The sequence below is a fragment of the Anastrepha obliqua genome, chromosome 4 (genome assembly GCF_027943255.1).
Source record: "Anastrepha obliqua isolate idAnaObli1 chromosome 4, idAnaObli1_1.0, whole genome shotgun sequence".
Taxonomy (NCBI): Eukaryota; Metazoa; Arthropoda; class Insecta; order Diptera; family Tephritidae; genus Anastrepha; species Anastrepha obliqua.
In genome coordinates, this window is record NC_072895.1 from 29456287 (window position 1) to 29508618 (window position 52332).

The 52332-nt window shown below is 36.0% G+C and overlaps 3 protein-coding genes across 6 annotated transcripts; 1 reads left to right on the forward strand and 2 right to left on the reverse strand.

Annotated features, from left to right (window-relative positions):
- Positions 1-6511: 6511 nt before the first annotated feature.
- LOC129245850 (protein CDV3 homolog) lies at positions 6512-8056 on the forward strand. Its single transcript, XM_054884272.1, has 4 exons — positions 6512-6595; positions 6679-6937; positions 7016-7303; positions 7423-8056. Exons 2-4 carry the CDS (start codon positions 6731-6733, stop codon positions 7663-7665), a joined length of 738 nt encoding a protein of 245 aa, XP_054740247.1. The 5' UTR covers positions 6512-6595; positions 6679-6730; the 3' UTR covers positions 7666-8056.
- Positions 8057-10054: 1998 nt separating this feature from the next.
- On the reverse strand, positions 10055-11308 carry LOC129244570 (putative gamma-glutamylcyclotransferase CG2811). Of its 4 annotated transcripts, XM_054882272.1 has the most exons (4): positions 11233-11308; positions 10656-11158; positions 10486-10593; positions 10055-10191 (listed from the first exon to the last, which is right to left on the reverse strand). In XM_054882272.1, exons 2-4 carry the CDS (start codon positions 11012-11014, stop codon positions 10104-10106), a joined length of 555 nt encoding a protein of 184 aa, XP_054738247.1. In that variant the 5' UTR covers positions 11015-11158; positions 11233-11308; the 3' UTR covers positions 10055-10103. The 4 variants fall into 4 exon arrangements, 3 of the variants coding, with proteins under 3 accessions (XP_054738247.1, XP_054738246.1, XP_054738248.1); XM_054882271.1 differs by having other exon boundaries at positions 10656-11271; XM_054882273.1 differs by having other exon boundaries at positions 10083-10191; positions 10398-10593; positions 10656-11268.
- Positions 11309-20378: 9070 nt separating this feature from the next.
- On the reverse strand, positions 20379-43223 carry LOC129245643 (troponin C-akin-1 protein). The gene is made up of 3 exons (XM_054883947.1): positions 42871-43223; positions 21169-21488; positions 20379-21085 (listed from the first exon to the last, which is right to left on the reverse strand). The coding sequence occupies exons 1-3, from the start codon at positions 42883-42885 to the stop codon at positions 20920-20922; spliced, it is 501 nt and encodes a 166-aa protein (XP_054739922.1). The 5' UTR covers positions 42886-43223; the 3' UTR covers positions 20379-20919.
- Between the last annotated feature and the right edge of the window lie 9109 nt (positions 43224-52332).

Genomic DNA, 52332 nt, shown 5'->3' on the forward strand with positions numbered 1-52332 from the left:
ATTGTCCAGGTGAAGAGTGACCCGTCTTTGGCGATTGGGTTTTCCTAATTTCTTGGAAGATACTGGCAAACAAATGATTGTGTACCACTCAAAATTTACTGTTCTGCGTTGTTCTAGTGGTACGGTTGCGACATGTCCAGTTTTTCCGAAAAAACAGGCGACCATTTGCTTGGGAGTGCTTCGTGCGCGAACAACTTTTGTTGGATTTGGCTCATCTTGAAACACCCATACAGTCGACTGCTGTTTACTTTCGGGCTCACACGCGTAAATAAATGATTCATCATCTGTCACGATGTCATAGACGTGTTTCGAAGCTCCGCGATCGTATTTTTTGAGCATTTCCTTCGACCAATCGACACGAGCCTTTTTGTGAGCGATTGACAAATTGTGTGGGATCCAACACGAACAAATTTTTTTGACAGTCAAATGTTTATGCAATATTGAATATATGCTGGTCCCACTAATGCCTAAGATTGTCTCAATCTCACGATAGGTCACATGACGATCTTGCAATATCAGTTCGCGCACAGCATCAATGGTTTTCGGAACAACAACTGATTTTGGACTACGACCACGATTGAATTCACCATACCATCGATAAACACTGGTCCTTGATGGAGCTTCATCGCCAAAAAATGAATTAAGTTCATCCATGCAATGTTGCTGAGTTAATCCACGTCGAAAGTTGTAAAAAATAATCGCACGAAAATGTTCACGATTTAATTCCATTTTTGGACCGAGATGAATCTTTTAAGTTACTGCAAACAGCACTAATAGCGCTGGCATTTCAAAATGTTCTGAGTACGTAAAAGCCAAAAAATGCCAAACTTTGCGATACAGCTATCAGTTGCCAGATTGCAACACCAGGGTTGCCAAACCCCGAAATATAAAAGGCACCCCTCGTAGGAAGTATGTTTTTTTAATCCCAGTTAGAGCAATGGTTTAGTCCAGAGAACCTATTAACGGGACTTCAGCACACTTTCAACACCTACGGAGTCAAAACCAGTGATGGTAGCGCATCTGGATGGTACTTAGACGAAGGCACTAAGTACTCTAGGCTGCAGGACAGATGGCTACGGTGTTCTTAACGGAAGTATTTGCCGTCTTGAATGTAGCATACTGGATAATTGGGAAGAAATTATGGGGTAGTAGTATTGAATTTGTAGTAACAGTCAAGCTGCACTGAAAGCCCTTGCTAACACACGCTGCTCTTCGAAATTAGTCGCTGAATGTAAGACAAAACTGAACAGTGTTGCAAATAGCAACAAAGTTTGTCTGTTTTGTTTGGGACAATGTGGTCTTACGGGGAACGAGTTGTTTGATAAACTGGTTAATGAAGACTCTCCAAGCATACCACTAGGACCTGAACTCTTTATAGGTGTCAATTCTGCATCAATCCAACTAGGGATTGACGGCCTCATGAGGTCTTCCCATAGACGACGTTGGCCTAAGTTGAGCTCCTGCAGAGTAGCCTAGTGCTTTGTGAAAGAACCAAACAGGAAACTAGCGACTTTTCTTCTAAAACTTAGTAGGAAGAACCTGGGAGTACTGGTGGGTGTAATCACAGGCCACAACGCCCGTGATCAGCATATGGCTGCCATGGGAATCATTGACGAGACAATATGCCTATCCAGCCGGTAGAATGAAGACACTGCAGAGCATTTTCTCTGTAGAAGCCCGGTGTTCTCTAGAATCTGACTTAGGCTATTGGGGTGCGATGTATTGAGTATGGATAAAGTTCATGCCCTTCCTCTTTCGGATCTCTTAAGATTCATCAGTAAATTCAAAAGATTCGCGGAAGGGTGACCTCAAACAAATTTTTCAGTCTATCATCCATACTGTACCTATCCTGTCTCTCCATGTATACCTTCCACTATAATCTATGCGGGTGTAGTACAATGGTCTTCCTGACTGAGTGCTTGGACTTGTCCAACCTCCCACAAATATAATCTAATCTAGCTACCCTCGTATATGGGTATAGGAGTTCTACATCAAAAGATATAATGGTATTTAAAAAATAACTGCGATTTCTAATGTATTGGAGTTGGCGCACATTTTAAGTTTGTTCCGCGATAGAAGATGACCTTTAACCTCAACTACAGATGGCCGCAGACAAACTTTGTTTAACTAAGTTGTACTAAGAGCCTTCAAGGTACATATGAGCGTGCAGTAGCGGAAATTCCCGGAAATTGTAAAATTTTTAAAAACTTGCAGTAAAAATTGCTGGCCGTTTGCCGTTAACAGTAAAAATCTCCGCGGTTGGTAACAAAATGTCCTTATTTATATTCACTTGAGTACCTAAATTGCTGTTATAAATTATTTTGTAAACATTTATTATTCCAAATTTACATTAACCGTTATATAATATATATTCTGCTTTTTGCGGATATTCTATTCGTTTTGAATTTTATTACCGAATATTGTTACTGCTTGCAAAAACCGGTATTGAGATGCTGAAACGCTGTCAGTGGCGTGAAATACTACAAAAAATGATTCTCATAACTTAGGTGTACTTACTCGCATATACATTTCACCGTAACATCTATACTATCCATAGATTATAAAGGGTGATCAATTTAGACGTATCGGATTTTAAATGGAAACACAATAAAGAAATAAACCAAGAAAATTCAAATTGATTTGGAAATCGTTATTGTTCTTGTGTAGAACCATTCATGATATTATTTTTTTTAAAATAAATCCAACTGTTGGCCGCAACTGCGCCGTAATTCGGACATCCGTAAACTCCAATTTTGAATGACCCGCTGGAGAACTTCGGTCGGTGTCTCGTGAATAACTTTAGTAGCGTTGGCTACCAATGCCTCAATCGAAGCTGGTGTATCCACAAAGCATTTAAACTCAACAAAGAAAAGTTCCAAGCTGTGATATCATACGATCTTAGTAGGCAATCCACTGCTCTGAGACGAGAGAGAAATTGCGCACCAAAACGACGGCGCATTAAATCCATTGTTTCACAGGCTGTATGGCAAGTAGCTACGTCTTATTCGAACCAAATGTTGTGGAGATCACGAGCTTCAATTTCCGCGTTTCCTGCATCAAAAACTTGTTTATTATGGCGCGATAGCGTTCGCTATTCCGTGTTGCATTGGCGCCAGTCGCGTCTTTGAAGAAATATGGACCGACGATTCCTTCAGCCCATAGTCCGCCCCAAACGGTGGTTTTCAATGGATATAATGGCTGTTTTTGAATGGTTTCAGGTTGCTCTTCAGCCCTAATGCGGAAATTTTGCTTATTGACGTAGCCATTACAGCAAAAATCCTGAAACCTTGACCTGACTGCGCCATGAACAATTTCCACAGAGCGTTGATTTTCGTAATACAATTAATTGCACGATTTGTAAACGATGTTGAGACATAAGTCTTTCCATGATGAAATGGCAATGAATACTGAAAAAAATTATATATTTAGTTTGACAGTAGTCACTCGTGATCTGTCAAAAAAAAACTCTACTGGAAAAAGTACCTCCATCTGGTCAGCCTATATGTTGTAAAGAAATCTACTGACTTTTTGCTGGAAAAAGCGCTTTTTGTGGTCCCGTGGTTCGTAGCTGCTCTCCCGTTATTCTCGTAAGAGAATAATATAATTGCTTGACGATTCCACAGGTTTTAGGACGAAGTGTAAAGGAACAGACGAATTTTTTCGAGTTTCATCTCTATGTCTTAATATTTGCTCAAGTTATGCTTTGCATAGAGAAACGATCAAAAGGACGGACAGGCCGATAAAGATGATAGGCATTATTAGAAGAAGTTTTTGTTATTTATTAACAAAAAACAAAAAAAAAAAAAAAAAAAACACTTCCACAACACGAGGTTTGTTTGGCGAGTTTTCCCCTTTCATGGCTACTTCGGATGTGTCTCAGGGTTGCATTCTTTGACGTGATAACGTCTTATAATTCTATGGAGCCGGCTGCACCAAAAAATGCGTCGTTATCTTGCTCATGCGACGTTACCTTGCTTGAACAGCATGTTATGTTATGTTATGATATGTTATGTTATGTTATGTTATGTTATGTTATGTTATGTTATGTTATGTTATGTTATGTTATGTTATGTTATGTTATGTAATGTTATGTTATGTTATGTTATGTTATGTTATGTTATGTTATGTTATGTTATGTTATGTTATGTTATGTTATGTTATGTTATGTTATGTTATGTTATGTTATGTTATGTTATGTTATGTTATGTTATGTTATGTTATGTTATGTTATGTTATGTTATGTAATGTAATGTTATGTTATGTTATGTTATGTTATGTTATGTTATGTTATGTTATGTTATGTTATGTTATGTTATGTTATGTTATGTTATGTTATGTTATGTTATGTTATGTTATGTTATGTTATGTTATGTTATGTTATGTTATGTTATGTTATGTTATGTTATGTTATGTTATGTTATGTTATGTTATGTTATGTTATGTTATGTTATGTTATGTTATGTTATGTTATGTTATGTTATGTTATGTTGTGTTGTGTTATGTTATGTTATGTTGTGTTGTGTTATGTTGTGTTATGTTATGTTATGTTATGTTATGTTATGTTATGTTATGTTATGTTATGTTATGTTATGTTATGTTATGTTATGTTATGTTATGTTATGTTATGTTATGTTATGTTATGTTATGTTATGTTATGTTATGTTATGTTATGTTATGTTATGTTATGTTATGTTATGTTATGTTATGTTATGTTATGTTTTGTTATGTTATGTTATGTTATGTTATGTTATGTTATGTTATGTTATGTTATGTTATGTTATGTTATGATATGTTATGTTATGTTATATTATGTTATGTTAATGTTAACTCATTCTCTATATCCATACAAAATATCTATCAAACAAATAAAATTAAAATTTTCTTTTGAAAAATGCAACCATTCAATCAGTATTTTCTTATGACGTTATCTCGTTAAACTATCGTCAGTAAACCAACTTCACAGACAACCTCTTTTTTTTGTTTGTTTACTGATGGACTCTTACGACACGGCGAATTTGGAAGGGGCAATCTTCTTCTCTATTATTCTTGAAATGAATCTAATTATTTTGTCGCATTAAAAATAACCGACGGCAAGAAATCCGTCCCCGCCGCAATTCTGTGCGATTTCATGCAAGGGGAATTGAGTTGTGTGGGTGGCATCTTCCCAAAACAGATACTATGTTTTACACAATTTTCACAAGGCTGATGTCACGTCCCTTTCCAATACAAAACACACAAAAGGAAGAGAAATTACATGCTCGTGAAAGTTCGGCGAATGGCTTCTTAATTTTTTGTGATTTGTGAGATTTAAACTAATTAAACTAATGAAAACGAAGTGCCGCATGCTAAATTGTTTAATCAAAAATGAATATAAAGCCCCAAATGCACTTTTTGCGGTTTTATGTGGAACAAGTCGTGGCTGGACATTATATATGAGGTCATATAACTTCTTGTATTTGCTTGTTTCTATTGCTTTCGCTTATTCATCCTCTTCGCAGACCAATAATTCCCCTCCTCTTCTTTGTTTCTTCATGGGCTCTTACGACATAGCGACTTTGGAAGGCGCAACCTGGTATTCTATCTTCCTTGAATTTCATGCTATTAAACAAGGCGAATCTATTAAAGGTAGTATCAGTAAATCAGCTGATTTGTGTATTTCTTTCGCCGTGTTCATGTGGCTACCAGCCAGGAATGAAACAAGGCGAGCTCATTTGTGTAGTCTACTTTACAAATACTTTGCTTTCACTATCAAACGTACAAACCATTTTTGTTGTTCTAGTGCTACCACATTTAACACGTTCACGCCGGCGCGTACCACCGGTGGCTCGCACAAGTCTGCTTCATGGGGCGGAGCGTGTCACCGGTGGCTCGCACAAGATTGCTTCATGAGGCGGCGTGTACCAGCGGTAGCCCGCACAAGATTGCGTCTTTAGGCAGCGCGTACCACCAATGGTACTTTATTAAACGGTACCTATGAGATGAGATGCCATAAACGACTACCCTTATGAAAAAATTTCGTTTTATGACCTGCAATCGCTTCCGATAGAGCGAAAAGACTTACACATTGCCGTCTGTGGGCGAAGACCATGAATAACAGCGCCGGCGGGAACTTGTTAATGAATGTGCCCTGATATTAAACGCGTAATAACTTTTACAACTGGCATCCGTCAACCCGCTGTCAACTACAATTCTGTTCAAGGAGTTAGTGTAGACACCAACAACACTATAACAATAAACACCGCCACCGCTGACGGAAATTATTAATTTTTTTGAGAGCATTAACAAAATTAAACCAATACATACATATATTTTCAAGCAATATTAAATAGATTTTATGAAATTATTACCTTACTTTTATAACCTATTAAATATTTTTATTTTTCATTTGACATAAAAAGTCGCACGAGATATTGTATACTCTAACCTCACACTAACGCGCAAACTCCGTGGTGCCCTGTGCTACAACCCTGATGAAAGTTGTCACTTCTGCCTACTCGCTACTCGTCACTTTCACTAACTCGTTTTCAAATTGTCTCGTTAATTTTGTTAGCTGTCAACTTCAAAGTAAATTCCTTCTTTTGTAAGGTCGCAAGTGGTAAGTAATCATTTTACGCATGCTGTTTTGCGAAACTTCTACTCGAGTGAACATCAATTTAAATTTCGTTAATTTTTGCATAGTTGACGGCCGTAGCGACTGCATTTGCGTTTGCCAGTACACAATAACAACACAATGGGCGATTTAGACGATTTCTTTGCCAAAAAGGACAAAAAAAAATCCAAGGCCAAGCCAAAGTTTCTAACAGCAGAGGAGCTGGTCAAGAATTTGGAACGCGAAGCAGCTATAACCAAGCCAAAAAAGTTGGAACCAGCCAACCCTGCACCGACCATTGCACCAACTGACATTGAGGAAGTGAAACCGAAGCAGGTAGTGGAAGAGGTTAGTGACGAATGCAAATAATTTTTATTCATTATGTGTATTATTAACACATTGTTGTTTTTGTGTACTTCTTTATAGCCAGCCGAAGAAGAATGGGATGATTTCGAGCAGGAGCAGCGTAAAGATTACACTGGTCTTAAAATTGGACAACTAACCATTGACGATGAAGAGGAAGAAAGTCCAGCTGAGGGTGAAGAAGATGAAGTGGATAGTGATGGCAATATAAATGTCGAAACAAATACCTCGAAACGTAGCGGCGGTGGACCGTGGAAAAAGGTTATACCAGCCGAGGAAGTAACTCAAATCCCGATGGAAATGGAGAAACCCACTTCAAAACTTTACATTTCACCTGCCCTACGAGCAGCTGTAAGTATTAAGCGCAAATGTGGCATTGTTAGTGCAAATGTTTGCCACGTACGCGGCAATTGTTGTGAAAATATGCTTTTGTTTACAAATAATTACTATTTATGTTTTTGTTTGTTTAGCAAGCGGGAGCTGCGCCGGGTCCGCGTTTGAAGCCGCGCAATCGTGCAGCGCCTGATATAACGAATGCAGAGTACTTCCCTTCGCTGAGTGCCGCCCGGCCCGAAGAGCAACGAAAAAAGAAAAACGAGCCAGCTTTTGAGGAGGTTCGGCATGGTGGTCGAGTGCAGCGCATTCATGAGCCAACTGCGGCGCCTGTTTCCATGGCCAATCGTTTCCAGTCGCTGGACGAGGACGATAGCTAGAAAGCGGAAGGCCGCAACTCACTCTATTTGGATTCTTTTTTCCTTTTTCTTTTCTTAAAAAAAAAAGAGGAAGTCTGTATTGTATGTGTTGTACGCTTCGTATCTATACCGATTTGTTTTTTTTTTTTTTTTTAATTTTTTTTTGTAATCTCCTTCAGAACATTTTATTTTCGCACTTTTTATACTTTGCTAACTGGTGTGCAGAATTGTGGTACCTAACGCGGCCGCCACTTTTCATAATTGTTCGGGAACTGCCGCTTCACAATAGAAATTATATTCAAATAGTGGTAGGGACAGAGATTAGCTTCCGAAAAACATGAAATTCATTTTATGATTAAATGAGAACAGAAAATAAAATATATAATGAAGTCAACTGCTAGAACAAAAACAAGATGTTTTTTTTTATTTTATTTTATTAAACAAACGCCAATCGGCAATATATACATACAAATATAAAAGAGCGTACAGAATCAGAATTTATAGAGGGCTGGTAAGAAATGCAATGATAAAGATTATGGGACAGAAGATTCTTGAGAAAAATCAGGGTATTACTAAAGGATGATATTTTTGGCATTTCGCAGAAAAGTGTCGTTTATTTCCACCATAGAAATCGAGAACACCATGAAGTGAGTTGACGCTGATGGCTATTCCATTGCACGGGCCGTGATAGACGTAGTTTTCGCAGGTAGCGACTGTTTTCAGTAGACGACTATTCCTAAGAGTGAGACCAGACGGGGCAAGCTCGAAGGAGCTACCACTTTATAGAAGAACGCCAGATCAGTTATGCCACGGCGAGGCCGCAGACTTTTGATGTTGTACCGAATGTAGTTATCTTCTGTGGCTGAAATGGTTGATGATGAATGCCGGAAGGCTAAGGTCTTGCAGAGCTTACGCTGCACTCTTTCAATTCTAGTAATGCCTGCTTCAGTGGATGGAGACCAGATTATGGCTCCATACTCCAGTATTGGAAGAACTAGAGTTTTGAAAAGACAAATCAGGAAGTAGAGGTTCTTGAAGTCCTTACTACTCCTAGTTATAAATCCGAGTGTCTTAAAAGCTCTCTGAGTTATTCCGTCTATGTACATGTGGAAAGTTAGCTAGTTTTTGAAGTGAAAACTTCTTTAGAATCGTTGGGAGTGATTTGAGAAAAAGTGAAACGAAAAAAGCGACACTCTTGGCTACGAAGCGTTATATTATATGTTGATATAAACGTAGCGACGAACTAAATAACTTTTAGGCCAGCGCCGAAAGCATGGCGCGGTAGCCGAGCGACTAGCAATGTGAGCTTCCGATCCAAAATCCTTGGTTCGAATCACAAGAAAAAAATTTTTTTTTATACAGTTATTTTATTTTATTTTATGATATGTTTATGAGGAGCTTTTTTTCATGGCAGAAATACACTCGGTGTTTTGCCATTGCCTGCTGAGCGCTATTATAAAAATAGTTTTCCTTAATTTTGGTGTTTTCACCGAGATTCGAACTGACGTTCACTCTGTGAATTCTGAATAGTAGTCACGCACCAACCCATTCGGCTATGGCGTTTGTTTAATTTTACTGATGCAAAAATGAGGGAAAATATTTGAATAAAGTTTGTTTACTGTTTACACATTTTCCAAAGGTGACGGAGAACCAAAAAAAAAGTCGATTTTCAAACAAATACGAGTGCATATGTGTAATTGTGTTAGAGTTTCGGTCACGCCCCAGCAAAACCTGCGTGCATATGTGTTTGTAACATTCAAAAAAATGTAATTGTGTTAGAGTTTCGGTCACGCAGGTTTTGCTGGGGACGCTCGTAAATATTTTCATTTTTAGATATTTACCACAATTATGTCGAAAAATAATGCAGAAAAGTGTCGTGAATATCGACAGAAAAAAAAATCAATAAATAGCATCACGGAATTCATTCACGAAAATTTAATAAAGTATACACCAGAAGTATCGCGGATACTTAGAAAAGATTGCAATAAAGTTCCAATGATTTTAAGTGGCGATTTTAACGTAAATTTTGCATTGGACACAGCGGTTCCTTTAATTGACGTTCTCAATACAACATTCAATTTAAAAATGTGTAACAATCGCACTGAATCGACAACACGATCAAAAACAACCATTGACGCGGTATTTCAAAGATATGTTGACAACATCGAAACCAAAGCATTTGTATCATATTTTAGCTATCATAAGCCACTCGTATCATTTGTTGAAATTGAAAACATTGAGGATGAATAATAATAAAATGAAGAAAATAAAATATGAACTTTATAGCAATATTATAATGAACCTATAATTATCCCGCACCTAATGCTGCTTTCGTCTCATTCTCTCTCAGTTTGTTTTACGGAAGGTTTCACTTCTATCGCGTCTAACCGTTAGACTGGTATTTTTTTTTTATTTAATATGCGATTTATTGTACAGTAGGTGATATTCTTATTACAATTCTAAACACTATTCGTTGGTTTAGTACATTTTTTGACCGTACTTAACTCCTCCCCCACATACATGTCGTCCCTGGAGCTTTCCAGATAACTGCAAATACAAAACAGTATTGTTAGACGTAAATGAAATTACTGTTAGTAAGGCGGATATAGTAGATGCGTATGTATGTATGTACATAGATAGTAATTCCTAATTTTAGTTGATATGCAAGAAAATACAGGCAAAGTAGTGCTTAACGTCTACGCCTGTTTAAAGCAATTCATACATATTCTTGCTATAAAAGAATCATAAATTACGCCAGTTAACTAATGGCCACTTCATTCCACATGCAGCGCTCAATAGGCCATATCTTCTTTGGCCTTCACTTCAGGCAATCTTGCTGACCTTTCGCAATACGGTTGCGCTGCGCTATTATGATATGAGTCCAGATGGCGTTTGGAGAGCAGCTGCTCCGGAAATTGCTTGATTAAATACAGCCAACAGTCCATTGATCTGCAATGCATAAAATTCAATTTTTTTCTTAATTTTCTATTTACTATTCCCAGCATTCTTACTCATTATCTTCAGTTGTTACTTGCTGTACTTCGCGTTCGTAATAATTGGGGCAATCCTCCAGCACATCGAGATTTGCAAACATTGTGTCGTCCACCTCGTAAACCTCACCGCATACATTACGACCCGTTCCAGGTTTGTTCAACAAAAATGGAATGTTGTAGCGTGTGCCTATCACCAGTGGAAATTTTTGCACAGTGCGCGCCTCGCACACAAAACGCGAGTGCCCATTTTCAGTGCGTGTGAGCCAGTGGTGATTTGGCTCGCCGCGCTTCAACGTGCCATAGACGAACACCTTTATAAGATTTCCAGACATTTTCGCAGACATAATGTGAAGCCGAAAAGTAGTTGAAAATCTCATTAAATGACCACCAAAAGCGAGTAGAAAGCTTTGCGCATTTTGATAACAAAAAATTTGATGCTGATTCAGCAATGATTTTCAGGGTGCCCGGAGTTGATATAAGCGGTGTTTAATAATTAGACAGAAAACGATGGCGCACCATCTCTATATGCATATAAATATTTAAAATAACTTGAAAGTTTTTTGCTTTGTTAAAAACATTTTTTGCTTATTTTCACTTAGCCTGGATTTCGCACTTTTATTAGGCTTAAGTCCGACAGCACTTATTAGCAAATACAGGTGGCAACTTTTATTATTAACCCTTCTGCGTAGCTGCAATTTAGAATTCAGGCATAGGCCCTTATTATGAGCAACATTCGATCTTCGACTGTAGTCGAAAGTGCTGATCGAACGAATTTTTATTTGGTATTATGGTGCTCATTCGTTGAAGAATAGGACTATGTGAATTTCGATCGCTCGACGCATTTACAATAGATAATTTTTCTCAGCTGATACAGCAAATCAAAATAAAAGAAAAACCGATAGTGTTGAAAATCTTTGCTAATAACATTTTTAAAGTTAAAAAAAGTATTTTTTGTAAAAATGAGTACAACGGAGTTATGATTCCACGATTCATCGGACGATAAAAGATTAGCGGAACTAGCTATAAGTAGAAAACAGTTGAGGGGCGCATCCAACCCCCTAGAAATGGCTTCCACTGAGTACGTTTAGAATTTTCAAAATGTGTTGACGTACTTAATATTATAGAAATTTCCTTACAGATTTTTAAAGAACTTTAGCTCATCTAAAGAGGCGTTTATGAACCTACTGTCCAGTATAGAAAACCAGTTGCAGCAGTGCCCCCGAGCCAAATCCATTCCAAATATTTTAAAGCTAGCCACAGTTCTGCGATTTTATGCTCAGGGATCGTACCAATTGAGTATTGGTAATGAAGGTATGCTAGGACTTGCTCAACCCACTGTGTCTGTTGTGCTATCGGAAATAATAGATGTCCTGGAAAATTATATTTGCCAAAGATGGATACAATTTAGTATTACAGAGGCTGATCTGCAACAAAGAAAAGCACATTTTTATAGCAAATACAGCATAAGAAATGAAATTCTTAGAATAATATAGAAAAATCTAAAAAGTATTAAATAGAAACCTTTACGCCACAGTTTCTGTTTTATTTTTGTTATAAATTTTCTTTATTCAATTATTCGTCATTCGAAAAAAATATATATTTCAGTTCCTCTACGTATTTCAGCCCATACCTGCCAAGGGAAAATAAAAATGTATCTATAAACATCACAAAAAAACAAAACCATTATTAACCTTAATCCATTTCGCTGCCGTTCTAACTGGTGGTCCCAAGCAATTCAGCTCCGTTGTAAATTCATCCCATTTTTTTGCTGCTTGAACTTTGGTGCAAATCCCTTTTGCGAATTGTGGATTCTCTTCCATTAATGAAACTAGAATTTCTAATTGCTGTTTGGTACTCACGACTTTCGACCTGCATAAAATTAACAAAATTAGTATATATTTATTATTTGGTTACTATAAAACCATAAATAATCGCAAACAACTTACATTTTAACAAGTTTACCCACAATACGCTACACAATCGAAAGCAAAATTGCATTCGACTCTAAATTCGGTATTCAACGAAAATTTCGACAGGGCTGCACCGCTCATAATACCAAATTGACATTCGATTTTCGATCTTCGACAACCAACGAATATCGAAGATCGAATCTAACTCATAATAGAGGCCATAATTATTTTAAAATTTTAAGCGCTCGTTTAACTTCTTTGGCTGGTCATGTCGAACGAATGGACACAAACACTTCGGCTGTGGAAGTACTCGCTGCGTTACCAGCTGGTGGTAGCAGAGGAAGGGGTAGGCCTGCTCTGGGCAGGAGAGATCCGATGGAGAATGACTTGGCTTCGCTTGATGTATTCAATCGGCGCCAGTTAGCACGAGAAAGTAACGAATACTGCGCTTTGTTAAACTCGGCGTAAAATTTTATCGCTCCAATTAAGAAGAGGAAGAAGAAGAAGTTTAAATGTGGTGAATTTATTAAACTGAGTTTAAGCCTGCAGAATTAGGCATTTAAAGGTAGTTTAACTGTGATATATCAAAATTAGCACTGAAAAACAGGTGCTTAGCTTTTGGCACGAACAAAATAAAAAAGTTTTTTTTTAAATCGCATGAGGGATTTAACCACCAAATCCATAATGCAGTGTAGAATTCAAAATAATTTCGCAAAATGATTCTAGTAGAAACCATAACTGTTTATATAGGGTTTTTCAGTAAGAGCGCTTCAACTTTTGAACTTTTTTGAATAAAACACAAACGGTTTGTCTTTTTGACGTGATAACGTCTTATAATTCGATTTAACAGGCTGCACGCACGAAAAAATGTGTCGTTACCTTGCTCATATGTCGTTACCTTGCTCATTAGTGTTACCTTGCTCATTGCATTGAATGAACTGCAAGCGAAAGCGCGGAACGAACGACAAAGCAAACGAACGGCAACGTTCGACATCTTGCTCTCTCCTACTTAAGTGAGCGTATATATGTATGTATATGCGCATATGTACATATATAAATTCACGTATTTGTACTTGCATATGCCTTCTTATTGATTATTATTAATTTGATTTACTTGAAGAATTTAAAATAAAATCAAGTTTGTTAATAATACCTGTTGTTTTAATGTTACAATATTATTATTAATTTTTTTATTATATAATATATGAAGGAAAAAATGTATGGTAATATTTACCATATACCTTATAAGATATGTTGTCTATACTAATATTATAAAGAGGAAAACTTTGTTTGTTTGTAATGAATAGGCTCAAAAACTACTGGACCGATTTTAAAAATTCTCTCACCATTCGAAAGCTACATCATCCACGAGTAACATGGATTATATTTTATTTTGGAAATAGGGCTCGAGATATAGGTCAAAACATGGACCCGGGTAACCTTCGGATGTGTATGTACAATATGGGTATCAAATGGAAGCTGTTGGTGAATGCTTTAGTCCAGAGTATTTTTCATGCCGCTCCGTGCCGAGATAGAGACCAAAACGTGGACCCTAGAATGTGTTTGTAATTTGTTATGTTATGTTATGTTACGTTATGTTATGTAATGTTATGTTATGTTATCTTATGTAATGTAATGTTATGTTATGTTATGTTATGTTACGTTATGTTATGTTATGTTATGTTATGTTATGTTATGTTATGTTATGTTATGTTATGTTATGTTATGTTATGTTATGTTATGTTATGTTATGTTATGTTATGTTATGTTATGTTATGTTATGTTATGTTATGTTATGTTATGTTATGTTAAAGTATATAATGTTATGTTAATGTTAACTCATTCTCTATATCCATACAAAATATCTATCAAACAAATAAAATTAAAATTTTCTTTTGAAAAATGCAACCATTCAATCAGTATTTTCTTATGACGTTATCACGTTAAACTATCGTCAGTAAACCGACTTTACAGACAACCTCTTTTTAACTAATTTTTTTTTATTATCGGGTTTGAACATATACATTTAAGTATGAAATTCGATTTCTTTTGCATGACCACCGCGTGAACGTTTTACGAAGTCCAATCGTTGAACCCAATTTTCGACCACTCTTTTGCATAAATCGGCCGAAATTCCAGCAATTTCGCGTTCAATATTGGCTCTGAGCTCACAAATCGTCGCCGGCTTGTTACTGTAGACCAATGACTTCACATAACCCCAAAACGGGACGGCTTGTTAAATGGACCGTAAATTGGCCGTAATGCTCTTAAAGTAGCAGCAACAGAACGATTATTTCATATTTGCAATCGTTGCTCAAGTGTGTAGCGTTCCATGATGAAATGTATACTAATGAAGTTTACAAATGACAAGCGAAAAATAAAAAATATTGCGTCGTTCGCCCTCCCTATCGGAAAAAAGTTGAAGCGCACCTATTGAATAACCCTATACAAACAGATCGGTTGATCTCAACTCATAGCACGTGCAGTATTCTACAGGCCCAAGGAATTTTCTGACTCGGTAAGCCTGAGGCGCTAGGAACATTACGGCTCCTCTTGGAGGTCACAGGAAAAAATGTGTACGGCTCAATATCGATTTTACAGTCGTACAGGTGGCTTTGAACGTGTCAGATTAACAGCTCGTTTTAAAGTTTTTGCTTGGAGTCTTGTAGTGATTACGAGGTTGGTACTCTACTTCTTCTTTCATAGCGTTACAACGCGGGGTGCGTCAAAGCTTCCTTCAAAATGCTCCTCCAAAGCGGTCTATCTTGAGCTGTTGCTTCGTAGTTACGTATTCCCAGCTTCTTAAGATCGTGTTCCACTGCGTCTATCCAACGGTTCCTCGGTCTGCCTTTGGCCTTCACGCCCATTAGCTTTCCTGTCAAGGCTTTCTTCACGGTACAGTCAACAGGCATACGGATCACATGACCTAGCCATCTTATGCGCTGCGCTTTAACAAAACGCACAACTGTCTCGTTCTGAGTTAGATCGTTCAGTTCAGAGTTCAATCGGATTCTATAGGTACCATCATCCATTCTTATTGAGCTAAAGATCTTTCTTAAAATTTTTCTTTCCATGCGAGCAATCTGAGCACAATCATCAACCTTAAGAGTCCCTACCTCACAACCATATGTTAGGATTGATCGAATAAGAGTCTTGTACATAGTGAACTTTGTAGCTTTAGACAAAAGTCGGGGCTTGAAGAAGTTAAGGTGGGCGTAATACGCTTTGTTGGCGGCGTTGATGCGATCCCTGACGGCGGAAGTTGAATCACCGCTACATGCGAACATAACTCCTAGGTACTTATAATGCTGCACTGCTTCAAAAGTATAGGCTCTCACATGGAAATTGGTTGGTACTCTAAATAGAACTGTTTCCAAATGCAGTTTTATGCACTTTAGGCAAAGTATCCATCACTGCTTTTTAAGTGTTGCCAACTAAGAACTATATACATGGCATTGTTACATATGTATATATTTGGGAAATACAGCTGGAGGGGCAATTCTCGAGAGGATATGAATCCAGCTCGTTCAAGTAATGTAGAACTGGCGTTCGTGAAAAAGGAAGCCATGGTTCAAAGTAGCTAAGATGAATATTCCTTAAGTGATTACCGATTAGGGTTTGTCTATAACAAAAAAATCGTTTACGTATTTTAAGCTCCTCGCAAGTGAGCTCACGGAAGTGCCTTGTGAAATATCTACAGGTGGGGTTCGGCTTTGAGCAAACGCTTAGAAGGGTGATTCCTTCTTCCTATAGCAGTTCGGGGAGGAGCTTTCAGTCGGGTCTGTAGCTTCAATCTACACACGAAGGCAAGCAATCTGACAAATACAACTTTTTATATTAATGAACAAAGCAGATACCCGTCCATCTTGAAATCGGACGGCGAAAGTTGAAATGGTTTGGTCACACAGTGCGAAAACCACATGGAGATATCAGAAAAGCAGCCCTAGACTGGCTAGACTGCTTTGCGGGTGTAGCAGTCGGAGATGCGAGAGGTCATTTAAGACGTGGAGTCGACTAGTGGAAGTAGAAGCTCTACAAGCAGGTCGCACTTGGGAACAAATCAAATTCTTAGCTTTAAATCAATCGAATATTAACTTGTTTCTTGAGGCTCTGTGTTCCACCTAGGAAGGTATTGATCAACGTCTTCTTCACTCTCCTTGCTAATTGGACAGTCTGGGGAACTGGCATGGTCAAATTTATGGAGATATTTCCTAAATGCCCCGCGCTTTGAAAGGGATTGAGTTAGGTGGTTGTTGTTTTTGTTGTAGCAGCATAAACATTCCCCGTGCATATACTGCTGAAGTGACAGTCCTTGGCCGGATATAAATCAGGGTCGTTCCGGTTACGTAGAGCCGACTGTCGTGGGAACGTGAGTTAGGTGGTAGTTTATTCCGCTATGGTTCCTTCCTAACCAAGTCATAACATTGGGTAATAATTCATGCATCCATCTACCATTAGGTAATCTGTTCCACCGGTCTTGCCAGTGAGTGATCGAACGACACCTTTCTTCGGACAAAATATCAAGCAAGCAACCACGCCTTGCTTGCTCTACCGTTGTTTCGCAAAGCCTTATTGATAATCTAAGCATTTCGTTTGCCACAATTCCTTCGTCAACAGAAATTTGATAGTTCGCTTAGCCGATAGAGGAATATGAGTTTAAAAACCCATGAAGTTTACTACCTGTGCGAGATAGAAAACATCTGCCGTCCTCTTGTAATCCTAAAGTAAGACAATAGAAGCAAGAACGGCGGCAGTTTTGTCAATAGTTAGAACTTTAGGACAAAAATAGGCAAACCTATCCCTATACCTGCTTATATAAAATAACTTCTGAGCAGGGAGGTAACCGAACAGAGGTGAGCAATCATTTTGGAAAATGAATAACTACGAGTTTTCCAAAAAAGCGTGCGAGGATAGGCTTTAGACATCACTGGAATAGAACCAGAATGGGCATAATTTTATATGGGAATCCTTCTGTACAGCACTTATAAATAACTGGGTGTAATATATAACTGATAATATATAAATAACTTATGGCGCAGAAGCTTGAACGAAGACAAGGCGTCCCTTGAAGTGTTTAAGTGAAAGATTCTTTGGAAGATGTTTGGACCTTTACACGTCATGTCGTCCAAATGGATACAAACGCTCCGGCTGTGAAAGTATTCGATGCGATACCAACTGGTGGTAGCAGAGGAAGAGGAAGGTCTCCTCTGTGTTGGAAGGATCAGATGGAGAAGGACTTGGCTTCACTTGGTGTGTCCAATTGGCGCCGGTTAGCAGGAAAAAGAAACGACTGGCGCGCTTTGCTAAACTCGGCCAAAATTGCGTTAGCGCGCAAATCAAGAAGAAGAATATATTGCACAGGTCTCGATAAGTTTGAAGTATGGTTTCAAGTATCATTTTTGCTGTTGTAACGGCACAGAACATCCTCGATAAATTTCAAGGAAATGCTACTGGGAAAACAGGTTGTGTGGGATAAATATCCAAATTCAATGTAGACTTGACTGTTGTGGGAACGAAAGATGCCCTCTTATATGACGTAGTAGCTGCGATATTGCCGATTGACGGAACTTACCTAGTTGCCCATTTAGGTTATTTTTAGAACGGCAGAGCTATTTCAGTAGAATTAGATGCAAATTTGATCCTCGCTCCCGAAGTAATATAGAAAGCAGTTCCGGGAAGAGTGTCTCCCCAGAAGCAGAGGAGGGATCGTTTTAGTGGCCACACCACACGACGCAGTAGACGACGGTCGCTGTGGGTGCGAAGGAATTTTGAACCTAACCTCACCCACCAAAAAAAAAAACAAATGGTCCCACAATCCAATTTGTAAAAATCAATTACAGTAGGTATATTAACAGCCACCTCTCTTAAGCGAACTCCTCCAATAACCGGACACCTTTTTTAGTACATACCACAAATCCTAAAGAATTTATTAAAATTTGTTCCTCTGAGCGGACAACCCGCCCATAACATACTTTTTGTACACTTTTCTCATAAGCGGGCATCTCCTATAAGCCATCCAGTTGTTATTGTAGTAGTGCGAAGAGTTAATTAGAATTCTGAGAAGAGCTGGCTTAAATTTATTCATTTACTGGAAGGACTTTTTCGATTTTTTCAATGTTTCGTAGCACTTGGAAGCCAAAAAACCCGTTCAAAAAAATCGGCTCATTTGTTGTTGTAAGATTAATAATTATTAAAAAAATCAAGAAGAATTGTGTACTATTTGAAAACCACTGGTCTAGTTTGATAACAAATTTCAGCGACCAGCTTTAATGCCGAGCCGATATAGAAACCCGGCTTGGAGCAACGGACACTCAAATAGTCATAACTTTGCAAATTGTGATCAAATTGACTGGAAATTTTGACACTAAATTCTCGAAATATTAAATTGTTTGCGATTTAAATAAATTTAAAAAAAGGGGGAAAAAGTTTAACCCTCCGTTGGACAAACCTTTTTTAAAACCTTCGGTTGGGAAAACATCCGGGTTACATGCATTTGTATGGATTATGGATTGTATGGATTGGGCCACCCATGCGCCACATCAATAATTCATTTTTAAGTATTGAAGGTATATATTTTTAATTTCTCACGTTTTTCATGGGGTTTGGCATGCGTTAAGCTACTTACAGAAGCTAAATTAATCACTAAAAATATTTTGGTTTGTGAAAAACAAGATTTTTTATGTTGTTCTTTATTTTTACTCATTTCGCAGAAGGTGGAACAAAAAAATTTGATTACAATGAAATTTTTTGGTAAAATATGAAATGATATTTATTTAGGGATTCGGTGGAAGGCAAACAAAACATATACAAGAGATTTTAGAGTGCAGTTGACATACTGGATTCTTGCATACTCGTACAAAATACAATAGAAATGAGTTCTTCGACGAAGCTTTTTGCATCCTTGTAGGCAAAGACGACAATCCATCTTCGCTGTGAGTGTATTGAGCGGCCTGGCTTGCATTTGCGCCTTTATAAAAAAAAAAAGTGTAAAATGTACCGAATTTTTTCTTTGTTAACACCCTGTGACTTACAACTCAGAGAACGTAAATTTATAGCGTAGGCTCAAGAACGAATGGCTCAGAATAGAAATAAGCTCTCTCCCTTTCATTTCTCTCCGGCAGCCATATTAATTAATTTCCTACTGTTAACTTGTGGTGAAGTAATTTCTGAGTTGAATTTCTTACCCTTGATTTGTTATTGCCCAAAATGAGGAACGCGCCAGGACTGAACTTGCTCTATGAATTTACGTTCTCTGCACAAATGAGTGGAACAAACAAAAAACAGCAAAATAATTTTATTTTGTGTGAAATGTCACCTTGACAACGCGCTTAAACTTTCAATTGTTTGATCGATACTTTACGAGATATCGATCACTGCAGCCATCTACCGAGAAGAAAATGGATTTCTTTTTCCAGAAACTAATATTTATGGGCAATGTTTAGGCTGCTACAATAACAACTGTCATAGTGTATTTCCTTAAAATGAATACAAACATATCGCACCCTAAATACAAAAGGGTCACAACTCAAAATTTGCCACACTCGAGCTTGACTTATTTACAGTAGCACAGAAAACAAACTATGTGACACATCACGCTGAAATTTGCCATGTAAGCTTATAACAGTCCTACCAAAAAACAAAAAATTTATTTTTGCCATATGTCATCCGCGGACCGTTTTATTGATAACGTCTCGTTCATATTTGAGCAGAAGGAACATTTTGAGTTGTGACCCTTTTGTATTTAGGGTGCGATATGCTTTCATCTATTTTCCAAAAACTTTTTCATCTATTTTCCAAAAACTTTTTCATCTATTTTCCAAAAACTTTCATCTATTTTCCAAAAACTTGTTTTCCATATATTATATTTCTTATCAAACAGTTTATTCACAAAAATATGTAGCTTAAAATTATTGTTTCATAATACGCATTTTTTTTTTGTTTTTGTTTTTTCACTTAAAAGATTTTAGGCAACATTACATATGAAGACCAGACGATAGGTATCTTTTTAGTGCTTGTACGGCTATGTGCATACATATGTACATAAGTACATACACACAAACGTACAATACATTTTATATGGCTAGAACTAAAGACTACTCCTACTATGGTTCGGCTAAATATCGACATTAGAATTTTCATAAGTTGCTCCTCTGTCTTCCTAGATCTTCCCTACTCGCCGAGAAAAAATAGTGGACCCAAGCACACATAAGCATTCCATGTAATACAAGTTCACAGTAAGTAAATGCTAATCACACAATTGGCCAAATGTTTAATGAGCAGGCGCTATATGTACATACATACATATATGTACATATGTATATGTATGTATGCACCTAAATATAAATTGTTTATTGTGCTTCTTAGTACAGTTGTTAGGCGGCAGTGTAGGCGAGATCCTCTTGGGGTGGATGCTTGTGTGTGCGATGATTGCGCATTACGTATGGGTGTGAGGCGCTGTTCTCATAACTGGACAGATATGGCAGTGAGAGCAGTTTTTCGGGATATTTCTGCAACAAATACACCCAGCAAGGAACGGTGCTAATGGAGTATATGAAAAAAAGTGTAGAAATATATTTAATATGTTCGTTATTTTATTATTTAAACTTGAATTAAAAACTTACCCCTCACCCACACCAATGTTCATGTCCTGCACTTCCCTTTTGAATATGTCCTGACAATCCTCCAAGTTATCCAGCGATGTGAGCATCCTATCATCTACTTCGTAAATCTCACCCAGCACATAGTTGCCAATGCCAGGCTTGTTCAAGAGGAAGGGAATGTTGTAGCGTGTGGCTATCACAAGTGGCAGCTTCTCAGTGGTTGTGGCGCGGCACCAGTATTTCGCATAACCATTGCCAGAGTTGGCGAGTATGGAATGACCAGGCTGGCCATACTTCAAGGCGCCGCAAACGAAGAGTTTTTGCAGAGAAGAAGCGGCTTTCTGTGGGAGAGAAGAAGGAAAATTTTAGAAGTGAAACGAAAGGCATACCAATATAGGTGTGTATGTATGCATGTAGATGCATATATGCACATACATATGTATAGTTAATAGGTCTGTTCATGAAGCTAATAGAACAATTGCTGCAAATTAGAATGTTTTGGTGTTCATGTACCCAAAAAACTTGCAAAGTAGGGGAAAGTGAGAGAGCAAAGTGACATTTCGTTTTGAGGGGAAGTTGTAAGTCTTTACTTTATACATTTTTACTTGTAAGAATTTGCAAGTGAAAAAACAGCTGATCGCAAAATAAAAACAAACAGGATTTCAAATTCGTTCCCATGACCGTCGGTTCTACGAATCGCAACGACCCGGGCTTATATCCGGTCGGGGACTGTCACTCCAGCAGCATTCCCCGTCCATGTATGGGGAATGTTTATGATACTACAACAACAACGACGAATTAAAATTTGCGAATTGCAGTTGCTAATGGAATGTTCGTCATCTGACAGCGAATATAAAATGGAACAAATTATTGTTGGCAAAATGAAATCAAGTGATTCCGAAACTCGTTATTTTGCATTTTATTTACTTAATTTTTTTTTTTTTTATACGAGGTAACTCAAATGAAAACATTTTTAATTTTTGTGATTTTTTCTGCCAACAATTTAATCAGCTGTTCGTAAAACTGGCGAATTGTTACTGGTTTTGCGTTCATATACCTTTTTTTCATGAAGCAATAATTAAAGGTGATGTAAGTAGCCTAATTTCACCCTGTGTTAGCCATCTTGAAGCTACTTAATAAATCCGTGTTGTCCTCTTGGAAAAGCTACTTTTTATTTCAGAGCAAATTCTAATGAAAAAGTACTCAAAAGCGTAGAAATTAAAATTGCTGAAAAAATTAGCAGGCAATACTGTTTTGCCTATTCCATTTTGCTTAGACTTTCGCATCTTTCAATTTCAATTTCAATTTATTTGATTTTTTTTCAAACACGAAACGCGCTGCATTATTTAAAGCGATTTGCAATTTTTGCTTCGAATTATTATCAAGCCTGCAATATACTAATTCAGCGTATGATACATGAGGAACAATGAGTAATCTAACAAGTTTTAATTTAACTTTACGCATCGGAACAAACCTATCAAATAGATAGATGACTAAAGCATTGAAATGTTGCAGTTTTTCATCCACTGTTGTGAATAACCGACACATATTCCAATTAAGCTCGGCAGCCTCCTTATTTAAGAGATCATGCTGAATAAGCTTAAAGCCTCTAAAAAAAATCTCCTTTACTTGGTTGTGTCTGTTGAACTGGATGTTGTAAGATAAGAATATCAACTCGTGGTCGGAAACTCCAGCCATAGGAAGCTGATCAATATGACTGACGTAATCTCTGTCACTGACGCAAAATACATCCAAAAGACTTGGTTTGCAAATCAAGAGGACACCTCAAACTTCAATTAAGCTGAATGCCCAGTAGCTAAAATGAGTTGTTTTTGAGTAATGAATTTTTGAGTAAAAAACCTGTTTCGCACTTTTTGTTTTTTGCAAAATAAAAATTTTTTAACTACTTCTTTGCAATTGTTTCTACATGAAGTCGCTCGTGTAAGTAATTACGATCATTTTGAACCCAGAATTATTAAAATCGGTTCATTTTTGACTAAGTTATGGGCATTTAAAATTTTTTTTTCTTATATAATTAAAAAAAATCGAGTTTGAACCGAAAAACAAAATTGCCGATAACTCTTGAAAAAAATTTTTTTCGGGCGAAAAAAAAATAACATCAGTTTGGGGTCGAGCTCTAACAAACACTTGCCCACGAACAGAGAAAACTGACGTTAGACGACTTTGCTTTTTATACTGCATAGCCAAACGCATTAGTTCGCGATTTTTTCTTGTAAGACATTCGTGGATAAATAGCTTCCCTTCAATACTGACGCCGACATCACTAAGAGAAAGTGCTCGTCTCTTATCTTTGCAGAATTTAGCTACAGCTTTCAGCAGTTGAGAGCGATCTGCAGCAGAGCTCAATTTGATTATAATTGGAGCTACGCTTTTATTGTTTGGGCGTCTACTTGTGTTTCTGCGTATATATAAATTTATCTTTTTTAACACAGATTTTATACTTGTAACTTTGCAGGTAATCTCGTTAAAAAATCAAATGTATGATTAGCGGACGTGACGAAATAAGAGTTAAGAGTTTCCACTATTTGTTTTATTTATTACTTCAGTGTAGGTTTACAAGTGGCACATATAGATTCCAATCCGATGCATGGTCAAAATACATATATATATGACACAAATCCATGGGAATAGTTAAGTTAAAAATATAAATAATTAAGTACCAGTTACAAAATAACATAAAATTATTCTATGGCTTACAACGACCTTTTTCAATTTTTTACTACATTTTCAGAAAGGGGATAAACTTATTCCCTTTTTTCCCTTGCTTCCAAATTGCATCAATGGATTAAGTAGCATCCGAAATCAGTTGTCAAACTTTACTTAACCTTGTATAATTGAATCATGCCTTTTTTTTTGATATTTTTCTGTTTGAGAGAGAATTCTCTGAAATTTTTGTTGTTTAAGAATTGTTTTGTGCATAAACAGATGTAACAGTTGTGTGTGCTTTTGTAGTGAATCTGTGGCGAAAATTAAATATGGTTTATTTTAGTTTTCACAATATTTATCATTTCAAGATAATAGAAGTGCGATGAACCACCAAGTTTTAATTTAATTTTTTTTGTATTTATTTTTTTATATTTTTTTTTATGATTTTATAGAAGTGTAATGCATTCTACAGCAAAAACGATAAACAGTGGACTCTCTCCTAATGGTCATCTCTCTTGAGCGAACACCTCCCATAAGCGGACACTTTTTTCTGTACATACCAGAAATCCTTAAGCATTTTTTTAATTGGTTTCTCTTGAGCGGTCACCCCTCCCATAACACCGTAACCCTCCCATAATATATTAACTATTTCTACACTTTTCTCACAAGCGCACACCACACACAAGCCGACAAATTTTTCAGTCCTTTAGGTGTACGCTTAAAGAGAGTACACTGTTTGTAACTCAAAGCTTCAAATTGTGTATAAAATTTACAAAGAGTTACATACATATATGGATGAGAAAGCTCTACACCTTAGCGAGAAAAAATTTTCTACAAGACAGCTGACTATCGTATAAGCACTCACATTATCATCATCACTGTTCTCATTAAATTACACGTTTTTGTTCTAGCCATGGGATAGTTTTCCCTTGTCGGTGTGATGTTGTTGTTGTTGTTTTAATTAGAATTTTAATAGAAGGCCCGTCAGTGTAGAGTGTATCACCGGTCGTCTTTTTCTGGCTCATCTAAAGGTAAGCCCAGGAAACATGCTGTTTCGACGGGTTGGGTCCAGAGGGAGAGGGGTATTAGATAAGTGGATTTAGTGGGTCATGTGAAAAGGTGGTTAGTGTCGTGAGGAGAGCTTTCACATGCTGGACTTATATTAGGTATGTCTGGGTCAATCCTGGATAAGTAGGACTTTAACCTGCTGCAGTATGCAGAACGTAATTGTGCCAGTGTTACACGTGTCTCACGAGTCGGTGTGATATTCTATCTCTCTTTTACCAATAGCAATATCTTATAACTGAGAAATATATCTATTATGCTCTAAAAGGCGAGTCAACTAATCATTTTTATTCTTACAATGTAATAACTGCTGGAAACTAAACTCCTCATTGTTGTCATCATAAACTTCTCAGCACTAATAATCAAACTTCGCATTTTTGTTATCAAAAAGTAATCAAGCACTGATAGCTAAAATTACTCATTTCTCTTATCATAAACTCATTAGAATAATTGGCCAACTCTACTAATTTTTCTTATCATAAACTCCTCAGAACAAACGGCCAAAACTACTCATTTCTCTTATCATAAACTCCTCAACACAAATGGCGGCCAAAACTACTCATTTCTCTTATCGTAAACTCATCAGCACAAATGGCGGCCAAAACTACTTATTCCTCTTATCATAAGCTCATCGGCACAAATGGCCAAAACTACTAATTTCTCTTATCATAAACTCAACTCAGTATTAAAAAATCAATGAAAAAAACTTTTTCTTCATTTTAGTGTTCCACTGAGATTTGAGCCTACGTTCCTTCTGAATTCCGAATGGTAGCCACGCACCAACCCATTCGTCTATGACGACCGCCGAGAGCTTAAACTACTTTAAATTTGCACTTTTTGCACTATGAAACTTCATACCTAGATTTTTTTTTAATTTTTTTTGAATTTTTTTTTTTTTTTGTTTTCTGAAATTTGTTAAATGCTTGTAAATTTCGTACAGAGTTTGGAGCTTAAAAAAAAATTTTGTTTTTAATATTTAAAACGCCCCTCCTATTATTTTGAACACTGGTGCTTATCAGCAAATCATTCATTCTCTTAACCCTCCGTTGGACATTCGGTTGTGGTCAGATTTTTTCGACTTCCGTGAATTTAACATGCTCGCATTTCTATTATAGCTTACGACTTAAGCCCCCAAGTAGCTTCGTAAAATTTAATTTTCTATCGATTTATGTATTGTTCACTCCTCTCGGGAGCATAAGGCCTCGACAAGTACAAAGAAAGGCCAGACTCGGGTGCCCAGTTGAAGGTTTTCAATAATGTGTCCAACGGAGGGTTAACACGTACATATATATGTATGTGTATTAAATTCAAAACTTGTTCCACTTGTCAACGGGTTTTGAAGTTAGCTTGATTTGTGATCTACAGCTACAAATAAAAATGTTTCTTCTAATATTTAAATAAGTAAATAATTTTGTTGGTGGAGTGCAAGCTGATAAAATATTAGCGAAAGTTTTTTGAGTTCCATTTGATTATATCACCAATTCCTTTATTTCACATTCACTCTAAATATGCCTACACACATGCATATGCACATACATATGTACACATTTTAAATTGAATTGAATAAAAATCAATTGGCTGTTAGAAAAAAAAACATTAAAAACAAAAGTAGAAAGAAAGCTGTGCTAATTGCGCTCAATGCAATACTCGTAATTGCTCTGAAATTAAAATTTTCCCATTAAAATTCCGTTAGCCACCTAATTACATACCCATACATATGTACATATGCAAACATTTAGCAAATAATGCGACTAATTATGACGGACCGCACAATTCCCTGCAAAAGATTATCAAACACTCGCTCCTTCTTATCAATGCTTTGCCGCCCAGCTGAAACTGATGAATGACTCGCAAAATATTTGCCGACAAAACAAAAACAAAAAAAAAAACAGAAAATAAGAGCTCTCCAAAAGAAACGCTATTTCATATTTTTAAATGATTATAAATAAGTGCATGGGACTAAAAAAAAAAGCATTGACATGACAAACGGCGCGTATAATTGGCAATAAGCGATTGCTCAAGTTGCGCATGATTCACAAATCAACGAGAATTTCAAGTCACTTCAAGCTAAGATTTTATTATGTATTAGGTTGTTAAATAAGTTTTGCGGTTCAGTAAGAAAAACTCAATTTTATGGTGTGAAATACATTTTATTATTCAGTATAGTCTCCCTGAATATCAATAGACTTGGTCAAACGAAATTCCAATTTATGAATTCAAGCACTGAAGGAGCGGCAGGCTAATCACCTACCCTGTCAGAAATCAAATAGATTAACCAAACCAACGCAAGACAAGTATTATTAAGGCCCTATGCTCCCGAGAGGAGTTAACAAGGAAACAAATCACTGAAATGAGAATCTGAGCTTTTTTTGGGAACAGGTCGAAGTCGCTAGGGGCTAAATCTGGTGAATACATGGATTTTAGCCATTGCCAAAATAATAATTGTTGTTGTTGTAGCAGCAGAAACTTTCCCCTTACACAGTGACTCACAGCTTATTTGATGCAGGCAATACTTTTTTAGAACAACATTTGAACAAAGACATTGCGCTCTGGAAGTCCGTTGTTTTTGCGGATGAAAGTAAATTTAACCAGTAATTTGCGCTCTACAGTTAAACACGGCGGGGGCAGTGTGATGGTATGGGGTTGCATGTCCCATTCAGGCGTCGGAAATTTAACACTTATCGAAGGAAACATGAATAAAGAGATGTATCTGGATCTGATAAAAGATAAATTAGTACAAAGTGCGGATAAAATGGGCGTTAGGGATTCGTTTAAGTTCTACCGAGACAACGCTCCCAAGCATACGTCCGGTATTGTAAAAACTTGGCTTATCTGGAACTGCCCACATATAGTACAGACACCTGCACAGAGTCCAGATCTCAACGTTATTGAGAATTTGTGGTCAGTGCTGGAAAATAAAATAAGAAACCATAATATTTCTAATACTTCTGATCTGAAACGGGCACTACAGGAAGAATGAGATAAAATTAGTTCCGATTATACAGCAAAACTTATAGAATCTATGAATTCCCGATTAAAAGCTGTTCTGAATCAAAAGAGATGCCCCACTAAGTGTTAGCCGTAATCATGAAATCGAAAAATTAATGTGTTCGTGTTTTTTGAATACTTTTAATTTAGTGCATCCTTTAAGCTGTGACCTCAAAACTGTAACTGAATTATTTTAATTTGACATATCTTTCTTATGAAGAAACCTTTTTTGCTATTAAATAAAAAATGTTATTTAACAATAAAAAAATATACGATTTTTTCTGTAACGGAAATACCATAAAGTATATTTGATATTTAAAAATTTTTTTTTGGCTGCATCAAATAAGCTGTGAACCACGGTATGTCGGGGAAATGCTGCTGAAGTGTCACTCCTTGGCCAGATTTTAAACCGACTGTCGTGGGAACGTCAGAATAGTCTTGTGACACAGCGCATCGTCCTGATGAAAAATAATTTTTTTTTTCCAATTCCTTCATTGGGTATTTTTTTCACGATTTATTTCCTTCAACTGATCTTAAAGATAACAATTGCAATTGCATTGAGATTCGCGGAATTTACCGAGGACATCTTCGCAGCTCTACCCACTCCCACCGATGTGCGCGCAGGCGAACGCGCACTCCGCAAGGCGATCACAGCCGCCGCGGCTCGCTTCATACCCGCTGGACGGATCCGGGAGTTACGTCCCAATTTCCCAGCCGAAGCAGCCGTTATGGCAAACGAGCGTGACCGTCTATGCCAGGCCGATCCCGGGGATCCTCGAATAAAGGATCTCAATTCGGAGATCCGGCAACTGGTCACCCAACATAAGCGGACCAAATGGGTAGAGCATCTGAAGTCCTGTAACTTCACCTCTGGTGTGAGCAAGCTCTGGTCCACCGTAAGGTCCCTGTCGAACCCGACGAAGCACAACGACAAGGTGGATATCACCTTCAACGGTCGTACTTCGTCGGACCCGAAGAGATGCGCGAGCTATTTTAGCCGGCAATTTATACTGCATCCTCCGGTCGACAGATCCAAACGTTGTGCCACCAGACGGTTGCACAAACTGCCCTACAACAGTGCACCGCTTACTTTCACCAGCGACGAGGTTCAGGGGGCCATCAAACGAATGAAACCATCAAAAGCCATTGGCCCCGACGGACTAAACATGCTGATGCTGAAAAAACTGGGTCCATTGGGAGTAGAATACCTCACAAAGGTCTTCAATCTGTCCATGGCCACTCTCATTATTCCTGATAAGTGGAAATTAGGGAGAGTGGTCCCACTACTGAAGCCTGGGAAACCCGCCAACCAAGGGGAGTCTTATCGTCCGATAACTCTCCTTTCCCCAGTAGTGAAGACACTTAAAGCCCTTCTACTCCCACTCCTCACACAACACCTGACTCCAGCCCCACACCAGCATGGTTTCCGTAGAGTGCACAGCACCACCACAGCACTCACCGTCATAAACACCCAGGTAAACCGCGGACTTAACCAAAACAGCCCCTGCGAGAGGACTGTCCTAGTAGCGTTGGACTTACAAAAGGCTTTCGATACAGTCAGCCACGCCACGCTACTAGATGACATTTTACAGTCGACACTCCCGCCAGGGCTGAAGAGGTGGACTGCGAACTACCTGAATGGTCGTCACTCGTCGGTGATATTTCGAGACAAAACCTCTAAACAGAGAAAAATAAAGCAAGGAGTACCGCAGGGTGGTGTCCTCTCACCCTTGCTTTTTAATTTCTATATTTCGAAACTCCCCCAGCCACCAGAGGGAGTCTCACTGGTCTCATACGCCGACGACTGCTCGATAATGGCGTCGGGCAATGACATTGATGGCCTATGCTCTAAGATAAACGACTACCTCGCCCGCCTTTCTCGCTTCTTCACTGCGAGAAACTTAAAACTTTCTCCCACTAAATCCACGGCGACCCTTTTTACAACCTGGACAAAGGAGGTCAAGCTGCCACTTCAGGTACACGTCGACGACACACCAACACCGACGGTAAATAACCCCAGAATTCTGGGAGTCACCTTCGACAGCTTGCTCTCCTTCTCAGCGCACACAACCGCTATTGCAACGAAAGTAAAGACAAAGAAATGTTGCTGTCGACTTTCAGAGCAATAGGCCGACCGGTTCTCAACTATGCCGCGCCTGTCTGGTCGCCTGGAACCAGTGATACGCAGTGGACGAAGCTACAGACCTGCCAAAATACTGCCATAAGGACCGCGACAGGATGTCTCCTGATGTCCCCAATTCAACACCTACACGATGAGGCTAACATGCTCCCGGTTAAGGAGCACAACAAAATGCTCGGCAAGCAGTTTCTGCTAGGGTGTCACCGCAGGCCTCACCCATGCAGACACCTGCTCGAGCCCGAGCCACCTCCTAGGCACATCAGGAGACACTTCCTCAACTACGTGGACGAGATCCTGGACAAAACAGACAGACCACTCCAGGATCAGACAGTATACAGACAGACCATTAACGACATCCATCGGGAGACCCTTAACACCTTCCTAAGCTCCCGACCCCCGAATGCCGTTATCGGAGTCCAACCGCCACCCATCGCAGATGAAGAGCTCCAGCTTCCCCGAGAGTCCCGCGTAATTCTGGCACAATTACGTTCTGGATACTGTAGCAGGTTAAACTCCTACCTATCCAGAATCGACCCCGACATATTAAACATATGTCCAGCATGTGAAGGCACCCCGCACGACACTAACCACCTTTTCACATGCCCCAACAAACCCACTCATCTAACACCCCTCTCCCTCTGGACCCAACCCGTCGAAACAGCCAGTTTCCTGGGCCTACCGTTAGATGAGCTAGACGAAGACGACCGGTAATTTACATAACACTGACAGGGCAAAGATACTGCTACAACAACAACAACAACATAACAATTGCAATTGCAATTTGCCACAAACAAAATTCCTTTTGCATCCCTAAAAAACTGATGCTAACACCTTCTTGGCCAATTTCTGAGCACGAACTCGTTTCGGAGCCGAAGAACTAGAGTCACACCACTCTTTAGCCTCTTGCTTTGATTTAGAATCGTGGTGATAGACCCAAATCTCATTCATGGAGATGAATCGATGCACAAAGTCGACTTTATCTTTCAGAAAAGGCTCTAAATGTTGCTGAGAAAGTTTCGAGGGTTTTTTTGTTCCATCGTTAGCTCTCATTGTGCACAGAGTTTTGTGAAACCCAATACTTCAGTCAAAATATTGCTTACACTGGCCAATGAGATGACTTGCCATTGGCACAACTACGATCTGGATACTGTAGCAGGTTAAACTCCTACCTACTCCTACCTATCCTATCCGGATTTGGCCCCGACATACCAAACATATGCCCAGCATATGAAGGCACCTCGCACGACACTAACCACCTTTTCACATGTCACATCAAACCCACTCATCTAACACCCCTCTCCCTCTGGAACCAACCTGTTGAAACAGCAAGTTTTCTGGGCCTATCGTTTAATTAGCTAAATGAAGACGACCGGTGATTTATATTGCACTGACTGAGTTTAGTATTGTTGCTACAAACAACAACATGACTAGGGATTCTACTAAATCTGCTCCAGCCACTCAATGACTTTCCGATGCGACATCCTGAATTTTTTCTACGATTTCTGGTGGGGCTGCTGCTGTTCTTGGACGCCCTTGACGGGGATCGTCTTCAAGGCTTGTACGATCACGTTTCAATTCAGCAACCTAAGTATATTTCTACTATACTAATTGACGGCGAAAAGCTCTTATACACTTTCAACATTCGTTCACAAATTTCCTCTGCTTTAATGCCCAACTAAATTTTGGTTTTGTCAGGACAACACATCAGCTACTTAAAATAGCAGAAAAAGAAATTGAGAAAAAAAGTCTATAGTGTGAGTCGATTTTGATATTTTAGTTATAATTTAGGGGTTCAATAAATTAGCGGCTGAATTGCAAATAAAACAAACATTATTTATGACCGTTAGAAAAGTCTGTTCGGTTCGGGTAGTTTTGCGAAAAAAATGCCTAACTAATTTATAACTCTTAAATGGCTCCGGTTGTGATTTATTATGCCATTGGAAAGCTGCACTTACGAGTATATTTCAGTCAATTAATCGCGTATCTTATCACCGGTTTAGTGAATTACGAAAAAAAAAATAAAAAAATATGGCAAAAGGGAAACATCATTTCCATTAAATACTTATCTAATTTGAAAAACATGTGTATGTACATATGTATGCACTCGAATGTGTTGTACTTTTGCCAATCCAGATAACATTCATTCATAAGTCTGTTTTGGGCAGCTTCGTCAAGTGGTCGTTTCTAAATTAAAAATTCAAAAAAAAAAAAAAAAATGGCACAGCTGGAAAAATGAAAACCAGACATAAAGCGCAAAGGATGGATGTTGATGGATGGATGAGCCATGCTTTTGAAACCAAAGATTGGCAATGTGTTAATCAAATTATAAGTTAAAGCGAGGCCAATTATATCGTTAATTTTCATAGCTCTGCAACGTACGATTAAAAAAAAAAGAAAACAGACATACTGGTCCAATCATCTTGAAATTATGGCATGGATTGTGATTGGTTCATGTTAAGTGTAGAATTGGGTCGATAGACAGTAGGGGTGGGACTATTCGAATAAAAATTATTCGAATAATAAAATCTTTTATTCGAGAGGTATTCGTAATTCGAATAATATTTATTCGAATTTTTTATTCGTTTATTCGAATACCTTCCTATTCGAATACCTTACTATTCGAATACTTCACTATTCGAATATTTTTGGTAAATATTTATTTAGATTAGCGGACTACTAATCGGTTTATGTACAAGTGCATGCACCATGAGAAGGGCCAATGTAATTTTTATATTTTTAAAAGCATTTTCTCCCTGATGTTAATGAATATATAGTGAGGTATTCGAATAGTAAGGTATTCGAATAGTAAGGTATTCGAATAGTGAGGTATTCGAATAGTAAACTATTCGAATAGTGAGGTATTCGAATAGTAAGGTATTCGAATAATGAACTATTCGAATTATTTGAAACGAATAGTATTATTCGTTTTATTCGAATAATGTTTATTCGAATATTATTCGAAAATAATCCCACCCTTAATAGACAGTATAAAACATATTTCTTAAGTTAGTTGGAAGAAATTAAAAAGCTCAATCCATATCGAAAGAAATCGGAATATGAATATTTCAATAATTTACACTTGTTTTTGGTTGAATAGTTTTGAAATACTTAATTTTGAATATTTTTTTATTTCAATGACTTAGAGGCAAAACGTATCGATTGTAATCGGACAGAGCAGATCCTTAGCAGATCGTAGCCTCGATCTTTAACCCTTTTGCATCACCGCTCGAAAAGAGCGATCGACTCAAAATACCTTGAGTCGGTCAGACTTTTACTGTTTAAAAAAAAATAAATAATTGGCGCGTACACTTCTGTTACGTGTTTGGCCGAGCTCCTCCTCCTATTTGTGGTGTGCGTCTTGATGTTGTTCCACAAATGGAGGGACCTATAAGTTTCAAGCCGACTCCGAACGGCAGATATTTTTATGAGGAGCTTTTTCATGGCAGAAATACACTCGGAGGTTTGCCATTGCCTGCCGAGGGGCGACCGCTATTATAAAAATGTTTTTATTAATTTTGATTTCACCGAGATTCGAACCAACGACCGCACTGTGAATTTCGAATGGTAATCACGCACCAACCCATTCGGCTACGGCGGCCGCCGACTTTTACTGTTTGCTCTACTGAAAAAGAATCTTACAGGACTACCAAAATTATTTATTTTCCTGAAATTTTAACAAACAAAAAAATAAATCTTTTGCGCATTATTTCGTTCTTGGTGATAAGAGGGAGTTTTTGATCTCGCGGACTATATCGCTTTTGTGGGTAAGAAAGATTTTTGATCGCGTGGACTATTCCGTCGAATGATGCAAAAGGTCTAATGTTGACATAAAATATCGAAAAGAATTTGTCTAAGAGCGCTCGCTCTAGGTAGATAATGGCAAACTCCCACGAGAGTATATTTTTGCCATGAAAAAGCTTCGGCTAAAAACTTGTCAAGGATGTATTATACAAAATCCTATGTAATATTTTACAATTTGTGTGAAATGCGGCATTGCGCTCCAAAAAGTTATCTTAGGGAATGATACCAGAGAGTTTCTGTGAAGATGCACTGTGATTTTTCCAAAAAAGTTTTGCATTTTCTTAAAGGAGATATTATAGTATATTCAAAAATATGTATATTCAAAAATTTTAACTAAAAATCTTGAAAATTGACGAAGTAATACCCAATACAATAAATGCAGGTAGTGAGTTACAACGGCCAATGAAAGCTTTAAACGCGTTTTTCTCAAAACGACTTTTCTGAACACGGTGGCCTCGATTTCTCGAAGACTTATGAACCGATTTTAATGTTTTTTTTTTTAATTTTTGTACATGTATTGGCTACAGTCGAACTTAGCCGTTTTTAAAAACTCCAAAAATTTATATTTTTTCAAGCCTTTCGAAAACAAAAAAAACGTTAAAAACACAAACTCATTTTTCAAACCTGCACCATTTTCTCAAAAAAATAAAAATAAATAAAAAAAACTGCCATGTACGACGATAGCTATTGATGTATAATATATATTAAGAATTTTTTTGGTTTTTTGCTTTCAGAAAATTTTTCACCGCTGTATCGTGGCCACCAGGATGCATCAGTTCTTTATGGCGTCATTGCATTAATATTAATAACAATTGTAATTTTTAATATTTTTTAATAAAAATTTGTGTAGGTTAAGTTGAATATATATTAAATAAATTATAATTTGTCCGATCCTCGAATAATCATCCCTATTTATAAAAAAAATCATGAAAATCACTTCATTTTCACGCGTTCACAGTGGTGTTCCCCCTTATCTATTTCCAGCGGTCATATTGAAATGAAATTAGCGGGGTTTTTTAAATCTGAGTACTGGCTAGTACCGTAACACCCCGATCGGTTGGGACTATACTTATTTATTTTGTTCGTCTCCTTACTAGGGTGCTTTAGGGAGAATGAAAATTCAGAAAAATCCAAATGAAAATCAGAAACTTTGAACATAAGCAAACTATTAAGGAAGTAATTTCCAGATACAAAAATCAAAAGTCGAAATTTAGTAATTCAGACTTAACATACACCTGTGTTCAAAATAATAGCAGCGCGACGTTTACGAAGCTTTAACATTTTTTTTAAGTTTTTTGTATTCAATTTTTTATGTATTTATAAAAGTATTTTATAAGTACTTTCTAACTACAACAAAAACCATATTACCATAAAAATAAATCAAATAATAAATCATATAAAACAATTATTTCTATTGAACAGTTAAAATATATCAAATTATCAATAAACTAAACACTCTTTTTCTAATTTATTGAAGATAATATGGTTGTAAAAAATATTTAACCCTAATCCCATGTCGTTCCATTTGACACTTTAATCTCATGCCGATGGTTCGTTCGGTCTCGCGCTTATTTCTACCATATAACGCCAACAGTAAATTAGAAAAAATTCATAAGATAATTTCTAAGCCTTGACTAAACATATCCGAAGATATTTTTTCCACATTCTTTATTTTAATAATATTTTATCATAAACAAATGGTATGAAACATGCACCGAGCAGTAGTTTCATAAAAAATTCATGATTTCTCAACGTATTTGGCTGGACACGAACGACCCATCGACATGGGATTAGGTATTAAATATCTCAATGGTATCGCGAGAGCAATTCTCAGTGGCGTTAGAATTGTAAGCCTCTTAGAAGCTTACACTAATATTGAATAAGCTATATATTATACATACACATGTATGTACATACATACATTTTTTATTTTTTATGTACATACCTAACTGCATACTCAGAATTTTTCTAAAAATTATATATGTATGTATAAAAAAGTTGGAAATTTTGATGTGTTTTTTTTTTTAATTCTTAAATTTTTTTTGCATTTTATATTATACAAAGTTTGGAGGTTTGAGTTATATGATTTTAGTTGCAGAATGCACAATACTTTTGTAAAAAACAAAAAACAAATACCAAAAAATAGTTGAAACGTGGTAATTGGTCGCGTTTTTATTGTTTTGAGCTTAACTGAGTAGCTGCAAGTTCTCAAGTTTCAGGTGGTCTACTTATATTTAGATTATAATTTATATAATTTTTTTAATTTAAATTAATTGCCAGCATTTTATAACAACAATTTAAATGTTACTGGCCTCAGCCCTATCTAATCGCCTCCCCACGACTTTATCGATTATTTGCACAAAAAATGCTTCGCCGAAAACTTCATTTCCGTTAAGAATGCAAAAAGACATACATATGTGTGAATGTATGTATGTATGTTCAGGTAGATTTCAAGTTGTCTTATACATTTCGTTTTCTTTCTTTTGCTTTTGTTTTCAAATGAATGTGTTATCATTTTAGATTTCTGTCAATCCAAGTTAAGGTAGTTTACAACAAACAAAAGCACACAATTTTGGAACACATTTGTTTACTATGCAATAAAACTATCGCAATATTTTTAAATAGCAACTTCTCTTTTTATTTATAAATTTGTTGGTGTAACACATGTCTACACGTAAATAAGCATGGGAAAACATACACACACACACGAGTACTAGTATAGGTTGGTAAATGTATTTGTTTTGAAAAGTGGCGATGTTGTCCATGGTCTTCGTGCTGCCTTCGTGTGTTTTTATTCCGTGACGCGCCTCCAATGCTTCGACGAGCGCGTTCATATGCATGCATATAGGCATGCATACATAATTATGTATGTAGGCAAAAACATACAAAAACTAAGCCAAGAAAACCGGTTTGCTGTAACTGCATTGTTTCCAATGCATCGGATGATTTTCTTAAATTCGCAATGAAATCGACGAAGTTTCAGCAAGGTAGTCGTAAATTAAACGCATGAAGGCGAGAGTAGAGTGGTAAATATATATTATACATATGTATGTATGTATGTATGTATGTAAACTTACGAGTACATATGAATGTATCGCAGCATTCCGACGGTGTATCCGAGAAATCAAAAGCGAAAAGTCAAATCATCGATAAATCGATTTTATTATTTTCATTTTTACAAGTTTAAAGAAATTTATATTATTTTAAACATTAAAATATATTGCGAACCACGCCCATCAAATTCGAATTTAATACAGAAAATCTTGACGGGCGAGGCCGGTCATTTCCACTCACTAAAATTTATTGTATCAGCTTCAAAGGGTAAGCCATTCATCAAAACATTATTCGGAATCGATTTCAGTAACCGCCGCGAATTCTCGTTTATGTATTTTATCGGTTAAAAACGAGCGCTTCGAAATGACAATTTGAGTTTGACGAGTGGAAAAATCGGCCGGAGCCATCCATATTAGGTGAAAACGGTGGTTTTGCAAATAATAAGGTCGAGACCGCTCATGATCGAGGTCCAAAAACCAAAAGTGTTATTCTACAAATATTTCGATGGCTATGCCTCAAAAGGGATTTGAAAAAGGACTAACTAAAAATGAGCTAACAAATTTTATTTTTAAGCAAAAAAAAAAAAAACGGAAAATAAAAGTAAAAAGATAATTATTTTTCATGCAGAAAATTCAATGAAAGATTTACCCCCGCCTATCGACGGGCAACCGCTTTTGGAAAACACAACTTTTCTATAATTTGATCATTTCCACAGCTAGCAACGTACCAGGAACCAATCAAATTTAGCACAAACTATGAAATACGGGGAAATGTTTACCGATTTTAAATATTCCTTATTTATCGGTGCTTTGAAAAAATCAATTCGTCGTTTTCCCTCTTAGGTAGGAGTATGCACACACATATAATATATACGCACTTACTTACATATATGTACATACATATGTATGTATGTATGTATTAAATGACGTGTGCAGCTTTGGATCCATAAATGCAACGCCTGCAAGGCAATAACGCATGCAAGCAGGTACGTACATACATACATCAGCTCGTGCATATATACATACAGACATACATTCGTACACGATTAATCAACTGAAGCGCTTGCCGCTGAACTGGCAGTGAATGGCAGATTTGTTGTGCTGGTGAAACTTTCACAGGAATTTTATGAAGGATAATTTTTCTTTAATGACAGGCAATTTTTCAAAGAAGTAGATACGCCCAGGTACCCAAGAAAAACTCTAGCGGAAATGGAATGAGGGATTAGTATCAAAGGAAGAATGCTTTTCTCGTCTGTTAATCTTTAGTTTATATTTTAAAGAGTGCCGCTGGAGTTATCCCAAGGTATTTGCGAGAAAAATATATTCCAAAAATTGGACTAAATGGTTATATGGAATAGGTATTTTATGAATCTGAAGTGTTGCTAAGGTGTTGAAATTGTATTAAAAAATCTCTCAACTCCTGAGATCGACATTCGCCACATACATATTTCTTAGTAGGTATATAAATTCATCCATAAGTACAGCTGAACCCATATTTATAGCCACATAAGCAGATTTTATGTTTCCTAAACAATCGAGGTATCTACAATTATAAGTCTTCTACGAAAGGCAGATGATTTGCACAAGCAATGGAGTTTGAGTAGCGAAAATTAAAAATTAATTTTCATTAATTTTCATATCCTTATAAATCTTTTGTTCGTACGCACTCGAAAAAATTTTAGTATAAAAACAGTATTATAGAAAATAGTAGTATTCCATGCCTAAATGTATGTAGAATTTTTTAAGGCTAATGAAGCTAGGCTTTTTCGTTTATATAAAAAAAAATTTGAGCATGCATTTTGTATGGAAGAAAAGGTGCGACCCCTCAGCGCAAAAAAATTTTCAAAAATCAATAGTATTTATTAGTTTCTTGAAACTTACACTTTGTTATACATTTCTCATAAAATTCAACGAACTATAAAAACTGCATACTCAGAAAAATTCTAAAAATTCTGGTTAAAAAGTTGAAAGTTTTAATGAAATTAAACAAAAAATTTTCCATATTATTAAAGTTTGCGTTATATGTTTTTTGTTGTAGTTTGAACTATGAGGGATAAAAAAGAATGGTTGTGTGTTTATAATTTTACAACGGGGCTTAAATGAGAGAAACTCGTAAGGGTTGTAGTTAGCGCAAATATGAAGAAGGAAGCGGCTCTTCAAATCTTATCGACCGGAGTGCAAAGCGAATGAATTCATGTTGTTCTATTTAGTTTTCTTATTTTATTGTATTTTATTTGGTTTAATTTCATTTTATTCTATTTAACTTGATTTTATTTTATTTTATTTTACTTTATTTTATTTTATTATATTATATTAGAGGAACTAGAAGAAGACGAGCCTATAGCATGAAAAAGCTGGCTACAAATACGGTGGACCCAGACGTGGGTGAATAGAATTTGCCCTTTACGGATACTGTTCTGGGCTCTTCCGAAGTAATGCAGAAAGTAGTGCTGGGAAGGGAGTATTTTTAGAAGGAGAGGAGGGAATTTCTTTAGTGGCCATACAATTCAACGCAGTAGAGGACGGTGATATACCAACAACAACAATCGCTGTAAGTTCGAAGGCATTTTGAAAAAAAAAACAAAAAAACAGAAAAGAAAACAAAAAAAGAGTAAAAAAAAAAACAAAAAAATAAAAAGACAAAAAATATAGAATACAAAAAAAAATATTTTTATTAATTTCATTTTAGTTAATGAGTTAATTTTTTTGGTAATTTTATGGGATTATATGAAGTGGTTACATATGTCCAGAATTCTCAAAAATCGATTTTTTTTTTCGATAATTCGAAAGTAGAGTATCTTAAGAATATAATAATACCGTAAATTGCAAAATTTTTCGAAATTCAAAAATCCGGCTCGACAACTATAACTACAACTCTATTTTACAAGAATTTTTTTACTTCTTACAGATCCGTCAACATTTCAAGCAGAAATGATGCAGACTGTGAAGCAACTTTTTTCATTTTACTTTGGGTCAGGTGTTTTTTTATATACTAATTTTTGCAAGGAAAAATTAAAATAATTTTTTTTATAAAGTTTAAGTACTAATAAATAATGTATATAAATTTTTTATATTTATTTCTATTGTTATCCCTTCTAAAAACAGTTTTTCTTTTAGCGCATTTTTGGCGCTGCTGGACGTACATACATATGTAACCCTTAAACCAATTTTTATTTTGTTTGATTTTATTTTATTTGATATTATTTCATTAAGTTTAATTTTATTTATTAATATTTTTTAATTTATTTTATTATGCTTTATTTTAATGTATTTTATTTTCTTTTCACTTCATTTCATTTCACTTCATTTTATTTTAATTTATTTAATTTGCTTTAATTTAATTTATTTTGTTTGCTTGTACTTTATAGGATTTTTTTGTAGGTTAAATTAAACATATTTTTACTTTGCTTTATTTGTTTTTTATTTAAAATTAATTTTGATTTAATTTACTATTTTTACTTTTTTATATATTATATTTTTAATTTAATTCTTCGTATCGTACTTTCTTTTACCTTCATTTCACTTCTGCGTTTAAATTAAATAGATTTTTATTTTGTTTTATTTCATTTAAATCAATTAAGTTTAATTTAATTTATTAATATTTTTTAATTTATTTTATTGTACTTTATTTATTTTCATTTCACTTAACCTTATTTTAATTTAGTTTATTTTATTGTTTTTAGTGTTGTTTTAGTAATTACTTTAATTTTATGGTTTTAAATTATATATATTTTTATTTTGTTTGATTTTTTTTAATTTGATTTAATTTAATTAAGTTTACTTCAATTTATTAATATTTATTAATTTATTGTATTTTGCTTCAATTTAATTTAATTTATTTTTACTTCATTTTGTTTTGTTTCATTTAATTTATTAATTTTATTTTAATTTTTTATTGTTTAAACTATTGTAATTTAAATACATATATATAAAGTGTTTATTTCGTTTTTTTTTTCATTTGAAATTAAGTTCAATTTTAACTAAAATATTTTTTATATCATTTTAATTTAATTTAATTCATTTTATTTTAATTAAATTTAATTTTATGATTAGTTAATACATTATTATATTTATTATTGTTCAAATTTCATTTTATTATTGTATTTATTTTTGTTTAAACTTTTATTATTCTTCAAATTTAATTTAATTTATTTTATTATATTGTTCAGTATTTAATTTTGTTTTCTATATAAAATTCGTATATTAAATAATCGAATTTGACGGATTGTGTAAACATCTTTATTATTATTATTATATATTATTTTGTTTAGTTTTGCTTTATTTATTTAAAATTAAGTTTAATTTGATTTTCTATTTTTTTATTTTTTATATAACTTTGATTTAATTTATAAAATTTTAATTTAATTCATTTTATTGTACTTTACATAATTTTTTTATTTTATAGGTTAAATTTAACATATTTTTATTTTGTTTTATTTCATTTAATTTAATTAAGTTTAATTTATTAATATTTTTAATATATTTTATTATGCCTTTTTTGTAGTAATTTTTTAAATATATTTTTATTTTGTATTATTATTTTATTTATTTAGAATGAAGTTTAATTGGTTTACTTTTTGTTAATTTTTTTTATACAATTTTAATATAATTTATTTTATTGTGCCTTCCTTTAATTTATTATTTTGTGCTTCTCTTTATTTTATTTATCTTACTTTAATTTAATTTTATTTGAGCCTAAAATCGTAGGTATGTATTGTGTTATTATAGCTGGTTACATAACAAATAAAATTTTTCCTCAAGTGCATGGATGTCTATACATCTGCACTTATACATACATACAAACTAAATTGAAAACACTTTCGATTTGCTTGTAGTTGTGCAGTTTTCCATTATCTATTAAAAATTACAAACTGCATATTTTTTTCATTTAGAACCAGGCAGTCGTTGCAATTACGTAGACACGCAGTGATAACAACTGCCTATGGATGTATGGATGTATGTGTGAACCTACGTATATGTACATATATAAAAGTGCATACCCGTCGTACTGCAGGACAAGTTAATTGCTGCAATTTTATGCCATTCAATACAAATGAAGCGACTTTAATGCATTAATGCATGCTGCACGCAATAAATGCTTGGAAATGAATCGGCGCGTACATACATACATACGTATAGTATATGTGCGCACATGTGACATGACTGCATGAAATGCCAAATCTATTAAAAAATATATAGAACTAAAATAATAGAATTTACAAACATGCACACCACGCAAATGAATGAATAATGACTTCTGAGAATCGGAAGAAATAATTTCAAGTCTTGCTTTGCACTTCAATGGGTAGCTACATGTAAATTTAGAATATGGCGAAAGTCAAGAATTGCAAATTTCTATAAATGTTTATGTAATGCATTTAAGTATGGAAAATAAATCTTAAGCACACAAACATATGTAGATACATTCATAAAATTAGTTTGTTTCTATTCAAGACGACTTCTTCATGAACGCAATTACGCAACACCTCACCATCAGCTCCATGCGGCTTTTACCTGAATGGTAAGGAAGCAATGATAAGAAAATGTACACACATATTTGCTCATGAATGTAAACCACCCGCGCTTTTGCCCTAAATAAATATACATATGTACATACATACATATGTACGAGGTGTAGAGAAACTGAGCCCTTGTGGCCATCATGCGCAACTTTAGTATAAAAAGACAAGTAGGCAGTGTGTGTGCGTGTGCATGCGCCCAAAATAGAGGAGGCACGACTCGACGTCATCACGAAAAGTGTGATGCCAAAAAAAGCAATAGCACGACAATGGGACGAAATCCATTTTTTTGTTTTTGAAACTTCTTTAAATTTCATTTTAATTATGTGAAAACTGATTATCCTTAAAGGATAAATTTTCGTTAACAAAAAAAAAAACAAACAAAAAAATTAAAAGCACACAAATACGATAATTATTAGCACCACCGAGTAAAAAATTTGCCCAATCATTTACTTATTCAAGTTTTTTATGCACTCAGCACTTAGCTTACCCTGATGTTAGTCATTGTTGTTGTTGCTTTTGTCACGCGTAGAGCTTTTTAAAATACAATAAAATTTACAAATTCAGCAAAAACTGCTCCGCCAGGCTGTTAACCCTTAACTTTTGCGTTGTATTATCCAAAAGATTAATATTTAAAAATAAATATTTTCTTATTGTTTTCAGTTGTTGCGATTGTTGTTTTTTGTGTAAAAAATCCTCTTATGTGATCAAGTGTTGGGAATGGGTGGTGGTCGGCAATGCAATGCACTTGAAATATTCTCGACGCAAAAAAACTGAACGAGCTCCAGCGGAGAAGGCAAACGATGCGTATCGTTGGAGAGCAAAACTTCAACTGAATTTCAAATTTGTTCGTAATGGCAGCAGGAGTCGTTGCTGCCGTCCGTAGTGGTTGTAGAAACAAATGGAAGGTAATGGAGCAGCGCAACAATCTGTTATAAGCAAACAAACATGTGTCTACGTATGTACATGTGTATTGTAAATATTTTTAAATTTATGTATAAAGGCAACAGCGGCAAGAACCAGCCCGCCAGCGCACAAACCTTTGATGGCAGCAACAACAACTATGACCACCGAGTTAAATTATAAAAATAAAAGCAGTAATAACAACATAAAAGCTGAAACAGCAAAAACTTTAACAATCGGCCAAAGAGGGAAAAATACAACAATAACAACGCTCTGATAACAGCCATAAGAAATACGGCTTGCTCAAAAAGAGCGTACCGGCTACTTGCTGTTATGAATTGTCTCCTACTCGTATTTGTGTACGCTACAAACGGCCATATGGGTGAGTATATTTTTTCTTTGCTTCGGATTAAAATTGATAGTGAGCTCGCTAGCCGTAGAGCATTACTGAAATTGTCTAGTGATTATAAGTAGGTTTGCGATGTTGATTTCTCAACTCTAAATTTTATTGGTGCGCAACTAAGTTCTCACTGTTTTTGTTTTTTTATGAAAATAAAACTTTATTCTGAAAAAATGGCTACAAGTGAATCATTGAAAGTATTGCCCATCGCTGGCTATTACTTTTTCCCATCTTTCTAGTAGATCTCGTATACCGTCGCGGTAAAACTGTTCATCTTTTGAGGCTATCCAAGCCATTTGAGGCGGATCAAGCCAATTTTCAATGTCTTCATATGAATGGAACTGCTGGTCAGCTAGACCATGTGCCATCGATCGAAACAGGTGATAATCGGACGGCGCAATATCTGGAGACAATGGCGGCTGGGGTAGTATTTCCCATTTAACTGCTTCCAGGTAGGTTTTAACGGCTTTGGCAACGTGAGGCCGAGCGTTGTCATGCTGTAGAATCACTTTTTCATGCCTCTTTGCGTATTGCGGCCGCTTCTTGCGCAGTGCTCGGCTCAATTGTATCAATTGAAGTCGATGCCGATCCCCAGTGATGGTGTCGCTTGGTTTTAACAGTACATAATAAATAACAACAACTTGGTCCCAGCAAATACATAGCATAACTTGCGCAGAGTGAATATTCGGCCGAGGCGACGACGTAGCAGCATGACCGGGCAGTCCCCATGACTTTCTTTTCTTTGGATTGTTGTAATGCATCCATTTTTCATCACCCGTTACTGTGCGATGAAGAAAACCCTTCCTTTTTTGCCGTTGGTGCAGTTATTCCCAGGCGAAAAAACGACTTACAACGTCCCTTGGTTTTAGCTCATAAAGAACCGAAGTTCCCTGTTTCTGAATCATTCCCAAAGCATGCAATCACTTGCAAATGGATTGTCGGTTAACTCCTAATACTGAAGCAAGCTCTTCTTGCGTTTGCCACGGATCCTCATTGAGCAATGCCTCCAATTCAGCGTCTTCGAAGGTTTTTGGCCTCCCTGCACGCGGACGGTCGTCAACATTAAAATCACCGCCTTTGAAGCGACGGAACCAATCTCGGCACGTTGTTTCTGTTTCACTTAAAACAGCATCTCCATAAACTTTTTGTAGCTCTCTATGCGCTTCAGCCGCCGTTTTTTTCGAATGAAAGAGGAAAGTCAACACTTCTCGCAAATGACGATTATTCGGCAGAAAATCAGACATTTTCACAAAACCAAAAGTATATGATACCAAAACAAAATCACTAATGTGTCGAAGCAGTTTGTTTGCCATATGTCTAAGCTTGGTTTATGACGTTTAGGTTATGTTAGAATCGATTAGCACACACTGCTGGCGGCATCTATTGGCAAACAGCGGGAACTTAGTTGCGCACCTAATAATAAAAACATTATACCGTTGTGTCTAGATTTTTATTTTGGTTTGAAATTATGACTAACAGCCTCACATATTTGACAAAATTCAAAAAATGTTCAGGGCACTAGACGGGGCTAGGAAGATAGATACCTAGATTTCTTCGAGGTTTACAAAAAGTTCAAGCACATGTTTTTGTAATGGACAATTTTGCTGGCTAAAATTTCTTCAGCGCAAAATGAGAATCTTTCTTGTATAGAACTCTCACCTTGCTCTCTCAATTTTTGAGTGATGGATAATTTTTGTCGTTAACGGACGCCTACTTGCAAGAATTAGGAATAACTATTACATATTTGCTTGCTATCGACTTACATATAGTATGTACATATATGGGCTCTAAATTCAAATTCTTCTTAATTTCATTGAAGTTTTTTGCCTACAATTTTAGAAAGCTTCTAAATCATACTGGCACATACTTCTGTATTCTCTCAACCATGAATAAATACTTACGTACTATGTGTAGCGCTTTCGCCAGTCGACTTATACTGACATCTGACTGTGCACAATCTTTATCGAATAAAAAACCACGCGTTTTTTTTCAGAGTATTCAGAAAGTACTGGGCCCGGTGTGTGTACGATTGTGCGATTATGCTAATTGTATTGTTATAAACTAGTTCGATGCTGTTGTTGTAGTCTTACCAAAGAAACCAACGCATCCGGCGAATATTTGTCACGTAGTCCAAAAAGATATTCTGGAGAATTTACGTTATATTTTGAGAGAGTGCTTTGTAGGGGAAGTGTTCCCTACTTTGCCATTTTGTTTGTGGGTCGTGGGCAGTGAATGAGAAAAGGAAATGCATCTCCTAGCACTTCAAAGAGGCTGAGCACAAACTATACTTCCTCATAAACTAGCGCTCGTACCTCTTGAACTTCTGTAGGACTTGAAGAAATCCTTTGAAATGTAGGGAAATTTACTGTTTGCGAAATGATGTGAACTTTTCATTAAGCAAGCAGAGTAAATTAATATAATCGTTTGTAAACGGAATATTTATATACTCGGATTTATTAAATGTGCATTTAAGTTAAAATTCTGCATTTGGGTTAAAATTGTGCAATTTGGTGTACACTTAAGTTACATTACTCGAAAAAACCAAACTCCTTGGTGCTCTTTTCGATACTACCAGTTTTCGTATGTGTGTGTGTTTTTTTTTTTTTTTTCAAGGAGAAATGCCTGGATGCATATAGAATTGTATGTGTTTTCAATTTCAAATTCGTTTCATTCCATATTGAGATTTATTTTTGTACTTTTCCCCATTTTGTTGAGGTATTTTTTTAAGGGGATACTAACAACAAATTTGCGATTGTAGATAAAAGACCATGCGTGACCGCTTTATGTTGTTGCGAGTACTGCTAACATTTTGAGAGGGATTTAATAATTTATCAAAATATTTTGGTAATTTAATCCGAAGCCCCCGAGATATCTGCATATCTACATATATACAAACAAACATACATATGTGTGTATGTTGTGTGTTGCTACTAGTACTACTTATCAGCAGCCGCAAACATGGGGAAGAGGTAGTGCTTAGAGAGAGCAGGTGGAATAATCGTAGAGCTGCATGTAGTGTATTTTGGGTTTCTCGAAAAATTCGCCTCAAAGTGGAAAGATGAGAGATTCTTAATTCCTATGAATGGCGTGGATTTGAGAGATTTATTGGCTAACTTTGAACTGAAGCCAGTATGTCAGGGGTATTTTCGTTACTTCGACCAGGCGCGTTGAGAGTATTGTGTATCTTAAGATTGCGCCCACCGACTGAGAAATACGATATTAATTTTACCAATCGTTGCCATGCATGATATTTGGGCCATTCCATATAAAACTAAATTCTTATGATACTCGTCCCGGTTTTCCTGACCGCCAAGAGACCTTGCCAGTAAAAGGGCTACTATGACAGCGGCAGCTTTGTCCAGAATAATGGAGAATAAGGCGGGCTATAGCAGCACTCTTGACAAATATTCATTTTGCTCTCACGACAGTCGGTTCTAAGTTACCGGAACGACCCGAACTGTCACTATAGCAGCATTCCCGTACATATACATATGTATGGGTTTATGCTGCTACAGGTTAGGTTAGGTTGATATGGTTGCCCAGGGAATGGGCACACTTGGACGAAGAAGGATTCGTCCTTTGTGATGCCATTATGGAGGGGTGAGGCGGGAGAGAAAGACCGATGGGATACAGGGAGAGGGCGGGGAGAGGTGGTGCTGGGATAGTTGGGAGCGTGCGGATTACGAACGATGACTATGTTTGCGTCAACCGCTTTATGCTGCTGATGAAATTCATCAGATTTTTAATGTCAGCGCCAGCTATATCAGCAGGCGTGACAAAGAAGTAGGAGCCAAGATGCCTAGATCTTAGCCCCGCCAGAGCAAGGCAGTTAAGGAGAAGGTGCTGAGATGATTCCACCTCATCCTCCATACATCCAGCGCAAAAAGGACTCGAGGTGATTCTAAGTCTCACAGCATGCATTCCTCGCGCATTGTGTCCTGTGAGAAAACCCACAAGATTAGAGAGCTGATACTTTGTCAGCCTCAACAACAAGAACAAATATTAATTGAGATGTTGTTGTTGTAGCAGTAACAGTAAAGCTAAATACACACCAGGCAACCATTGCAGCAACACGGCAATGTTGAAGCAACCGTTGCCTTGTGTGTAGGTGTGTAGCTGTGTTGCCAATTGATTTTCGTGTTGCTGCAACCGTTGCCTGAAATATCAGGGATGAAATATTTGGGATAGGTTGCTGCAACCGTTGCTTCGTGTGTATCATTGTTTACTGCTTTTACTCGTTCAGTTCGTTGAAAACAAGCGAAGAAGAAGGTTCGTGCGGAGTAAAATAAAGTGAAAAAGGAAAAAATGGCAATTGAGAATAATGAAAATTATGCTAATTTTATTAACGAATATAAAAATTTGAGAGAGCTGTGGGATATAAGCAGTGAAAAATACAATATAAAAATAGAAATTCTGAAAAGTCTAATTTCTGCTGATATTGCCTCTGTCATTATGGTATCTTGTTTCGTTATTTTGGTCTTTACGAAGTCCAAAAATTTTTTAAACAGGGCTTTGTCCATCCTCATGTAATTTTTATAGTCCGCTGGCCCATTTTCCTTCAGTTTTTTCAGCAGCCTCTCGTTCGAAAATTCGATTTTTTTTAAAAGCCAATTTTTAGACCAAATTTTCTTTCTCTTCTTTTGTTGCATCTCTTCTTCCTCATTTTCGTACAAAAGTTCGTCAATTATAATAAGATAAGTAATTTTACGTATTTCGTCGATCATTTAAAAAGTTTAATTTTACGTATCTTCCGCTTGTACCTTTCCTGCACCACAGTTATACACAATACTGAGATTGAAGCAACGGTCGCAACGTGTTTCTTAAACAAAGGCAACACGTTGCTGCAACACGTTGCTTCAACGGTTGCCTCGTGTATATCTAGCTTAATAATTCATTGAGATGGTTAGGTTCGGTTAGGCTATGGTGGTAGCCGCTCTCTTTAACCAACACACTTAGACCTTACAGTTGTGAAGCCACTGTGCGACACGGGAATATCATTTATTTTTCTTCGCCGTACCATTTTATGGCTCTTATGAAGCGCAGGGTTGATCCTTTCCCCACTCCGGATAGTTCCGTAAGAGAATTGAAAAAATATTTACCTTAGTCTGCTTACTCCGCTGCTCACCTGTTTCTTCGCCTTTCAATCTCTACAACTCCTATAATACTGAAGGCAGAAAACACATAGTTGTTGTTGCAGCAGTCGCCAGGAATGGCTACCGAATAGCCAATAGCCGGTTACACAAGCCACGACCCGCGAGATATCCTCTCTTGAAAGGCTAAGCAGTTCCTTTGTCTTTTTCTTATTTATTTGCGGCCATAGTAGCCTGGCTGTTACGCACGTGTCTTCATCTCTCCATGCTCTATTAGCCTCTGAGCCTCTGGAATAATTTTATTCATTAATATTAAAATTGAGTTGGTTAAATCTTTAAATCTCTGTGAACGAAAAGTCTGTGCGACGCATTTAAATTTGCTTCATACATATATATTCGGAGTATTAATGTTACACCTTTAATTCAATAAAAGGCAAGTGGACTTATAGGTTCTTTCTTAACATTGCTGTACGGCTCAGCAGTAAGCAACGGAGTTTATTATTTTCCTACCCCAATTCGGTCAATGCTGCTTTAAATCGACTACAACATACACATGTATACGCATACATACATATATACATACAGTTGCGATCAAAATAATAGTAGTGCAAGTACTCCACATAGTTTAATAGGTTTATTTTTTCTCATTGTCTGTTCATAAAGCAATCGGCGATGTGTTGTGGAAATATTGCATAAAGTATACGCCACTATGTACTAATTATTATTATGATTATTTAAGTATTATTCCCCTTTAAATGTGATGAAAAGAAAGATTTGTTTTAAATATATTTTTATTAAAGAAAATTATACCAGTATTTTTTTGAACGCAAGGTTCATGCATATGTTCGTATGAAATTAATTTTATTTATTTTATTGCAAACAGTCATAATTTTTTTTAAATAAAAAGAACAAAAATATTTAACAAAAAAAAATCTTACTTCTTCTACATTTCTTTCCCACTGTGTGGGCACTTCTATTATTTTCCCCGCAGCTGTACGTACATAGCATGCAGGTTTATATACATACATAAATTGCCATTATTACCTCTGGCCGATACTCAATTTGTTACCATTTTATTTGCACGCGCCTGAAAATGGATTTTACGAAATTTTTTAGTGTATGTGCAAGAACGAGCAACTATTTTACTTGTGAGTAAACAAAAAGTTTTTATTTACCTATTTTGTTATCCACTTTAATGTGCAAAGTAATACGTGCATACACACATCCATACGTATGGTCGTGTGCTTGTGCGCCGAAGAAATGGGCGTCTCAGACGTCATCGCAACGATGATAAGCAAAATTCTTTTTCTTCAATACGAGTATAATATGAATGTGTGTATGTATGGCAATATGTACGTATGTTTGCATGTATGAATGCTTAGTTGCATTAGAAACCGGCAATTCACTTGGCAGACTCCTATGGAGGGGTCTAATATATTCAGCTTTTTTGAATTTAATTATAATTCAACATTGAATTTGTTGTTGTCTTCAATGTGGTGTGTACGAATGTACATATGTATGTATGTAGAAGCGCACAACGTTAGCGCGTGTGAATAAATATTATATTTATGGCACGGCTTTTATTGGCACAAACGCTCTCAATATACAACTAAGATTGTGAGAGTGAGAGCCAATGTTTACGAATGAGAGTGCAATGATTCCGCATAGATTGACTGAATGACTGAATGAAGGTGGTGCTCGGTGTACAGTAAGGCCACTAAAATTGTGAGCAAAACCAGCATTGCCATTTTCATTTCGTTTGAAGCTTTTCACTTCTCTTTTATGTGGAGCTTTTTGACACTCCCTTAGGAAAACAATTAAATTTTTTTAAATTTTATTTAATTTTTTCAGTTTTTATTTGGTTATTCCAAAATTAAAAAAAAAATTAAATTAAAAAAGAAAATTAAAATTAAAAAAAAAAATTTTAAATAAAAAAAAAATTTTTAATTTTAATTTTTATTTCATTATTTCAGTTTTTATTTATTTATTCCAAACTTCTAGAACGAACTTTATATTCACCGGCAGTCGGTTCTACGTTACCGGACTGTCACTCCAGCATCACTACCCGTACATGTATGGATAATGCTTTTGCTGCTACAACAACAACAACGAACTTTACTTTTTCATTTGAACGTTCCGGTCAATGTGATACCGAACAGCACAAACTCATTCTTGCAGGCAGGCTCTATAATTTACTTTCGAGTGAGCTTCATTAAAATTTCTTGGCAATTGTATCGAAATTTACTAGACGTTTATTTTATTCTAATAGCGACCGCGCCTGGACAGGCAATGGCGAACCTCCGAGTGCATTTCTTCCATGAAAAAACTTCACTGATTAACGCTAAGTTCTATAATTTTTGACGTTTATTGAACCATTGAATTGTGCCCAAAATGTTGTTATATTTATACATACCATATATATTATTTTGTCTGTATTTGCTATTTCAAATGAGGAATGAATAAATAAAACAGCTCAAAGCTCACTTAAATAGTAAAACAATTTATTTTATCTTTTATTTTGATTTTGTGCTTTGAATCATAGGTTGGCAAAATTGACTTTGCGTGTGTGTTGGTGAGCGCAGAGTAATCCCACTGCGTGGGCGAACAGATTTTTGTTTTTCACCATAGCTATTGGTCAAACCCAAGAATGATAGAAACAAGATTGCGCCCATCAGAAAGTGCGTGACGTTGCATTAGCTCAGTTGTGCAGTGCTGCCAACCATTGGCTCTTCGCAATAAATTTAGTGCTTTAGTTTTTATACCCAAAATGCGAAAATTTTTAAGTTTGGAGTTTGTTGTTTTTTATTTTTTAATTTGAAGTTTATTAAACCAAAGAATATTTTAGTGCTAATGAAATTTTGTTAATTCTTATAAAATTAGATATTTGAAAGTGTAAATTTAATTTTTTGCTCTTTTTAAGGTTATGCAAGAATATTGAATCTTTTTCTCTCAACTCTTCTCAAGGGGACAGCTACCTGTAAACGGCCATATTTTCCCTGATTTTCATTAAAATTATTTAAAATGAAAAAGTCAATATATTTTTTTCAAACTTGGCATACAGTTTACACTGTGTGACAAAAAAAAAATTAAATATACTTTTATGGAGACCTTGCACAACTTGTGGCTATAGAAAACCTAAAAAATATGGTATAGGAGAAATTTCCAATACACCCCCAAAATCTCATTTTATGGCCATAAAACCGTTTTTCAGTAGGTTGATGTGAAGAATAACTCCTAACTTCGCCAATTTCCATCCGAGTTCGAAAGAACAAAAACAAGCCTTTTTGACAGTGTGTTGACATTTTTTCTGAAATGACAACTAACGAGACTGTAGACGGAAGTATTTGGAATTTTTTTATTTTTTCTCTATTTTTTCAACTTTGACATAATTTTTACGATATTATCTGATATTGAGGATTTTTTTAGTACCCTACTGTTATAGTAAATTTAATTTCGCGTTGAATGAGCTATATTTGACTGTAATTGAATTAAAATTAATAGAGTTGTGTGGGTTTTAAGATTTTTTCTTTTTTTTTACTACGAGATTTGGTATGCGTTT

What these genes read in the sequence shown, in the direction of transcription:
- LOC129245643 (XM_054883947.1), bottom strand. An exon ending in AACATTGGTGTGGGTGAGGG is followed by an intron (nt 21,086 to 21,168) that starts GTAAGTTTTTAA and finishes ATACTCCATTAG; the next exon opens with CACCGTTCCTTGCTGGGTGT.
- LOC129244570 (XM_054882272.1), bottom strand. Translation starts at nt 11,014, where the DNA reads ATGAGATTTTCAACTACTTTTCGGCTTCACATTATGTCTGCGAAAATG. An exon ending in GTAACAACTGAAGATAATGA is followed by an intron (nt 10,594 to 10,655) that starts GTAAGAATGCTG and finishes TATGCATTGCAG; the next exon opens with ATCAATGGACTGTTGGCTGT. An exon ending in GCGCAACCGTATTGCGAAAG is followed by an intron (nt 10,192 to 10,485) that starts GTCAGCAAGATT and finishes TTGTATTTGCAG; the next exon opens with TTATCTGGAAAGCTCCAGGG.
- LOC129245850 (XM_054884272.1), top strand. Translation starts at nt 6,731, where the DNA reads ATGGGCGATTTAGACGATTTCTTTGCCAAAAAGGACAAAAAAAAATCC. An exon ending in CGAAGCAGGTAGTGGAAGAG is followed by an intron (nt 6,938 to 7,015) that starts GTTAGTGACGAA and finishes ACTTCTTTATAG; the next exon opens with CCAGCCGAAGAAGAATGGGA. An exon ending in CACCTGCCCTACGAGCAGCT is followed by an intron (nt 7,304 to 7,422) that starts GTAAGTATTAAG and finishes TTGTTTGTTTAG; the next exon opens with CAAGCGGGAGCTGCGCCGGG.